The following is a 72,089-nucleotide window of genomic DNA, read 5'->3' on the forward strand; positions in this document are numbered from 1 at the left end:
TATACCACCGTATTATCAACAAAGCATGGCATTAATTTTATCCCTTGAATCCCATCCCACCTAATCCCTTATAATCCCACTGTCCAAACAGACCCTTAAAATCATGCAGATACCTTTTCACATGAATAAATTAAACATACACAATAGATGTTTGATTGATCCAATACATTCAATGTTTAGATCATGCCAAATTAACTATTATATAAATAAAATACTAATCTGAATAATAAAATAAAGAAAATAAATAAAATACTAACATAAATAGGTGAATTATAAAAATTATTTTTCTCACTTTTCCTTTCATAATTTTTTCTACGAGTTTTTTTGGTGACTTTCGCCTTCTTACATTCATTTTTTTAAAAAAGAGAATTCGTTGGGAGACTATGAGATACTCTCGAGGAAAGTTTTGAATAAAAATAAATAGAGAAAAGATGATGAGATCGGTAGATGTCATTTCTACTTAAAATTTAAAATTTAAATTTTATTAACAAAAATTGTAGGCGTTACATTAATCCTCACTGTGCAGTCTACTCGAGACTTGGATTTGCCTAATTTTTTAGATTACATACTAAAATAACATGAAAAAATAGATGGATGGTATGGATAGAACTAATACATCGTGGTGGTCCCTGGGAGTCCCTGCGCATTCTGATTTGTACATGGGCAGGGTAGGACGCAACGCACGTTCAATTTTGAAGACAAGATCCGAAAAGTATATTTAATAGGGCTGTCAACATGCAGGCATGCGATAGGTATCGGCCAGGCTTTTGATCTGTTTAGGGCCGGTCCTTCGGACCAGGCTTATTCAAAATTATAAGTTTCAGGCCCGAGCCCGGCCCACTGACACCCCTGCTACTTTAACATAGGCATTGGTATGATTTCCTCACACGAGGATCAAATCCGCACATGTGTGCAAGCACCATACATTTGCCCACTTGAAACAAGTGTAGGAAATGCAATCCATTCATCACACGTGATTACACTGTAAATAAGCTCCATCAGGCCATTCATTAAACGTGGACCATCGTTTATCTTTTTCAGCCTCTTGTTTCCTAGACGACCTGACAATTGACCAGCCTATTCTCTCCAGTTTATTCACTGTGAGGCGCATCATAATAACGGCCCTGATCTTTCACACGTATCCTACTTTGGCATGTGATGGCTGACTGTGTTTTGCGCTTCCAAGTCCTGGCTGCAAGATTGTAAAACGCAGCTTCCGTTGAGCCGCTATCGACATAGCTGATAGCCATTCCACGTCAGCCTTCCTTCCAGTTTGGTTATTCAATCACCGTACGTACCCGTAAAGCAGCGTACAAGGGAAGCGGATTAGTTGCGGCCCCGCACTCACCCAAGACGGTGAGGCCCTCAACATGATGCCCATCTTGGACCATGTATTCTATATCCACTCCGTCCATCCATTCTCCAAACCATTTTAGTGGCTGTGCCCAAAAATGAATCAGATCCAATTCTCCAATGGACCATACCATAGGAAACATTGATGATTAACCATTAATAGGCCACAAAAGCTTTGGATTAAGCTGAAATTTATTTATTTTTCCTTCATCCAGGTTTATCCGACATTATCAATAGGTTGGATGGCAGATAAAAATTACGGAAATACTACTGTGGGCCCTGGAAGTTTTTAATGGTGGGAAGTTCATTGATCATTGTTTCCTATACTGTGGTCCACCTTAGATTCGAATCTATTCTTTTTCTGAAACATGCTCTAAAATGATCTGCCCAACCGGATGGACGGCGTGGATATAGAATACATCAGTCAAGATGGGCCCATGGTAAGGGATGCACTGTCTGACATGAGGCTGGGGCCGTACCTACTCCACTCCCCACCGCCTCGGACCCGTTTCAGGCGGATTCCGTCCTACCCCAGCCAGTCCGCCCTGGCCGTGGCTCTGAGTGCGTACGATGCATCTACTTTTTCCGAGCCATTTGCCATTTCAACGTACCATTTTAAGGCAGTAGCCTGAGAAGCACGCCACTGTTGAAACATGACCAGTCGCAATGCTTATTTGCCATCCAACTTGTTCTAAGGTCACCTAGGCTCGGATGAAACGAAAACAAAAACATTAGGTTGATCGAGAACTTTTGTGGGCCCAGCAAGTTTTCAACCGCAGGTATTCAAATCTTACCTTTTCTTGTGGTATCCGAAGCAAGCTTTGAATTTACCTCTTTTTGGGACATGTATATTAAAATGATCTGACAAAATGAGTGGACGGCACTGATAGAATGCATACATTACGATCGGCCCCGTAGAGCTCCCGCAAGTAGAATGCGAGAGATGGGGATGCAGATTGCATAGCCTACCCGTGTTAAATCCGCCTGATTTTTGGCCCCATTCCAAACATACGGTGCCGCACCTGACGGATTGAATCACACCCAGTCCGCCTACAAAAATCTCTCAGGTCAAATGTTTTTACCCTGTGATTATAAAAGCTTATGGTAACCGTCCATTTTTATAGCAAATGAGCCTTATTTCAACTCAGTGGGCTTGAAATAATCCAATTTGAGAATAATGAATAAACGGTCAGGATTATTGGAAGACGACCCATATTCGTATTCAGAAGACAAAAGTCCTGACGTATCAGATTGCAACAAGTCGGAATGTATTCAATCAAACCCATCTGGTAGAACTTCGCAGGAATCTATCCATCCAATCGGGAGATTGCGACGAAATCTATATAAAACGCCGTCGTCCTCGTGGCGAACTAGATACCAATCCGGCAACCATCAATCGCTGTCTCTCCGATAAATCATAACCGTCAATCACAGTCTCTCAAGCCTCCAATAGAAATGCAGGCTCGCTTCCTCTCCAATACCACCTCCACCGATTTCTCTGAAAATCGCAGCAGCAGTAGCAGCAGCAGCAGCAGCAGTGAAATGGCCAAAGAGACGGAGGCTCGTCGCCTCTGCTTTTCTGCTCCGTCTCCTTCCTACTGCGACGTCTGGAAATGCCTTTGGATTCCTCTCCTCCTCTCTTTCTCCAAAAATCTCAGCACTACGAAGGCCCAATCCATCCTCCTCCCCTCCGATTCCCGTCTCCGATCTGACCGTCCGTCCTTCTGTCCCTCCCCCGATCCCACCCTCTATTTCCGCCCCGTTATTGGCATCCTGTCCCACCCCGGCGATGGCGCTTCCGGACGGCTGAACAACTCCACTAACGCATCTTACATTGCCGCCTCCTACATCAAGTTCGTTGAGTCGGCTGGGGCCCGCGTCATTCCCCTCATTTACAACGAGCCGCCGGAGGTTCTTGCCAAGGTGAAATCCTCTGTCCATGTTTGGATGCACAACTGAATCAAATTCCGATATGACCGAGCACTCACAATCAAGAATTACTGAATTAATCCTCGAATTGCAGTTGTATTTGTTTTTTGTCCAACTTGAATTGCAATTTGGAGTCTGATCCTCTTCTTGGACCTGTTATTGCAATCTAATTCAGTAGTGCATCCAAACACAGCCTTTCTTCCTGTAAATAGCCAGTGTGTTTTTACACCAAGAACACCTGTGTGACTATGACTATTTCGCTGACGCCGAGGGACAGCATCATGTGGATGTGATTGACCCCCGTCCATCAGGTGCCCCACCCCATGTTAGGCCTGATCCTGAATATCACACTGATCGAACACTCAGTTGGGCCTCACCATAGGGAACGGTGTAAAACTGCCTAAAACTTATAGATTCACATGGTCTGGTCCACCTGTGTTTCAGAATAATGTGATTTTGGAGAGTACCTTTCTCTTGGTGAGGAGTCATATGAATGGATTGGATAGCATAAATAAAAACCACGGTGGGCCCCATACATAACTAACAGTGGGCGTCCCAACTCAACTCTTCCTTATGGCGTGGCCTGTCTGAATTCTGCACAGGCCCAATTTTCAGTTTCCTAAGTGTATATGAGGCAGCGCACCTGATGGACGGTGTAGATCTTATGCACATTCCTCACAGCATGGTGCTCGGTTAGTTCTAGGCACGTGCATGCCTCCATATGACTATGCATGGTCAAGTTAGCATGGTTCTTTTACATCATGTTAATTTTTCTTGGACAAGATTACAGTAGCTTTTATTTTTCAAGTTGAGTAACTTAACTGATGAGATTGCTTTAATCATGACAATATTATAATCCTGTGTGGGCTAAGGATACATTTGGATGCTCTATTCCGTTGAACTGCAGCTATTAGTTCATTAAGTAGATATGACCAAATCATACTTACCTTTAGTATTTATATTGAGGGAGAAGGCTCCATATTGCAATTAAATTACCTTCAAGATGTGCTGAACAGGGCATAATTGCAGTTTGGGGGCTACTTCCTCATACAAATACTAATGGAGGTTGTTGCAATTTGACTACCTCACTATTGAAATCCAATTTAGTTGTGTGTGCAACCGAATCTTAGGTTCTTGAATGTTCTTTCATTGAATAACTATTATTTGAAGATGCTGTTCGGCTTCTCCTTCTGTTTGCACTTGTTTTTCTGATAAATACATGGCATGAATTTCAACTTTGACATACAATGTTCATCTACTGCAGAAGCTCAACCTGGTGAACGGTGTGCTATTTACTGGTGGATGGGCTAAAACTGGTTTATACTATGAGACTGTGCAGGAGATTTTCAAGGTGTTTAACTGTTTTTGTGATTTGTGCTATGTTTATTTTTCTGACCCAATATCCATATAAGTTTAAAAAAAAAGAAAAAAGAAAAAAAGAAAAGAAAAAGAGAGTGCCTTTTGTGAATTATGATTATTGGGAGCTATACCATTTCTCTTTATTAAGATTAGATATTCATATGTGCCTAAAACACAAATCTTGTTTGATGCAGTTTCTATGCTTTGGGTTATTCTCTAGTAAGAAGTTCAACTATTGGAGTTCAATATTGGGGTCTTCGTTTTCTGCACTGGCCTTCTTTTTTGATATTAGTTTGGTTGGGGGCATTAAAACTAGAATTTGGTTCCAGAGTATTCTAACCCAAGTTGGATTGATCAATTGTCCAAGCCAATATCAGTCAGTGCCAACACAAGTTTTGCTGAAGCTTATACACGTGTACTTTCTAGCGACAGAGCTCTGAGAAAACCTACAAAGAGTATATGCACCCTTGCTTTGATTCAACATGTAAAAAATCTTCCTGACCAACACACAACAATGGTTGTGGAGTTTTGTTTGCTATTTGCCTTGTTCCTTTGTTGTTTCCTTGCTTTCCTTTAATAAAACTGTGTTATTTATTACAAAGACACACTACAAAGGCAAAGTGCATGAAAAGAAGCACTACAAATCTCACAAAAAGACCTCTAGATGCAAGATTGGTAAATCCATCACAAAGGTGCTCATGAAACAACCACAAGTGTGGTATGTAAGAGGAAATGAACTTATGCCTCTCTGTCACACACGCACATGAGAGGAGCCAAAGAATATAAAATATAAAATAAAGGGATAAAACTTTTCTGTTCACCTGTCCCTACTCTCTACGAGCTCACATTCCAATCTTCCAGCCATTTAAAAGTCATTATCCCAGGGTTCAAGCCCATGGCTTAATGGTAGGCAGGGGGTGTTTCAACATTGAGGTCTTGGGTTCGAGCCCATATTCCCTATATAAAAAAGGCCATTATCCGATACATGTATAAACCAAGCAGTATATAATAGCCTATTTAACTCAACAAGCTAATCCTTATTAATTGGACCTAAACCAAATAACTACTAACCACTCAACAACTTTTAAAGCAATCGAGCAATCCTTACTAATTATAAACAAATTCCATTAATCATAGTAAATTCTATCGTGTCACTTACCTAGATTCCTCTGTACACCCAAACAACTCCTTGACTAGAATCTTATTCAAGCTTGGCCTCAACCTCTGATATGTGTGCAGAAGCCCTCTCAACAATATTGAACCCTTGAGCTAGTTGAAATACTCTCACTTGGATGCATGTTCAATGCTTATAACATTTGCAAGATAATTTATGTTGAATTAACTTGCAACCTGAGAAATAAGTGGGGCCTTTTTTCAGGTGAATTTGAAGGGAATCATGTGGTGTTTCACAAAGTAGATTCTTGTCACTTAGAAGGGTCTACGTTTATCTAATTTTTTGGTCCTTAGAATGTATATCAGCAAAAGACGGTTGCATCTTATCATAGTTCACAAACCAGGCCAGTAAATGCACAACTCACTGGAGTCCCCCAGGCTAGGTCGCTAATTGGGTGGCTGGGTCAGGGATTTGGGCCCTTCCTGGTTTCCCATGTGGATTCTGGAGGAATCGACCCAGCCTGGTTTAGGAGTCACTCTAATCTTTGAGAATTACAAGACCGCATGGAACTTGCATGAAAAAAATAATCCCGTGCAAGTGAACGCACTCATAGTGATGGTGTTATATATATATGTGAATACAAATATTCTTTATGTGATTACCAGTTAACAGTATACCATTGGAGAACGGTATTTACATCTCTGGCAGCAGGTTGAGGTGTAGTAGTATTCATTTGGCACATACATCTCCTCCACATAAGTATCACTCCTCTCTATTAAATTTCTATGCAGAATGGGCTCAGTTTTAAGCTGTAACCTAATCAAGGAAATAAACAAAATTAATTCACCAGGAGAAACGTTTGGATGCTATGCTTTTCTTCTAACCTCTTCATTTATTAACACTAATGCTGGCTGACCTTTTGACCTCGCCTAATTATATGCTGCTCATAGTTGTTTTGTGCTTTTACAGAAAACTATAGAGAAAAATGAAGCAGGAGATCATTTTCCTTTGGTTGCAATCTGCTTAGGCTTTGAGCTCCTAAGCATGATCGTCAGCAAGGTAATAATAATATCTTTTTGCATTCAGTGTTTGTTTGTTTTTTTTTTTTTTTCTCAATTTCTAGAAGACAATTACATCTCAGTGTTTATTATTGTGTAGTTCTTTTAGTTTTAAGATAAGAGGAATTATTCGGTCCTCATGCATCAGGATGTGAATCACATGCCCTGTCTTTACTGGTGGACCAATGGTTTAGCAATCCTCACTATTGATTTGATGGGCTGCATTTGGATGATGGATGTTCCATCATTTTCCTGATCTGAAGATCCTAACCCTCTTACTATTAGTCTACCAATAGATGGTTAAGAACAACTACAACAACAACAATAATAAATTAATAATACACTACTTGTCCAGGAAAAAGTGAGAGATTGGATGGCTAGGATCTTTTAATCTTGATCAACTGCGAGCAATCAATTGTCCATATCACTGAACCATGGGCCCCACTTGTATAAACTGGGTACCTTAGGACATTATTCATGTCCTGATGTATTGTGACCCAAAAATACCTTTTTAGACAATGGATTTTATGTTTCATAGCATCCTAGGAGCCCCTTTTGTTAGTCATAGAAGTCAGGCTCATTTCTCTCAGTAGTTAGTGAACTTAGTAAACATAGGTGTGCATAGTAATATTTCCGCTCATGATACAATGGTTTGTAGGAGAGATGGAGAATGTTTGACTGGAGAGAATGCACTGTGCTAGCTCTAGGCTTATGCTCCAACACTTTATATGCCATGGAAATTAGCTGTACACTAAATTGTTTTAGATCACATGATGCTTGTGGGCTGTTGTAGATATGGCTGCTCGTAGTTCTATTAAATGGAAATTAATGTTGTAGATATGGCTGTTTGTAGTTCTATTAAATGGAAATATTGTACGAAGCATATTCCTTTTTCAAGAAATGGAAAGAGTAAGAGTAAAGAAAATTTTCATGTTGAACATGCTTGCCAGGTGCTTCTAAACATGATTATTAGTGCAGAACTTTTAGCTTGTTTTTCTGTTGACTTGATTATTATTTATATATAGTAAGTGCATAGTTTTAGGGAAAGGCTAATGTCCTCACCTTCATGGGAACCCTAGAGACGTCCCCAAAGTTCTCAAGCGACTTGTGGCAGGGCAAACAATCAATCTGGACACATTCAGTCATGCCACTGTGAAAGCCATGGTGCAAACATCACCATGAGTGCTTGATCCTAACCTTTTAAATGTGAACCTTTTCATTACAGCCTTCCCCTTTTCTCTTTTTTGAGCCATAGATCCGGATGGTTAACGTCATCAAACCCTAGTGTTTCCTTAAAATCATAATTGATCCGTGGTGGGACCTATTGAATAGATGTTTGAAGATGATGATTGGACCTGTTTTGTTTCTCCATTCGATCTTGGTATCCGTTTTTCATGCTAGTGATCTGTCTCCATTGGTATGATTGAATGAATTATCCAGATTGATGATTGGCCATGCTTCGTGGCAGTTGAAACCTTTGGGGATTGTTTATCTGTACATGTTTATATATATATATATATATATATATATATATCTTTTATTAATGGGACCTAATATTTATTCAATATTATATCTTTCATTATCATTATGTAGCTCTAAGGATGCATTGTTGTTTCAATTTTTCTAGGTCCCCATGTTCATCTCATGATTGTGTTTGACATTGATATACATGTCACTAAGTTAACCTGATTGATTTTTTTGTCTGTTATATCTTATTTTCTATATAACTTATTGATATATCCTTTCTTATCAACGGATTATTTAATTGGGATTGTAGGACAAGAACATTCTTGAATGGTTTAGTGCAACTGATCAAGCATCTACTCTTCAATTCACAAAAAATGCTAACATTGAAGGAACTGTCTTCCAGAGGTAAATAGTTCCAGAGTTGAATTTACTTTTATATCACTTCCATCGCCATGAGTTTGGTAATGTATGAGTTCATCACAATCATCTAAGCCTTATCCCAACTATTTGGGGTCGGCTACACCTGTTCCACCATCCCACTCTATCAAGGACCATATCCTCAATTAAACCATAGGTCATCAACTATTTTCTTACTACACCCACTCACATCCTTTTGGTCCTTCCCCTTCCCTTTTAGAGAACTTCTACGTGTATATAGCACAAAGAAGCATCGGACTAACTATTCAATAGAACATTAAATGGAATGGGCACTATTGCTGGATGGTAGGTTCCCTTTGCCTCTCATGTCAGCAAAATTCTGGATCTGAGGCCAGTTCTATTTAGAGGCTGTTAAGAAAACGATGAAGATGAGATTATATTCTTCTATGGTAAACCACCATAATTTAATAATATGCTCTTATAACAAATGTCCTCATTGAAATTGGTTATTTTACATGTCTCTCGAGGTGACTCATGTAATCATTATATTGGCCACTGATTGTGCAGATTTTCTCCAGAATTACTTAAAAAACTGAGTACAGAGTGTCTTGTCATGCAAAACCATCATGTAAGTTCTAGGACTGCAGTGATGACACTTATGGCTGCATTGCTGAACATTGCCAGTTCTTTTTCCTTCTTTAAGTACAGTCACCATTGTTAATTTTATCATATACATTTATCTTCAATCTGCCTTTGCTTCAATGCTTTTTATTGAAAGATCATTGTTATCTGCAATCTGATTTCGAGTTCATTTGTTATGGGGTTCTTAGAACATCATTGGACATGTTGTGATAGTTGTAAGTTTCGGTTTCATTGTTGCAGTGCCTCAATAGAATTACAAACAATAGAGAAAGTGAACATGTATTATTTTCCTGAAATGAGTCAATTCTTGTTGAGATTGCAGTTCTCCTCACATTGTTTCCAAGTTGATGTTACCTGCAATCATGGATTTTGCAGGCTTAGTGTGCTTAGAAATGAAGACTAGCGTTCACCTCACTACCTTAGTTGCAGATAGTTTTGATCATCATCATCATCATAGCCTTGTCCCAACTATTGGGTTGGCATTAAGGATCTTGTTTTGTCAACCATTCGTATCTAAGCCCATATTTTCTGAAAGTAAACAATCCTTACACAACCTTCTCACCTCCTTGATCGAAGTCCGTACCATTTCCCCACATCCCCCTTTCTGGCCCTTCAAACACGGTCATAGTTTCCCTTCTTACCTGGCAACATCTGGTTTTTGTAGCGCATTTCCCAAATATCTCAATTGGCTTTCCATCATTTTATGTCCCACTGGGGACATTCTTTGGCTTTCCACATATCCATGTTCTTGATTCTATCCTTCTTAGCTTTCCACATATCCATGTTTAACATCATCATCTCTATAACAACCATCCTCTGCACCCATTACCTCCCAACTGTGCAACATTGTCCCATAGAGAATTAGCTAATTGAATAGTTGCCTTATAAAGATATTCGCCAAAGGACATCTGCACATATCTACGCAGCTCTATTGGAAACATTGTCACATTTTTTTTGTCCTAATGAATTATAGAGGCAAGGTAATGAAACGGATTGCTTTGTGGATTTTCCTGGTCATTGATTTAATTAAAGGCTAACCTCTACAACTATTCCTGCTGCAATAGCATTCCAAATACTTTATCTCCTGTTCTTTGGATTTTTGAACTGCTAAACTCTAAAGCGTTACTCTCTAGTCTTGTCGACTGGCAACTCGTCATCTGCAAAGAACAAATAACAAGCAACATCATTCTTAATTGACCTCCATGATAAGTATAAACAAGTAAGCGCTTAGTGTGAACCTTGGATGAAGACCACCTCAATAGGGAACTCATCGATCTCACTACCAGCAATTCACAATCTTGCAACATCCATCTTTAACGATGTCAGACCCCTTCCCTCAACACTTAGTACATTACCTCCCTAGGTGCTCTATTGTTTGCTTTCTCCATATATGTGAAAATCGTGTAGAGATTTTTCTTCTTAGTATATAATTCTCCATTAAATATTTTTTTTTTGTTAGCTTGTTAGTACACCCACTGTCAGTTCACACTTCACGGTTAGCCACCCCCACTAGGGAATCGATACCAAGATCTCAGTGTTGAAAATCGCCTTAATTGTCTAAGTAAGAAAATTGCCTTAATGGTTGATCTCCCTAGCATGATTCTAAGCCTGTTCTTGCTTTTGCTGCCTGATATTTGAGTATTTCTATTTTTTGCTATTTAGAAAATAAAATAAAATACCAGAATCATCTAAATTCAGTTTGCCTAGCAGCAAACACAAAGTGGTACGTTCACATTTCTAGATTTAGGGTAGTATTGATATTCTTATATTGATGCGGTAGTACTTTGGCCATTGTACATGGCTATTCTTTACTATATTATATGTGTAAATTCTAATATGGAAGTTGTATATGTATCATTTCTGAGTAAATTCCTTTAAAAAAAAATCATTTCTAAGTAAATAAAAAATTAGTTCATTGGATCCAATCTGGAACCCAACTCTTGCATGGATCAATGTTCACACAGGAAAACCAAAAGTGCAGTAGTTCTTGAAACTTTTGTTAGAAACATGTCATCATCAACAACATCATCATGCAAGCATGGATCAATGTTATGTTGATTGCCGAAGGTGGCTCAAAATTGGTGCTTCAGTGGCTATCCTTGGTTTAATATCCATGGGAATATGTGAATATGCTGGATGAAGCAGTCGATATAGTATCTAATCGGTTGCTCTCCATCTTGTCAAAAGGGAAGCAAATGATATTGCTGACGGATTAGTTAAAAAGGGCATGTCTAGAGAGGAGTTCCTTATATTGGACATCCTTTTATAATCTTTTGCTACTTCTTGTAGCTGCTGTATTTTAGGCAGTGTTTTAAATAGCTACGCTATATAGTGTGTAGGTTACGCTTCATGGCATTGCTTAGCCTTAATGCTACGTAGCTCATGCAAATAGCTTAAGTCGCATGTAGCCTATGTTGCATGATTAATTTGCATATGCTACACACTACGTAGACTACGCTATATGCTAGATAGCTCACATTGCAAGTTATTTTTCACTACAACATTAAAATCAATTTATGCTTTCAATAATTTGTTATATTTTTCTGTTTTTAATAAAAATTAGTTAATCTTTTCAATGCTTTTAGTAAAATAATATAAAGTTATAGTATTAAAAATCAGTTTCATTACTCTTTCTTTACCTTTATACTCATTCATTGCCCTTTCCTATTACTTTAGGTTGTGTTTGGTTGCATAAAATATCATGAAATTTTACTAAATTTCATTATTAATCAGTCTAATTTGGTGTAGAATACCATGAAATTGGCGCAACCAAGCTCAATCTTGAATAAAATTTAGAAGTAGCGTGTAGAACACTAAGCTACACATTATTCGTTATTCAAAACACTGATTTTAGGTTTCTGATTTCTTTTTCAGTAAAATATCCATTCATTGAAAAAAATAAATAAATCATCATCATCATCATACCCTTGTATTGACTCATGATTTGCTTGGCAAAAGTTTAACAACTGCTTCCTTGACATCAACCCTCGACCCTCGTCCTTTACTTGTGCTTGGGACTGGCTTGCACATTTGATGCAGAGACATGTGATGGCCTAACCCTAGATGCATGTATAATCAGGCTGAAGAGATTCAAATAATAAAATTAATCAACTAATTGTTTTCAATCAAAGGGATTAAGCAAATCTCAATACAGAGATGAAATCATTCCTTCAGGATTATGTCTCTTAGCTAAAATCACGCAAATGGTAAAAAAGGAAGACCTTGGGATATGATAATATCCTAGATTTAGCATAAGCCAGTCCACAGTCAAGTTTGGATCCGATTCTCTTGACTAGTCATCCCTCTTTTCCGTTTAAACTAAAAGGGAATATCTAGAGAGGAATGAAAGAAACGAAGAAGAGACGGGTTTGAGATGAAAGAGAGTACTGATTCCAAGGCATTAAATAAAAGAAGACGGCTGAATCTTACCTTTTCCCGCACCTCGAAGATCTAAAAAGAAGGAAAATCTAAAACCGGGGTGGAATCCTCAACACCCAAAAGCCAATCCTGAAACCTTAATGTAAAAGAGGAAGAAAGCATACGAATTCTCATTCATCCAATAATAAAATAGGGTTTTTCACAGTGTATATATAAGCCACGGAAAAAAACAAAAAGTGCACTAAAGCTCCTAGAAACAAGGAAAATAACAAAAAAGATATGCCTAAAATTAAAACACCAGCGCGACAGGGTATGGAATCCGCCCCATGGGCCTGTGGTCAGGGTGCGGTCATACCGCTCTTGCACTCGTAGCTCGTCAGAAAATGGGTCCGATGGACCCGTCGTCCATCCACATCAACGCATTCAATACGGTACTTTGTCGGCGACGCCTCCTCCTCTGATACACTGTAATGGGTGCATCACTGATGTTCGCATCATCATTGCTACTAGGCGGCACCTACACTTTTATAAAATTACCCGTTGGCTGTTGGTCGTCATCAAAATTTTACCGGAGATAGATGATTCATTAAACTTTCAGGAATCGTATAGATAATTCATTGAACTTTCAGGAACTGTGCTCTAAGTTTAACTAATTTAAGAGCTTGTTTCTTTATTTTTCTAAGGGATATGCATATGTTTTTTAAGAGTCTAGTCCAGTGGCATTGACTTTGAGATTTAGTTTCTTTATTTTATAAGGGGCATGCATATGTTTTTAAAAGTCCAGTCCAGTGTGCCTTAATTTGGTTGAGTTTTGAACTTCTATTACAGTATGGTGTATCTCCAAAAAGATTCGAAGGTAATCCCGCACTATCAAGTTTCTTTAAAATGTTAACAACAAGCGCTGATACAAATGATAAGGTAAAGAAACAAGCTATTTGCAATGTGCATCTATTGTATACATAGAATGAGAGCTCAGTTCATTGGTTTGTTGTTGCCTTGACATAAATTTTTTTCATTGGCTAATTATTTTATCAGGTCTATGTCTCTACCATTCAAGCCCGCAACTATCCTGTAACTGGCTTCCAGTGGCATCCAGAGGTATTCTCTAAGCTCTGGCTTTCCATCCCTGGAAATTGTCCTAAAGTTGAGTACTACTATGATGTTTTCTCATAGGATTTAGTTTATGGAATTTTTTAGAATCCATTGTGCCTGATGCAAGCTCTACTTTGGAACTGATCTTTAGTACTTCACAGATTTTTCCTTGATGATGAAAGTCAATGCCAACTCTATCTTCATTCAAGGTATACTTATTTTGACCCATTCCAAGACAATTCTTGACCTGTTTGGATGTTGCTTGTTTATCATCTAGTTTTGTTTCTGCTGAATGGACTTACATGGCAGTTAAAAGAGGTCTCAGGCAGTATTGTGTAAAATCAGTTGGGGAGGTAGTGATTTACCTCCTCATCCAAACCACCCAGCTGATGTGTCGTTATGTGACCGTTCCTCCATTGAGAAGTCAGGCCCATGGATGTTCTGTTGGGCCGCAGCACTGGAATGAATCTAAACCATCAGTTAAAATGCCAACAGGCACTAACACCTCCTGTCATGCCCGGTGCATAAAAATGAACTTAAGTGGGTTTTTGCTGGCACTCATACTAGTACCTACTTATTTAGTACCACCAAGCCACGGATATTTAAATGTTACCCTTGCCCTTAATGAGTGCACAGCTTCACAAGCTTAGGGAAGTATTTTTCAGTAGTTTCCGTCCACTCAATTTAGAGGTGGCACCTTGCTTATTTGGATTGTGGAAAGCTTGTTGGAAAATAAAACATTTTACTTCATTTTAGATAGTTGCATTGAGCTGATAACAATGTTGGAAAATAAAGTCTTTTACTTCATTTTAGATAGAGTTGCATTGAGCTGATAACGATGTGTACATTTTGGGTGCAACATGGGATACTGTAAAATCATCTTGGGTGTGCGTGGCAAATCTTGTGTGATTGTCTTTGATATTTCACTTGTATTTACCTAGTGGTAGTGTAGTTGAAGTCTCTAGGCTCGCGCCAGATGCAAGTGCCCCTGGAACACCAGAGGTGCCTCAGCTCACACCTGAGGTACATTTTTTTATTTTTTATTTTTTATCACAATGGTTTTATACCATACACATTACATATAGATACATCCCGATTTCTTTTCAAATTTTCAATAGTGTTAGCTCACAAGTTAACTTTGAGACGATGAAATGAAAGTAATTGTGAAGTTATTATGTATCTTAGGCAGACTGTTACAATTTTTTTTTTTTTTTAAAAATAAAATTTATTTATACACATGCACACACACCCCCACACACTCACGCCATAGTGGGCTTTTACCACCTATGGATACTCGAACCCTTGACCGGGTGTTGAAACTCCCGAGAGTCTACCACCCGAGCAAGAGCAAGGATCCAGGCAGACAGTTACACTTTCATGTACTCAAACATTCCATTCAATCCACAAATCATTCCAATCAAACCAATCAATTCAACAAGCTCATTCAAAGAAAAACCAACAGTATAACATAAGGCAATTAAGCAAAAGCAAGTTATGCACCAAATGATCTATTTATCAAACTAGTAATATCTTTTTATTTCTCTCTTTCTTTATTCTTTTCTGAAAAGTAACTATTTCATTAAAAAAGAGCAAGCAAGATGTGCCAAGATAGAAGGGAAGTCATTCCTTACAAATTAAAGATCGATAAAACTACTTATCATCAATTAAACCATCCATCAAACCATGAAACTACACTATTATACGACAAAAAATGGAAGCTGAAGTTACTTTCAAGAAGTCAATGTATTGATCTTCAAATACTAACAGAAGAAAGAAGTCAAGGAGAAGACCTCATGAGTTCATAAAAAAAATCTAAGAAATTTGGGAGGAGATTTTTCGAAAATCAAAGCTTTTATCTTAAAGTGGGAAAAATCTGTTCAAAGGGTTTTATTAAGACCCCCTTAAGCCTTTCACCCTTTATGAGTGTAAAAAAAAAAAAGAAAAAGAAAAAAAGCAAACTCAAAATACCCTTTCTTTGAGGTTCCCACAAGGGTACCTTACGTCATTTGCTGGTGGCACACAAGTGCATCTAGGTGTGAGGTGCACCCAAGGTATCCCGTATCGGTATCGGTTGGCGTAACGGTGTCCTCCAAAACCGATACGGATACGGGGGCGTAACGGTGATACGGGGGCGTAACGGTGATACGGGGGCGTAACGGCGCAAAATTTTTTTTTTGCCAAAAAAATATGAAAAAATATGGATTAAATCCAGAATATTCTAAGCATTCCAAATATGCATTCATTTATAAATTGGAACATGTTTATGGTGGTGTAACGGTCCACTCTTTGGTGAGAAGTTGTATCGGACTGTCTGATGAATTTATGAACCAGATAACCTGAATTTGATCATATATTTAATTTTCTAACTATCTACTATCAATGATAGATATATTAGAATGAATGTAAAATGAAAATATCTTACATCAGGTGTTTGCAATTATTTTTGAGGAATTTCTCGAACATACCTGTGGTCCTGTGCAGTGTGGTGCACCATGCACGTGACTGTGATAGTGTAATTCCTGTCTATGACCTGTCATCCATCCTCAAGTCAAGAATATTAAAAAAAATAATTAGTAGTGTCTGATATACTCCCCTGCAACTTGATTAAGGATTACTTGATTGGTTGTCAGGGGAGCTATTTTAAATACAAGTTCGGCAGTGTCAAGTGTGTGCATGGCTTCTTGCAATAATACTGTTGTGAGCTGCCTGCTGCAACAAATACTTACCTTAACACAAATATATACTCACAAGTCACCACCAAAATGAAAATCGCTTTTGTGGTTGCTCGACCTCCACATCATCGCCATCGTCATCGTCATCCGAGGCTGTCCGATAGGTGTAGGTGCTACATATCCATAATATCCAAATGCGAAGGAAATACTAGATCAACGAAACTAGAGGATGATTGATCTCGACTAGGCAACGACTCTGACCCGAGTAAGGATCTACCAGTGCCCGTCGAATAGCCATACCGGTGCCCATACTCAGCCTGTTGAGAATCTTGAGATTGAGAGTGCGTCTCGTGATGAGTAACTTGGATTTGGATCTCGGATATCTATAATCATATGGATATTGATCGAGGGCTACTCCAACATGAATGTGATGGAACAGGTTGATAACCATCATAATTCAATTGACCATAAAAATATCCATCATAATAACCAGGACCATGAGCCTGCTGATGTTCCGAACCTCTCGGACCCGGTGCACCACTAGATGTACCCACCTCCTGCTGGCTGTATCGTGACTCGGTACACTCATAAGTCCGACCTCGTGTACCACCTCGTCGCTGTTCATCGACATCATGATCTGTAGACGGCTGTATAGGGCACTGAGCAACACCAGAAGTGCCAGCACCAGGGGCAGGTGGGTCATCATCACCATCATCCGACACGGTCACGCTTCCATTGCTCGTACTCTTTTGTTGATCTTGAGCCGTACCCGTACTTGGCATAAACGTTGCCCCTCTTACTGGGTCCAACACATCTGCACGACTCTCATGTTGCGCTTCGCGTATTTCCGGGTCATCAATTTCCAATTCTTCACTATCCTCTTCAATTTGTTTTTCCTTATTTCCAACCAAGGTAGAAGTGGGTCATCCTCATCATAAATATTATCCAAGTTTATTGGACAGTAGTCTCCGTCATCGGCAGTTGTAATGCTCCTATGATGTCGTCATATTTTTAGTTTTATGTAGTGCATGAAGACAAGTCTATCTAATGTTCTAGTCTGCAATCTATTCTTATTCTTTGAATGAATTTGCGCAAAACAACAACAATTCATTTAGCAGCTAGAGGAAGATCTTGTCAGTCTCAAAACTAATACTTCAATTTTTTGGAGTACATTCGTACAAACTAAGAAATAAATCCACAATTCGGCCGGTTGCAATATAGATAATGCATGCTGTGCAAGAGCATCTCCAAAGTTACCAAGGCGATTTCCAAATGTATCTAATTCATTCAACGCCTTTATTTGCAGATCTAAGTCAGGCTCTAATCTCTTTATCACATTTTTTAGCCCGACACGAACTTCATCATCCGCAACAAATGATTAGACATATCTATACCTACGATTTAGGTAGTAACTTCTGCATGAAGATCGTGATGGAGTTGGTTTGTCCATCTCTTGTCGATCATCTTCCAATAAGTCTGCCAACTTCTACAATCACGTTGAATTGCAAGCTTTACCTTATCCATGGCATCATATATGAAGCCCATGGTAGGTGCTTCATCGGATTCAACAAGACGGAGTACCCTCATTAGTGGCTCCATCACCTTTAGGATCGCCTTGACCTTCTTCCAATATTTGTTGTCCCGTATGGTGTTCACAACTTCGACCGGTATTCCTGATGTCTTCTTCCCATGTTTTGTGTTGAGCCATTCTCGGGAAGCGAACATCTCACTCAACTCTTCTCTATGCTGGAATAAACTCTCTAATGCTATAAAGTTTGTTGCGAATCTAGTCGCCGCAGGCCTCAACAACTCTCGTCCTTTCGTAAACTTTCTCATTATTGCAACTATTTGATTATGGTTGTAAATAAACGTCGTCACTTCCCTTGCCCTTTCGACCATTTCCTTAACATTCTTCTTCTTCCCAATATCTTCCAATATAAGATCAATACAATGGGCAGCACATGATGACCAAAAAAGATGTTTTCTCTTATCCATCAACATATGTCCCGCAAGCTTATATGTTGCTTCATTATCTGTCATAATCTGCACTATATTCTCCTCTCCAATCTCGTCCACAACTTTATCCATTAGTCCATTAATATAAGTAGAATTTTTTGTTGCCTCTGAGGCATCAATTGACTTGTGGTATATAGTTCCTAAGTGGCAGTATACCATGAAGTTGATCATGCTGCGTCTGGTTGGGCCAATCCAATCATCACACATGATCATCATCCTCCGGCTTGTCATACAGGTTTAAAGGTAGCCACGTATGCTTTCACATCCGCATACTCTGCATCTATCCATTTTCCTCCTAATCTCCTTAGCCGTGGGAGCTTTTATTCCTTCACCTGCTTCTGTTGCTGCATCAATTACCACCTGCCAATATGGAGAATTGGCTGCGTTAGGAGGTATGTTGGCATGTATAAATAACTTTGCTGCTGCTCTACCTAATTTCTCAACGGAAGTTCTACTCCACATTTGTTTTATCTTCTTTTGTTTAGTTGATTCTTTCCTAAATAGGATTGGATCAATAGAGGGTCTCCTAGGCTCATTTACTTCTTCATCCAAACGTATAGGGGCATCATGTGAAGATGTCTGTCGTCGGCTCCCAAACATACGTCGTAACCCACCAAACCTACCCCCCCACTCCCACCCCCACCCCCACCTGCAGAAGCAGTTGCACTTCCAGTCGCACTCCCACTCCCACTCCCCCCCCCTGTATCACGCACTGACCCTTGCGTGCCAAACATGCGGCGACGTTCTTCCTCTTCACGAGCTAGACGCAAGCTCTCTCTCCTAGCTATAGTAAGTTCTCGATCTGAATCTTCGTCAGAATCAATAATATCTTCATCACGAATGCCCATATATTCAGGACCAAACACTTCCTGTCGAGCTGCATCCAAAATATCATCTTTCTTCTTTTGTACAGCAGCACGTTTACCCTTCGACTCATCCAGACTAGCTTGCATTAAAAGCATTATCTCTTTCGGTACTCTACTACATGGCGCAACTTGACCCTTTCGATGTGCCAAATGTTGTTTGAGACGGGTAATTCCACCAGTCACTAGTCTATCACAATACTTGCACTTAATTTGGTGCCTAGTACCACCAACCCTCTCACAATGTTGCCATCCAATATCATCACTAACTTGTTGTTGGCCAGATCCAGACATTTCTTTAGGCTTAGGTAGACACTAGATAATTAGATTTGAGTATGAGTGTATGACCTATGTTAATAAAGATGGTTTTATATTCTAACTAAACCCTAAGAAGCTCCAAGGCAAAACCTGTCCAATATAAGCAAATAAAAACATAAAGTCACTAATTCGAAAATAGAAAAAAATTATAAAATGACACCCCAAATCTGTAAAATACACATTAACATGTTCTACTATGATTAACATATCACATGGCATGATTAAAATAGTAAAACAATCATTAAAAAATTATTTTTTAAATTTAAAAAGGAAGGGCCATAATTAATGCGTAAATAGAAAAAAATATTAAAAAATTATAAAATGGCACCCTAAATCTGTAAAATGTACATTAACATATTCTACTATGATTAACACATCATATGGCATGATTAAAACAGTAATACAACCATTAAAAATTGATTTTTCGAATTTTTAAAAAAAGGGACAAAATTCATGCGTAAATAGAAAAAAATATTTAAAAAATATAAAATGGCACCCCAAATCTGTAAAATGCACATTAACATGTTCTACTATGATTAACACATCATATGGAGTGATTAAAACAGCAAAACAATCATTAAAAATTGATTTTTCGAATTTTAAAAAAAAGGAGCAAAATTCATGCGTAAATAGAAAAAAATATTTAAAAAATATAAAATGGGACCCCAAATCTGTAAAATGCACATTAACATGTTCTACTATGATTAACACATCATATGGAGTGATTAAAACAGCAAAAAAATCATTAAAAATTGATTTTTTTATTTTTAAAAAAAAGGGAAAAAATTAATGCTAAATTAAAAAAAAAAATTAAAAAATAAAAAATTGGAACCCAAATCTGTAAAATGTACATTAACATGTTCTACTATGATTAACACATCATATGGAGTGATTAAAACAGCAAAACAATCATTAAAAATTGATTTTTTGAATTTTAAAAAAAGGGGCAAAATTCATGCGTAAATAGAAAAAAATATTTAAAAAATATAAAATGGGTCCCCAAATCTGTAAAATGCACATTAACATGTTCTACTATGATTAACACATCATATGGAGTGATTAAAACAGCAAAACAATCATTAAAAATTGATTTTTTGAATTTTAAAAAAAGGGGCAAAATTCATGCGTAAATAGAAAAAAATATTTAAAAATATAAAATGGGTCCCCAAATCTGTAAAATGCACATTAACATGTTCTACTATGATTAACACATCATATGGAGTGATTAAAACAGCAAAACAATCATTAAAAATTGATTTTTTGAATTTTAAAAAAAAGGGGCAAAATTCATGCGTAAATAAAAAAAAAAATTAAAAAAATATTAAATGGCACCCCAAATCTGTAAAATGCATATTAACATGTTCTACTATGATTAACACATCATATGAGATAATTAAAACAGCAAAACATATTAAAAAAAGTATAAATACCTATTTTTGACAAATTTATGAAAAATGGCCCACCAAGCTTTGATTCAACAAAATCCGCCAATATAATGTGTTTTTTCCTCAAATATTCACCCAAGGTTGGTCGAAATTAGCAGTAGAAGGAGTGAGGAGGAGTTTGGAAGCAAGAAATTTCGAAAAAACATCAAAAACGGACCTTAAAATGCAAAAAAAAATGGCCGTTTTTCGACCGTTACGGCGCTGACTGTTACGGGTGACCGTTACGCCCGTAACGGCCGTTACGCCCGTATCGGGCCCGTATCGGCCGATACGGGTACAAAAACGGGAATCGGCCGTTTTGGCCCCGAATCGGGTAACGGTGTGTACCGTTACCGTTACGTATCGGCCGTAACGGCCGATACGCAACCGTTTTGGCATTCCCTGGGTGCACCTAGCCACAACCTTAGGTATAGTGAAACGTGTTAGGCGTGCCCCTGACTTGCCTATGACTGCATAGATCCCATCTTTGTCAATCGTCTTCTATTAATCCTTGGGATTTTCTTGTATAACCGTGTACCTTTTAGGCTATTCCCAAATAAATGCATGCTTTCAAAATATTTAAAATAAAGCGCCTAAGGTTTGCACCGTTAGACATCTAGCCGCTTGCTGTCATATACCATTAGGGTTATATACGGTATATGAACTATATTTTTTAAAATGACAAAACTACACTCATTCAATCAACATTGTTTTCCTGTGGTGTGGTCCGCCAAGGACTTTGATCTCCCTCATTTTTAGGCTCGTGCCCTAAAATGATCTTGAAAAATGGATGGACGGCGTGGATAAAAATATACATCATGGAGGGGGTCCATAGAGCACTGTCCAGTAGCAACGTGGCTACTGGAGGAAGCAGATTGTGTGGTGTACCACGGATGTGAATTTCCTGCCAAAGGCTTTCGGATGAAGTTCTTGTGCTGGGAACCTAGGTGGGGCAAACCACCCTGTCCATCCATTTTTTGAGATCATTTTAGGACATGCGACAAAAAATGAGCTGGATCCAAGACTCAAGTGGGCCACCAGAGAGGGAAACTAGGGAAAGGAGTGCCTACTGTTGAAACCTTCCTAGGCTCCACCTTGATACTTATATGCCATCCAAACTGTTTATAAGGTCATTCCCACTAGGATGAACTGGAAAAATTAAAAACTTAGCCTAATACAAAATTTTTGTGGCCATACGAATGTTTCAACAGTGATTGTTCAATCCCCACTGTTTCCTCTCATGTGGATCACTTGGGTCTTGTATTCGGCTCGTTGTTGGTCTCATGCACTAAAATGATCTCAAAAAATGGATGGACGGTTTTGATATAACACATACATCATGATGGGGCCCACATAACTTGGTGATGTCAACACACCACAGAGGTCAGTAGTGGCACACCAAGCAATCCATTTCCATTATTGGTAGCGTCATACGCAATCTAAGGCGTGGTTTTAGTGGATCCCTAACGGTGGGGCCATTGTGATGTATGTGCCTTACATCCACACTGTCCATCCATTTTGACGGCTCATTTTAGGGCATGATCCAAAAAATAAAGCAGATCCAAATCTTATGCAGACCAACACCACAAGAAATAGTCATTATTGAATCCCCACCATTAAAAACTTCATGGGGCCCATCAAAATGTTAATTTTCCATCCAACTTGTTGATAAGGTCACCAAGATCTGGATGAACAGACCACACAAATATCAACCTGATCCAAAACTTTTATTCTCACAAGAAGTTTTCAATAATTGATTGCCACTGTTTCGTGTACTATGGTCCACCTAAGATTGAATATGCTTCATTTTTTGGATCATGCCCTAAAATGAGTTTTTAAAATAGCTAGACAACGTGGATATAAGGCATATACATCAAGGTGGGCCCCACAGGAATCCCACCCACCTTGGTGGATCCCCAGATCCACTGAAGCCGTGCCTAACAATCTGCATCCCATGTTTTTACCTCCAAAGCCACGTCCCTTTTTTTTACATCCACCGTTGCAAACTTCCTAGGGCCCACCATGATGTTTATTAGAGCTATCCAACCTGTTGATAAGGCCACATGGACATAGATGAAAGGAAGACACAAAATCAGCTTGATCCGAACTTCCATGGCTTCAACATGTTTTTAATGGTAGGCCTTCCATCACCAATATTTCTTGTGGGGGGTCCACTTGTGCTTCGGATCTAGCTCATTTTTGGGCTCATCGCCTAAAATGAGATCGCAAAATGGATGGACGGTGTCGATCTCACACACGCATAAAGGTGGGCCTTGTAGAATCCTCCACACACCTACCCTTTGCAATGGGTGTAACCATTAAAAAAAAAAAAAGGTGTAGGGGCAAATCCGTCATTTAGACAAGTCAACAACACAATTCCATCAAGAGGCAGCTTTTTCTCCATAGTTGCAAAACTTAAGCGTTTTGCTTTAAATATTTTGAAAGCATGCGTTTATTCGGGAATAGCCTAAAAGATAGGCGGTTACACAAGAAAATCCCTTAGTTCTTTCATTTGATCAGCTTGATCTTCAAGGTGTCCCATTTTCGTAGTGGGGCCCAAGGTGTTCAATAACAGTAACTCCGCAGTTACCGTTACGATATGGGCTGTAATGGCTGTCATGGCATTTTTAAAAATTTTCTGAAAAAAAAAGAAGAAAAAAAAAAGCATGTTTTTGGTCCGTTACGGGACCGTTGAGGGACCATTACGGGTTGTTTTTCCTGTCACGGCCGTTATGGATGTTTCAGCCCTGTAATGCATAACGGTTATGGCCGTTACCGTAATGTAACGGCCGTTTTGTAACTGTTTTTGAATATCTTGTTGGGGACCCCTGTAGATGGCTTGGATGCTAAACACACAATCGTCGGCCTCACATGCAACTAGTGGCATGATTTTCTCATCTACAACTAGTGTGTTAGACGAGACTCTCTCCCTCTCTCTCTCTCTCATGTGTGTGTGTGTGCATGCACGCGTGAGATGTTGCGCGTTGAGGGGGCTCAGCATTTGAAGCCATCCAAACCCCACCCTTGAGTAAATCTGCACATGTGCCAGGTTGCTACTCACTGAATCCTATTACCTTTGCTGAGAGCCTTCATCTTTCGAGGAACCTGGTTGACTTAGAGGAGCCTACACCAAGATCCCTTGCATGTTTCACCAGGGGAATTGATCATTTGGAGCTGGCAATTTCAGCAGATTGTTTCAGGATTGCTTCTTCGGTCCAAGGAGGCTCCCCTTCACTAACATGTTTCTGGAAGCCCTTGCTACTGGAGGATGTCTCTAAGCCTCTCAATGTGTAACAGACTGTAATCATGGCATGGAGATGCATTGAGCTACTGATTTAGATTAGCATTAGTGTGGTCGAGCCTTATCCTGACAGTCTGACATGGTGGCTGCTTATTGGGTCGAGCCAACAGCATGTTGGCTGATGTGGTTTGTTGTGATTTGCCAAGCATATGTTTGCCTATATTAGGAGGGTTCTGCATTTGTTGAAAGTGAAGAGTAGAGGATTATCTGAGACACAAGACTTGAAGCTTTGTTCATCTAGTGCTACTCAGCTGTCAGCATAGATCAGTTATCATTGTATGTCTTTTAATATGAACTAAGTTTGAAACTAATCTACTTTACTGCAGAAAAATGCTTTTGAGTGGGGGCTGTCGATGATTCCACACAGTGAGGATGCAGTTCAAGTGACTCAAAATGTTGCCAACTTTTTCATCAGGTTGTGTTTGATCTATTCTTTGTTTATTGCCAGATTGAATCCTTGTTTCCTTTTTATCTTTTACATGCAGGGGAGATGACATGCGACATGCATATGTTTTTACTTGCATATGCATGCAATTCACCTATTTCATTTGCATCCCGAGTATCTCATTTTGATGTTTTTTCCCTTCAAATAATGAATTACAAAAAGAGTGCCTTAAGGAGGTGAGCAAGAACCTTAATTGCTCTGATTTTTGCAAGAGAACTCTCAGTGCAATCCTCTTTTTTCCATTTCCAATTTCTATAGTACTAAGGTAAAAAAGTGGGAAATGAATCTCCTTGGTTAGTTGAAAACCTCTCTGCTGGGTCTGCCCTGTCATTGTGATGGCAGTTCCCCATCTTGGCTTAGTCATTTGACCTGGTGGCATCAAGGCTTCTAGTTTCTTGACCATCGCTTTTGGCTACTACCAAAACAAAACCATCAAAATTTCCCTGCTCTCAAGTCAAGGTGCCTCCTCATCCACAGCTGGCAATGGGGTGGCCTGACTCATCAGTCTTCCAAGTCTGATTTGCAGTGGGCTAGTTTTGGCCTGATTTTTAAGCCCATTGTTTGGGCTGGGTTTGAATTTCATGCCCGAGTAATAGACGGGTGAGAGGCCTGATTGATTAAAAGGACTACAGTGGATTGGCCTGAACCCACCCACCATATTACGGCACTAATTTCTTTCACAACTTATTTATGTCAGTCTCCTGTTTAAATTTGTGTTTAGTAAAACTCTCAGCCGGATTTCAATTTTGTATTTTGACCTAATCTGGAAATTTAGTTTCAGCCACCATGTATTTGAAAATTGCAAACATGAATTGCTTAAACTGACCATATCATTTTGTACAGCGAGGCTCGAAAGTCCTTAAATAGGCCATCTGCTAGAGAAGTGCTTGACAATCTCATTTACAATTATAGTCCTACTTACTGTGGGAAGGCTGGGTAAGATTATAAAAATTGTTCAGACATATTAAAGTATTCAAATGCATGAACTAACTGAGCTTTGCCTGTTATCTGTTTGTAGGAAGGGATATGATGAGGTTTACATTTTCACCTAATCCTCTGCCAGAATGCCTACCAATCTATATGGTGTGCATGTCATGGTCGTCCATAGCTTTCTTCACGAGGAATTGTTTGAAGACTTAATGTACAGTACCAGAAGCTGTGATTGGAAATAGTAGTAGTTTATGTGTAAGAATTGAAAATTTGTAGCCAACCCTCGAGTTGGTAGGAAGCCCTTTGTAAAGAGGCTGAAGTCTCACTGATGTACTCATATGGGTATTCCTGAACTGATATGTCTATCATAATGTATTTTATAATATTTAAGAGGTAATTGATAAGATAATGTGATTCCCCTCTCTGTGCTTTACCCGATGCACGTGGTTTGCGAGTGATTACGTGCATCCGCAGGGATTAGTCTTCCCATAAAAAAGGGGCTGGACACCCTATCGTCATTAAAAAAATAATAACATAATGCTGTTATTGAAAATTTAACGCGCACTCAACTTTCAAGCAATACAAAATATTTTGTGGCATTCTTTCTCCTTTGAAGAAATTAGATTCCCAACTACTTTTCAATCAGCTCATAGTCGAAGCTTGTGTATGTGTTGAAGCTTTATTTCTCAACTTATCCTTAATTAAAGGAATTAAGTTTTTGGAACTGAGTCCATCTATCCTCGTTTGGACATTGCTAAATTACCCTTGCCATGTCCTGAAATGCTCTTGTTTAGAATTTTAATCAAACCCTCATATCATACTCCACTAAAATGGCTTCTATTGGTGTACAAAAATCTACCAAGATTTTAACAAATGTGTTCCATGTGCAATTCAGTGCCTAATCTAAGTGCCTTTTAGGCCTTGCAAGATTAAATATAAACATTTTTAGATCAATTTCAATGTATTCAGCTGCCTGGAAGTTTCAAAAAAAAAAAAAAAAAACCATATCTAAAAACTATGCATTATCAGAGCATACCTTTTTTCCTCCGTTGTATTGGCAATCCGTGCAACAAAGGGAGTCTCAATATCCATATATGTTCACTTGTTGCAAAATGTTTCAAGTTCAATTCACCTCCCTAATAAAAAAGTTTCAAGAACCCAATTGCTGCCAATTATTGAAATTCCAATTTTAACAGTATAACATTCATTCTAGTTTTGCAGCAGTGATTGCTTACCATAGATTTGAGGGAAGTGTGATCCAATGAGTGTTTGGATGTTCTAAAAGAAACTGCCTCCTTTTTTTTCTTAAATATTAGCACACATGAAAGGGCCGTTTTGGCTTTCGCTTCTTGTTGTTATGACCCAATTTTCAAATAGGGTCATGTAAGAAATTTTAGTAACTGGACATTTAATCATGGCTTGCCTTTAAAATTGTAGTTAGTATTCTCCAAAATAAAGCTTTGTCATGGACAATTGCTGCCATGGTTAAAGATGTAAGCAATCCAATTACAAACTGTACAAAGATGGAGGATTCTCACATTTACTGAGAAGGTAATTCAGTTCCAGATCAGCCTGCTGATGAGGAATCATAGGCGCAATAGTGCACTCAATGAAAAGCAACCATGATTGTGCTGATTAGTCCACCTAAGCAGAGGTGTATTTGGTATTGACCGAAATACCCCCAGCGGCATCGCTTAGGTGGGCCAATCTGCACCCGTGCTAGGGTTCTGTTTCCCTAAGAGGACCAGTTTGCCTACATTCCTCACTAATTTTTGGGGTCTCGTTTGGAAGTCGGAAAATATAAGATCCTAATATCATGATTCTTTTAGTAAGTGAATGCATCCTTTCTTATGTGAGGCTATTAATTTGTAATATGTTGTCTTTTTCACATGGAAAACTGTTATATTCTTTTTAATGATCCTAGTTGAATCTTTGCGCCCCATTTCACCCTTCAATGGAAATTCTGATTGATCCTATTAGGTGGGCCACAAACATGGCATTGTCCACTAGTTTGCTACTGCATGGATATTCTTATAATGTTAAAGCATTTCGAAGTGATTCTCTCATATGCATTCCTAGATCATTATTCCCAAATTAAAATGAGCAGAGGAATGATAAGGTCACCAATCAAGATTGAACCTAGACGTAGACCACATCTGAAACTAATTAGGTTTGCCCCACAACAGTCTTTGTGATTGCACTTAACATGAGAAGTGAAAGTCATTTACATATGAAAAAGTAGTGATAAAAAACATGGCATGACTAAAGCCTAGAAAATATACATATCAACTCCTTTACATCAATGCTTTAAACCCCAAGCTACATAATACAACATGTAAGTAAAAATTTCTCTAATCAAAACACTAATCCACCTTTTCTATGTCAGAAATGGAACCTGGTCGGTTCAAATCGAACCATACCTGTTTGAAAACCTTTACAATGACATCATGGTATTCTTCTGAATTCAAAGACAGATAGCAAGCCAGGAGGCTCTCGAGCTCTTCCGGCTGTCCGATCCCATTCTCAAGGATCATCTCAATCATCGATTCTCGAAAGTCCTCCTGAGGATTAAATGAGCACTTCACCACTGCAAAGCTCTCGAAAGCTCTCACCATCTCTGCCTCTCTCTTCTTCCTCGCTTTCTTTAAATCCTCAAGAGCTCTTATTTTACAGATCTCGATCCTTGATGCTGTTCTTGGGGAAAGAACTCTGTTTTTCAATCTCTGTCTGATTTTCCTTTGCTGCGATTCCCCATTCCTGTGGGACGATTTTGCTCCTCCAATTTTCTGTTCCTCGCTTTTCGACAGGAGAGCCTCAATGATCTGATGTCTTGCCGATCTCTGCATGGACAGAGTTGAATTTGCAGGCTCATGTGCAACTCCTTGGTATGATTTTCTTGAATCTAAAGCAACTGTTCTTCCTGATATTAGCCCCGATGCCTTTTGCTCACTTTTCGGTCCTCTCTGATATGTCATGTGTTCTTCTGTTCTTTGATCTGCTATTCTTAATTTCCTTTCTTTAACAATTACCGGTGGTGGTGCTTTGAATCCCGTTTCCTTCTGATCTTCTACATTCTCCGGTCTTTTATTCTCCCGCAATTTTGTCTTTCGGATGTCAGCGAGCATGTCGCCGAACTTCTGAGATTCCAAGAATTTGCAACTCGGTCCATTTCCCATCAATTTACCATTCGACCCGCAACTCACGCCACTCAAGCATCCAACCTCAAGATTGCCTTCGGGAACATCTTTATTCTCCTTGCATTCATTGCTTTGCTTTAAAAAAGAGAATTGCCAGAAAGTGTCTTCAGATTCCACGGTGAGGTCCTGATCAGCCCTTCTATCAAGAATCTCGGGCGAGACAGGAAGGTTGGGAACTGAACTGACATGGAAGCTGCAGCGGCCTTGGGATTGCCGAGAATGTCTAAAACAAACAGGCAAGGAAGGACTCTTGGGTGATTTTGGTCTTGTTTTTTGCATGGTTTTTGCAGGTCGGGATTTGGGTTTGTTGGTGCTCATTTGCTTGAGCTTTGGAAGCCAGGAAGTAGAGAAAATATGGAGTGAGAGCCCAGGTGATTTCTTTCTTCCCCATTTCATCTCTCTCTCTCTCTCTCTCTCTCTCTCTTGCAGGTAGGGAGTCTTTTCTTTTCTTTTTCTCTTTTCCCCTCGTGGTTTTTGGGTATGGTATTGTGTGTTTTGGAAATGGGATAGAAAGAGATGGGAGTTGGTATTTGAAATTGAATGCAGAGCGGTTAGGAAGCGGTTAGGATGGTTATTGAGAACGTGTGTGTGTGTGGTTGCATTTTTGTTTTTGTTATTATTATTATTTTTTTAATCTTTTGTTTTTCCTATTCAAAAGAAAGGGGCGGGTTTCTTAGGAGTAGATCACGTGAGTAGATGCGGACCTTTTAACGCTTTTACCTAACCCTTTCTGTAGAGTTTTCTTATGTCAGGAAAGTTTCTTTTGCTTTAGCTTTAGCTTTTGCTAATACTCCGCAATTACATGGTCATAGCTTATAGCCTTTGGACACGGATCAGGGGCGTTGCCAACACTACCCCCAGCAGCCGTGTTGTGATGTGTTGGGCACTGTGGGGCCCATATCGATGTGTGTATTTTATATCCACTCCGTCCATCCGTTTTTCCAGCTCATTTTTGGGTATAAATCCAAAAATGTAGTAGATACGAATCTCAACAGGTCCACAATACAGGAAACAGTGATGATTGAACACCCACCACTAAAACTTATTGGGGGCCACGAAAGTTTGGGATCAAGCTGGTATTTGTGTTTCCCTTTCATCCAGGTCTGTGTTACTTTATCAACAGGTTGGATGGCAAATAAACATCACGGTGGGCCATAGGAAGGTTTCAATGATGGGTGTCACTATCCCTACTATTTCCTGTGGTGTGGTCCACTTGGGCCTCGGATCTTCTTTATTATTGGGTTCATGTCCTAAAAACGAGCTAGAAAAACGGATGGACAGTGTGGATATAGAATACATAGATCACGATGGGCCCCACAGCTTCCAACAAATCACTACACAGCTTGTGGTTGGTGTTGGCAACACGCAACACCATCCAATCCACGTCCATAGCCTTTAGCTTGTTATCATTTTAGCCTTCTTATAGGCTTTATAGCCTTTAGCTCGTTATCATTATAGGTTTCTTTATCCTTTTACTTTCACTCCGATAATGATGGCGGGAATACTAACATGCATCTCAAAAATGAGATTTTGGATGTTCACATTTTGAAATGCTTTCTAGAGTCATCCCCATTTTTTTATGGGTAGAAAGTAGAAACCCTAAAAAAAAACTTCAAACTCAGATTAACCCAACATGATAGGCCATGACATGGGCTCATCCCCATCGAATTTGAGGGTTTTTTTTGTTTTTTTTTTTTGCACGACGGCACATGAAAAGTGGGTTGGACAAAATCAACGGTCTAAAACACTGGTAAAAAACTTTCAACGTGATATAGCCAAGTTGCCCCCTCAAGAGCAATGATCTCGTTTCTCCGAATATTTGTGGCTGGATGATCACAACTGTTTTCCGGGTCCACTACGTGGATGGGATATGGCCCAAAAATTTCTGCTTTCAAAACATCCTACGGTCCGCTGAACCATATGGGATCATTGATTAATTTCTTAAAACTGATTTTAGCCATCCATCAATGAGTCAAAAGTAGTTAAATAGGGGCATCCACAAGGTAGAGCAACAAATCAATTTTCATCATGGCCCTGAAGCTATGGAAGCAAGCTTGGTTGACGCGGAATGTGTGATCTCCCTTCTACTACCTACCTCTGGCAGGACTATGTGGGGCCCACCATGATGGCCACAGAAGTTATCAAGCTGATATTTATGTTTTCCCTTCATCCATGTCCGTGTGACTTTATCAACAGGTTGGATGACAGATAAACATCACTGTGGGCCCTATGAAGGTTTTAACGGTGGATGTCATTATCCCCACTGTTTCCTGTGGTGTGGTCCACTTGAAGTTTGGATATACTTCAATTATGGGATCACGGGCTAAAATGAGCTAGCGAAATGGATGGATGGCGTGGATAAAACACATACATCACGGTGGGCTCCACAGTCCTGCCACCACGGAGGTTGGTCGTCCACCAGGGTCACCACGCAATCCACGTCTGAGCTTGCTATTTCTCATGTTGCCCAGTGATGATCCTAACTGTTCACGTAGAAGGTCCCACAATATGGTTGGGTTTACATATGAAAATCTCACTCGTGCAATGTTTCGCCAACCATACCAAGTTGGAAAGGATGGTCCATAAAAGCAGCTTCTAACTCATTTTAATTTGTGTGGACAATGATGATTACTAATGAATGATTGACCCATTTTGCAATGGGACCCGCCGATGAACGGCCTGGATGGATTTAGCAGAAAACCCAACGATAACAGCGGTCTGCATTCGACATGCATGTGTGGTGCCCATGATAACCAACGATCTACTTTGGTACGCTTGCAAAATGCATGAGGGGCCAACTTCATCTAGGAACCAAACGGTGACCACTCTACATTTCACAGCGTGCGTTATTTATTTATTTATTTGCTTACCTGAAGTTGTCAGGTCTGTTTTATTTTTTTTGGAAGGACAGAAAAACAGAACAGATTGCGCGGTGATCCTGCCACCGTGGACGTCTCTTATGATGGATGGAAAAAAAAAAAAACCATTAGGAAAACCTTACGATGGCTCCTTTGGAATTTTTAATGGTAAGGAACTCGAACACCATTGCTTTCTGTAGTGTGTTTCACCTGAGATTTAAATCTTTTTAATTTTTGGCACATTCTAAATTTGGCTTTATAAACGGATGAACGGCGTGGATATACAACACATCAACAAGGTAGGCCCCGTGATAAGGGTAACACCCACACTAAAGTGTCACGCTCAACATGGGATGGGCTATTAATTAAAGTGACACTCAATCGTGACGTTACGAAGGTGCTGACACTGGATTTTAAATGTACATCTTTTTAGCTTTGTAGGCTGTCGGCACTTCTTTGCTTTTTAAATGACAAAAGTATCCTTCGGCAAGCCATAGATTCTTACACCAATGAAAGGTTCTTTTTAAACGAGAATTATGTGCCCGGCTAGATCAATAAATTGACAAGGGTCTTGTACAAAATCTTAGGATCTAACTTTTCAAAATAAATCAGAATTATGGGATAATAAATTAATGAAATAAATCGAAGCATAAACCACATGACACTAGAGAATTTTACGTGGAAAACCCTCAAAGAGGTAAAAACCACGGAACCTCGTTCAGATCAACAATTTACTAAAAAGCAAAATGTTACAACCGATCATAAGCACACACCGCTTGGATCAAACATTCTTCACTTACGCAGTAGTGGATGAACAATAAGAGAATAATGAAAAAACAGAGGGATCTTACCAATCACGAGGACGTAAAAGCGCTGAGACGTGGACTGCGAAGTAAATCACCTCTACGAGCAGAATCTCTCTTCCACAAGCTTCATCTCTCTCTCTCTCTTTCTCTCTCACACCTTTGATAGCCCTAAGCCCTCTTAGAAAACCTTTATGAAACCTTAGAATACTTTGGAATCAACCCCAATCCAGCATACACCCCTTTATATAAGAATAGAAAGAGGTATAATTAAAATAGGAAATAAATTCCACAGAATCTGCGTTTCCGCAATCGCATCTACGTAACTCTTCGATGATATCGAAGGTCCTTCGATGACAACCTTCGATATCATCTAAGGTCCTTCGATGATATCGAAACAGGACCAAAACTGTCCAGCGACCAAGGGTGAAAAATCCCGACAATTATTGATGATATCGAAACTAGTTCGATTTCATCGAACCCAGTAATGAGGAGAAAATCTCCATAAAATCTTTCCCTTTTCGACTCAGGAGAAATTCACCTTCTTCAAGCCAGTCTGGTTTCTACAAACCTCAAACTTACCCTTGCGTAAAGCCTTGGTCATCATGTCTGACCCATTATCATCCGTGTGGACCTTCTCAAGCTTTAACACCTTCTGTTCCAAAGTATCCCTGATCTAGTGATACCGAATCTCTATGTGCTTCGACTTAGAGTGCTGACTTGGATTCTTGCTCAACTGCTCCGACTCCGTTCTGTCATACCCATATTTCAAAATAAACGAGTTGAACTTCTTGTACCATTGCCGTGAAGCTTGTTTCAACCCATACAGGTTTTCATCAGCCTACACATCATATGCTCCTTGCCCGTGACTTCGAACCCCTCTAGTTAGTGCATATAGATCTCTTCTTCTAGGTCACTATAGAGAAAGGTAGTTTTAACATCTAACTGCTTTATCTGCATATTTATGTTAGCTGCCAACCCAAGCAACACTCGTATGGATGTCATCTTCACCACTGGTGAGAATATCTCCTTGAAGTCTATACATTTCCTCTAACCGAACCCTTTCACCACAAGTCTAGCCTTGAAACTCATCTGTGAATTCTTCTGCTTAATTTTCTTTCTGAACACCCACTTGTTGCTAAGAGCTTTCTTGCCCTTATGCAGTTTCGCCATGTCATAGCTGTGGTTCTTATGTAAGGATTTCATTTTCTCTTGCATAGCTTTCAACCACTCCCCCTTAAGCTCGTCAGTTAGGGCCTCAAAACAATCTTCTAGCTCTCCCTCATCAGTGAGCATAATGTACTCATGCGGCGAGTACCTCTTGGACGACTATCTATCTTTAGATGACCTTCTCACCTGTGTCTCAATAGGTGGATCAAGTGGGGGCCGCTCTCCTGGTCCATCTTCTGAAGGAACTCTCTCGTCCTTTGCACCTTGTTGTACTCCCCACGGGAGGAATAATCGAATCCATATCTCTAGCTCACCTGAAATAGGTTGGTTCTTCTCTAGCTTACCAATGTCTTCTATACACTGATCTTCAAAGAAAACCACATCTCTGCTCCTAACGAGCTTCTTCTCGGTCGGATCCAACAATCTGTAACCGAACTTTTCATCACCGTACCCCAAGAACACACACTGCCTGATCTTCATATTAAGCTTGAACCTCCGTCCTTTGGTACGCAAACGGATGCCCTGCATCCAAACACCCTAAGATGACTATACGATAGATCCTGTTTAGTCAACACCTTCTCAGGTACTTCTTCATTTAATGGGGTTGATGGAGACTTGTTTATCAGATACACTGCCGTGTGCATTGCTTCTCCCCAGAATGTCTTGGGCAACTTTGCATGGAATAACATGCTTCTGATTCTCTCTACAATGGTGCGATTCATTCGGTCAGCTACACCATTATGCTGGGGGGTCTTGGGAACCACCTGTTCATGCCGTATACCCAGGGACTTACAATACCCATGGAAGTCTCCAATGTATTCACCACCATTGTCAGTGCGGATGTACTTCAATGATCTACCTGTCTCTCTCTCGAACATAGTAAGAAACAATTTAAACACACCAAAGACCTCATCCTTTGATTTCAAAGCATAAACCCAAACTCTCCTACATGCATCATCTATAAAAGTAATAAAATACAATACCCCACCCAAGGTTTTTGTCCTCATAGGACTACAAACATCAGAATAAACCAAATCTAATGCATGTACTTTATTAACATGAGAAGCAGATTTAACAAATGAAATTCTATGTTGTTTCCCTGATAAATAATCAATATAGGTTTTGAGATGTATACCTGTCACGTCTGGAAGAAGCCGCTTCCTCGCTAGTAACTGAAGCCCTTTTTCACTCATGTGGCCTATACGCCTGTGCCATATGTCAATAGCTAAATCTTTTGTAGCGTTCAACCCACCCTTGCACACACTGACACCTGCCTTGTAAAGGGTGCAACACTTCTTTCCTTTGGCTGCTATCAACGAACCCTTGATGAGCTTCCAACGCCTACTAGAAAACCGACTTTCATAATCATCATCATCCAACCTTCTCGTAAATATCAAGTTGAGGCGAAGGTCTGGGATATGCCTCACATCCCTGAGAACCAATGTGCAGCCCACATCGGTCTTCATACAAATATCACCAACCCCTATGATCTTCGATACGCCAGAATTTCCTATTTTCACGGTCCCATAGTCATCTGATTTATAGCTTGTGAAGAAGTCCCTGCATGGAATCGCATAAAAAGAGGCTCCCGAGTCTATCACACAGTTGATGTCCTGACTTGTAGCCGTGAGACATACATCATGATCTGCTGAAAGAATAAATAAAATGTCGCCATCTGAAGCAACCGCAGTGGAATCTGATTCATCTTCCTTCTCCTTTCCTTTTCCTTTCTTGTCGTTCTTATTCTTACGACATTCATACTTATAGTAGCCCTTCTTGCCATAATTCCAGCATTCAACATCCTTCCTAGTACTCGACTTGCCTCTTGATTTATCTCGGGCCTTCCCGCCCTTCCTGTTCTTTCCTTTCCCCCATTCCTGTGTCACAAGGGCCTCTTACTGAGTAGACCCCTGAGACTTCCTTCTTGTCTCCTCATTGAAGAGACAACTGGTTACATGTTCCATGGATACCTTTTCATTTGGCGCAGAGTTACTTAGAGACACCACAAATGTCTCCCAACTGTCAGGCAATGAACTAAGCAATAGTATAATATCCTAGATTTTCATTGTTTTGGATTTCCAAAAAAATCTTTAAATTTTTTTTTCTATTAGTTAACTTATAATATCACTTAATGACCATTATCACTCAATGTTAGTTTATAAAGGGGTGGTACTAGTAAAGAACCGCACAAGTTCAATTAATCAACCGTAGGAAGCCAACGAATCCTTTCGATCACTTGAACATCAGGTGTAGCCCCATGATTTACTCACATAGGACCCAAATCTAACCATGCCATTGCTAACCAATTAAGACAATCATGACCAAATTAAAGATCTAACCAAAGCCGAGTCAGATAAGGCTCGGATCTTGGCTAATAGACCAAATCAACCCCGTTACTCTTTTACCCTAAAACCTACGGTTTAGAGTAATCATGACGAAATCTCCACTTTCACTAGTTATAAATAGGCCACACTATGAATATAGTCAATCCAAACCCTAATCATTGCTCACGAGAAATCTCAATACCTAATTCATTCTAGAAATGTCCCGATTTTCCAAACAAGCTCTAGATCGCTCGTTGTGGGCCACTAGTTATAAAACTATAGAATAATGTCCATCTTATTAGGCTTGACGTCCATCGCGGGAGTCGGACCTGGATGCTGTCCAGAACCGCTCAACTTAAGCTAAAAGACGAGTGCATGAGAAGTGCAAATACCCTAAAGGAATGAACTGAAACTTAAGTGAATTGTGTCGTCCACTCTTATGCAAAATTGAGAATTTTAGACTGTCGATTTACGACCAAACTTTACTTGTAGAGTAAGGATATTTTCCTGCTCATATCCTTATAGTTGCGGCCCCAATCGACTATCGGTGACCGTTAAACAGACTTTTAATCATATATGTCGATCGACGCATCCAAATGACGGTCTGATCATATACATACGTAGATCATCATTAGAACTAACTATCCTATGGTGTATATCAGTATGTACACCCCATAGTAGGCCTTAAAGCTTAGAAAGACCCTCCCATAAGTCTAGTATAGTAAAAACCTAGCCCTTGGGGCCATTTACACCAAATCTGGTATTATATAAAGGCCTCATTTGGGCACCCCCTCTCCCCATACGACTAGAGAAGAGAGAGAGAAAGAGGAGAGAGAGAATAAGATAAGGAAGAAGGGAGAGAAAGGTGGGCCTAAGAGAGTTCAAATCTTGCAATTCCTTCCTTCTTCCTCAAGAGGTCCCACACCCACCACTCTAAATTTGAATTCCAACTGATTGGAGAGGTAAGCACCCATCTTCTTGAGATCCTTTGTGTTGAGCTAGATGTTGCATGTAATCCTAACATGTAAGTTCATTTGACTCAGGATCTCTACGAATCCACCCGTGAGCTTGGCAATCCTAATCGTTTCTTAGAGCTCTCAATCATCCGAAGGTGCGGACTATTATCCTTAGGTGGCTTAGCATAAATTGTAGTAAGAGTCTAATGATTTTGATTGCTTGGATGATGCGTTTGGTGAATCTAGAGAAAACCTAAGAATTGTTTGGTCTGTTTGGAATTGCATGGAATTGTATGTCTTATTTGATTTTCTCATACGATGTTGTTCTTGCCTCTTATATGGTTTGGTATAAATGAATGATTACATGTTTCTGTCTTGCTTGATTTCTCATATGATATTGCCTTATAGCATGTATGATTTATTGATTCTTGTGTATGTTGGTTCTATGAGATGTATGAAGTGCTTAACTTCCTCACTAACCCACACAACACACATGCACCTTGTTTATGATATTGTTAGCTTCACTTGCTAGGAGAATCTGAATTATATATTGAGAAGTATAAGAACATGATGATGTTTATGCTAGAGGATAACCCTGATTGTTAGCATGTTATAGATGACCATCAAAACCCTTGGGTTGGTCAGGAATATGAGGAGAGTGAAGGTGGTCCCGTTGGTAGGACTATCCTAAGGCTAAACCCATGGATTTGGACGAGTGCGCGTGGGCGACAGTAGTTAGATTACATGGGTCGCTTGTATCGATGTCGTCTGTCACGTGCTTGACTGGACTCGTGCGGTCTAGCCCATTTACTATCTAACCTTATTTGTTAACCCTGTTTGCTCACCTATGTATGAAACCTGAAACACCCTACAACCGTGGTAGCCCATTGATAACTAATTGAAGCCTATCCACTGACTCGTGAGCCCGACATGGTGGAATGGGACACAGTGACCGAGCTGTCGGCTTACGCTGGGGTGACACACCTCCTTGTAGTGAGCGCGAGCGATCCCTTTCTTAGCACTCCCCATGTGTTTGAAGTCGGGGGTGGGGAACCTGATGAGATCAAGGATCGCGTGCCCTGATTTCGCACGTTGAGGGGCCTTGTCATCACAACCAGTTGAGGTCATTGATACGTGGGGTGTATCAGTTTTTTCCAACCTGCTGGATGAATGAACTTATGCATCATATCATCCGTCATGCACACGCATTAACAAGATTAGTTAGATATTTATGAATGATTGCTTTTCATTAAATTCATAATATAATTGATGCTTGTTACAACTTAAGACTAATAGCACCCACTGAGTTAATCACTCACTCCCACTCTGGGACGGTATTTTAAAACACCAACTAGACTCTCCCATAGATGCAGGTGATGCAAAGTATGAGGAGCCTGACAGCGTGAGTGTTGATGGGGAGGATGAGCTATCTTACTTCCAGCTGATGGGCAGCTCTCCATCGGCTTGATAAGCAGGATTTGGATCGCTGAGCAATGGGCTCAGCTCTATTCTTTTTGGACATATCATTCTTTTTTTGTGGTTTTTGCTGGGCAACGCCTTGTGCGACCCATTTATATATTTTTGGACCTGTATATATACTAAATCTCTTTCATTTTAGTAGACTTGTGTGGTTGTATTTCATGTTCCAGGAAATTTCACGCTGCGCATTTAAACCTGATTAAATGCATATTAATGAAAATCGGTTATAAGTGACTCCGGAAACTCAAGAGTCGAGTGTATGCATGACCCCCGATTTTCAGGGTATTACACTTAGAACACCCTGGAATCAGCCCCAATCCCGCATACACCCCTTTATATAAGAATAAAAAGGTATAATCAAAATAGGAAACAAATTCTGTAAAATCTGTGTTTCCGCAATCGCATCTGCGTAACTCTTCGATGATACCGAAGGTCCTTCGGTGACAACCTTTGATATCATCTAAGGTTCTTCAATGATATCGAAATAAGACCAAAACTGTCCAGCGACCAAGGGTGAAAATTTTCGACAATTATCGATGATATCGAAACTAGTTTGATTTCATCGAATCCAGCAATGAGGAGAAAATCTCCATCATAATTGGGCTGCCTTCGTATACTTTAATCGGATAGTCGTGAACCTGCAGTTGGATCATTTTAAAAAAATTAGAATTATTTGTGACCTACAACTACATTAACGTTGTGACTTACAATTGGTGACCCATAGTTAATATTGTCAATCCACAGTAAATATTGACGATCCACGGTGTGTATCAGCGATCTACGGTATGTAATGGCCATCTATATTGAATATGAGGATATTGTAATTTCAATGCTAATAGCCGAAGCCTTTTTCCTGTAAGGTACAACAAATTTTGAACATCATGTCTATCCGGCCCATATAGTGCCATTATGATGAGGAGCTGATATATGAACAAAGAAAATGAGATTACAATGATGACAAGAAAAAGATGATTTTTGTTATCAACAAAATTAAATATGAGGAGCTACTATATAAAAACAAGATTATACAGACACTACTTATGGAATATGATGTTAAAATGAAGATTATTTACGCTATGCATGACATCATATCAATTGGCCCACAAATTATGATAGACGACGATGGCATTACGACATATATGATTATCTTTAGTCAGGACCTGAATTCTCAGACACCTCTCTTTATCGAGAAAGTCAGACGTATAAAATAGCACGTAGCGGTAGATTTGAATGCGTCAGTACCAACTGTGGATATCTCGATCCTTGCTCTTGCTCCGTTGGTAGACTCTCAGAAGTTTTAACACCCGGTCAAGGGTTCGAGTATCCATAGGTGGTGAAATTCCACTATGGTGTGAGTGTGTGGGGGTGTGTGTGCGTGTGTAAAAAAAAAAACCATGGCTGAACAGTCTTTATTTCTTAGGATCATGCAAACATCACTAGCCCATCAACAAATTCACATATTCAAGATCCAAAGTTTGACAATTTAAACATGCCAACTTATAGAGTGATTGATAGCCAAAACTGCATGGACTTCCCTTTACAAGGTCATGCAGTCATTCATGTCCCATCAAACAATGCATGTATTGAAGATGCGAGGATAGACAATTTCGATGCACCAACTTCTAGAGTGATTGATAGTAATGACTGCAAGGACTTCCCTTCACAGGATCTTGCACACATCCCTGACCCATCAACCAATTCATGTATGATAGATCCAAGGATCGACAATTTCAACGCGTCAACTTCTAGAGTGATTAATAGTAATAACTGCATGGATTTCACTTCACGGGACATGCGGATATCCTTGGCCCATTAACCAATTCACATATTCAAGATCTAAAGTTCGACAATTTCAACGCGCCAACTTCTAAAGTGATTGATAACAATGACTATACAAACTTTCCCTCATAGGATCATGCGGACATCCATGGCCCATCAACCAATTCACATATTCAGTATGTGATGTTCGATAGTTTCGACGCGTTAACTTCTATAGTGATTAATAGCAATGAATGCATGGACTTTCCTTCACAGGATCGTGCAGACATCTCAGCCTATCAACCAATGCATATATTGAAGATCCGAGTATTGATAGTTTCGACGTGCCAATTTTTATAGTGATTGATAAAATGATTGCACAAACTTCCCTTCACAAGATCATGAAGACATCCCTAACCCATCCCGCATTGGACTGAACCAATTTCAAAGGAGAAAGGCCCACCTTAATGCGTGTATTCTATATCCACATTATTCATGTGTTTTGATAGATTATTTTAGAGCATGATCCATAAATGAAGCATCTCCAAATCTCAAGTCGACTTTACGATAAGAAACAGTGGTGATTGTATGCTCCACCACAAAAAACTTCCTAAAGACCACCCTAATATTTTGTAAATGTCTATTTGCTATAGAACCAGTTGATAAGGTCACAAAAGCCTGGTTGAAAAGAAAGAAAGAAAGAAAGAAAGAAAAAAAAAAAAAAAAAAACACACACAAATATCCGCTTGATCCAAAACTTTTGTAGCATATAAGAAGTTTTCAATGGTCAGTCACCCCTATTTTCTATGCATGGTAGTGTCAACCTGAGATTTGGATCTGTTTCAATTTTTGGCTTATGTCCTAAAATAATTTGGCAAAACAAATGGCCGATGTGAGTGGGATCCACCTAGATATATGGGTTATATATCTATGTTATTTATTTATTTTCTGCATCATTTTATGACATGGGCAAAAAATTAAATAGATCCAAATCCGAAGTGGACCACACCACGAGAAATAGTAGTGAATGACTATTAAAAACTTTTTATAGGCTACAAAATATTGTGATTGAGTGGATATTTGTGTTTTTACTTTGTCCAGGTTTATATAACCTTATGAACATGTTAGATGACAAATAAACATTACCATGGGCCTTGGAAGATTTCAAAAGTGGATGTCATTACCACCACTGTTTCTTGTGGTGTGGTCCACTTGAGATTTGTTTCTTGTGGTGTGGTTCACTTGAGATTTATATCTCTCTCTTTTTATTTTTCCTTTTTTCATTTCTTAAAATGAGTTGCAAAACAAATGCACGGCATAAATATACAATACTTATATTGAGGTTAGCCTCACGATTGGTGAAGCTCTATGAGCCCCACCATGATATATGTATTGTAGCCATACCGTCCATTCATGTTGTAGCTCATTTTAACGAACAAACTTAAAAATGAAGTAGATCAAAAGCTCAAGTAAACCATACCACAGGTAGTAAGGATAGTGATACTCACCGTTGAAACCTTCGTAGGGCTCATGAACATGTTTATTTACCATCTGACCTATTCATAAAGTCACATAAATTGGAACGAAGGAGCAAAGCTTGATTGAAAATTTGTATACCACTGTTTCATGTGGTGTAGCCTACTTAATCATTGAATCTGCCTTTTTTCTTTTGATAATGCTTAAAATAAACTGATAAAATGGATAAACTATGTGGACAAAACACATACATCGCAGTAGGCCCACAAGCTTCGATCAGCACCATACTGGGTACTTAGAAAACAATGAAATCCGAATGAATCCAATCCAAGTCCCTGTAGCGTTGCTTGGCACCAAATGTCGAACATTAGCAGTAGGTGGACCATTCAAACCGAGGCATGTTTAGGCATTGTTCTGTGTCTTCTCAGTACGTACATGAACGTGCCATTCCTAATAGGGGTGGGTGGCTCAGTTAAATCCGGTCACATCTGGTCATCACGGCCGTCCTTGATGGCAGGGTCACCGCAAAATCCGCATCCAGAAAAAAACAACGGGTGCCACCGTGAGAATGCAGAACACGTGTGGCTAGAACTCTCTCTCCACATTCCACCGGTGCAATACTCAAGCCGTCCATCTAGTCAAACATTTCAAAAATCACACATATCAGATTTTCATGCCTTCAGATTGAGTACCACACACGTGGGACATATGTATGATGATCTGAACCATACATCATTTAGACTCAGCCGCTGATTGATGAGTAACGAAGATTTTCTTCCAATATATTATCTTAAACATCTAATAACTGATCCCTTTTTCACTTAATATGAGCCGTTGCTGATTTTCGTCTTTTAGCGTTCATTTTTATGCCATCAAATCAAGGGCTAGAAGTGTCTAAACACTGAACTTGGACGATTGCCCAATCACTATTAGAAGCATGAAATGGACGGTTTCGACCTAATGCATGTGTGCCACGTATTCAGAATCGGCTCTTTGAAAGGAGCGCGACTTCCAGACGGTCCATCTAGAAAAACCTATCGTCATATATGGATTATGGACCACGAGGAAAGTCTCATAGATTTCAATCACTGAATACGTTTGGACTGATTGACCTTCGCACGGACGGTGAAGATGCTCTGATCATTGAGATTTGTTCCATGTGGCACTTGGTGGGACTATCTATACAAAAGTCCAGGATCACGACGTTGCTGTGGACAAAAGAGCGAGCACCCATGGTATTTCGAATCTCGAGTCTTGCTAGGCACCGCACACGTGTGGGGCCCTGAGCATCTAGGCGGCAGTACACGTGCCAATATCTTTTTTGTCTTATCTTCTTGTCTCCTTCTCACGTATAATTTGTCGGTTTATGCCTTGTTTTAAGAGGAGAGACTTGAGGGGACCCTTCCTCTTCTGATTTTCAACAGCTCATGATGGCGAAAGAAACGAGGAGCGGCATCTGCTTCAGACATCTCGTACAACAATGAAGTTATGTGGGCATACCATACTGTTTGCGGAAAATCCACTCCGTCCATCAGGTGTGCCCCTTAATTATTGCTGGGCCATGGAGCCAATAATCATCAGACTTCACAACTCATGTGGGCCACACCATAGCCAACCATGGATAGAATCATAAGTTTGTGTGTACAGCCACCATGGGTCTATCTTTCATCAAATCCGTTCATCAGGCGTGAATCAGCAAGGAAGATATAAATCTTAGTCTGATTCAAAACTCAGCTGGACCATTCTGCTAACGTAGAAGTTTTTATGGGCAATTTTACATTATTTCCATTGGTGAGGTTATCCACACACACATATATATATATATATCTCATGAGGTTGAGCTGTGCCTTACCATGATGCGTGTCCAACATCAATACCATGCGTTTGTTGGGTCCCTTTTAAATGATGGGATATCCCAAAAATCAACCCTATAAGGAATTCAGGTGGGCCATACCACCTAAAATAATGTGAAGACATGCCTAAAACATATAAAAGCACTTGGTGGGGCCCACCTAAAATTTGGATGAGTGTGAAACTTAGTCTGACCCCTTGTCCAAGTGGGACACACATGATGGATGGGCTAGATTTGTGATCCACACTTCGGTGGGCCTAACAAATGATTATGAATGTTTTAATGGGAGGATAAATCTCAACTTTTGTATGTGGTGTGACCCACACAAGTCATGGATTGACGTGATTTTTAAGTCCAAGGCCCACCATGGAATGTTGTATCTGACTAATAGAGTAGATGTTCGGCACGCATCATGGTGGGCCCACACAGGTCAACCTAAGGGAAGTTCCCGTGAGTTTAGACAGCATAAAACCATTTCCTTTCCCTATGCGCGTGTGTGCGTGTGTGTGTGGAAGGATGGATCTAGAATGTTTTCCACCATTTAGAAATAGTTTAGATTGCTGTTAACTATTTTTGAAGTAACGTCACCAAGTTCTGTGGGCCCCACCATGGTATATGTTTTGTATCCACGCCGTCCATCCATCTGGAGAGATAATTTTAGGGTAAGATTCAAAGAATGAGTCACATCTAAAGCTCTAATGGACCCCACCAGAGAAAACATTGGGAAGAGTGACACCACCGTTAACAACTTCTATAGTCCATAAAAGTTTTATAACGAGCTGATATATGTGTTTTCCCTTCTTTAATGTCTTTGTTAACTTCTGAAACGGTTTGGATTTCAAAAAAAACATCACGGTGGGTCTTAAGAAGGTTTCAACGGTGGGTATCAATCTTCCCCCTGTTTTCTTTGGTGGGGTCCACTAAAGCTTTGGATCTGCCTTGTTCTGCGTCATGCCTTAAAATAGTATATACAAGTGAACGGAAGTCGTGGATACAACACATATATCATACTGGGTCCACAAACCCGATGACGACACTTCAGCAGCAAGGCTCGCTACTCGACCTGTCAGCATCCAATCGGCGTCCAGCGCCGGCGCTCGTCGTTGCATCTACACGAGCTTTATAGCGGGTGTGTGGTACACCTTCCCTGTCGGTTCGTCAGGCGTCTCATCCCTGAATATAATCCGGACAGCTGCCTGGTTTTTCTGAACCGATCATTGGTTCTCGTACACTTGCAGTGTACCAAAATTGGCAAAACGGCATATGATAAATAAATAAATAAGCGGGAATTCTATGTGTTTAAGTCAGTCCCGGTTGTGAAAATTACTCTAAAAATGTGGGTAAAAAAATATAAATGCCGATAATTTGGAGGAACCAACCAACGGTCTGAATCATATGAAAAATGGCAGTAAAAAAGTATAAGTTTAATACAAATTATACGTAAAATACAATTATTTATGCATATATTATTTATAAATAAGGCTAAAGTTAAAATAGAAAATTTTAATCCAAATAAGTAAGATTTCTATTGTGGGGAAAATCGTGCTAGTCTCTCGAACAAGAAAAAAGACCCTTATCTATAAGGGCTGATTGGATTTAGTATAGTATTGTATTGTATTGTATTGTCTTTGGGTATTGTTCATGTATACATCAGACGGTTTTCAGAATACATCCAAATCAATCAGAAACTAATTAATGTTTGGATAGGAGGTATTGTTTGGCATAGTATATAATACGTTATACAGATCAATGTTTGGATAGGACGTATTATGTCTGCGTATTGTATAATCTTAATTAGGTCGGGTGGCCTGTTTGATGTATGAAACTTTCTGATTTTTAGCCCAGATGATTTTCACGTTGAAATGTACCAAATGAACGGTCCCGATCTTACACTGCATAAGTACCAAATATCTTTTAATCGTACAAATTTCAAACTTTCATCTGCTGCCGAATACAGCGCAATGAATACGAAGTATTGATGGCAACAGAACCCACTGACAATACTCTACCGTCGGTTCGAAAATTTGGCTGGAGTTTGTATTCGCACGCATAAGATTCAACTCCTATTCACTCCAATCCAAACATGATAAACGTTAAATCATAACTTCTAATACGATACAATACATCTCAAAATATGTATCCAAACAGGCCCTAAGTGATATGCTTCCAAGCACAGGACGCTGAAGAAGACCCCCAAATTGGGGTGACTGAGGCATAAGTAAAAGGGCCATTGACACAGGATGTTGAGTTCTTTCAGCTCATATACGAGCTGCCAAGCTGAACCATTAGAAGACGAAACTTGATAGGAGAGAATTCACCTCACCAGGAATGTCTACAATACTAATAAAGAATTTGTAAGGAATAAGCTCGAGTCCTGAGCTCACCAAATCGACCACTGTCAGAGAAGCGGTATAAGTAATCCAGAGAGAATCTCGCTTCGAATGCATAAAGGAGAATCCATCTTGATCTTGGCCAAAAATTACTCCGACATATTCAAGTTCGACTGAACATCACTCTAAAAATTCCAAGATTGGAATCCTCTTAGAATGAAACTCTCTAGCTTTTCACATTAAGAGATGGAACCTCCTCCACAACCTTATATATATGACTTCTCAAAACTAGAAACAAAGGAAAAAAAGAAAGAGGGTGGATCTAAACTTGGCTTAAACCTTAGAGATCATCATCTACACGCCTACATTAGGTATTGAAGGGTCCACATTCGATGACTAGCACCCCCCGCTACTCATATCTTCTATAGCACTTGCAAATCCATCAGAGAGCACAATTTTACATCGATCATATCTGTTTGCCAGAATCCAACAACAACAATTTCTATGCATTTATCCAATGTTGTTCTTGGGATCTTTCATATCTATCCTTTTTAAAGTAAACCTTACATAAATTCATTCATCTTAATTAAAAATGTTTATCTTCTATTCAAATTTATTAATGGACAGTAATCTTACTCTCTATTTTTAAATAGTCCACAAAAGCTTTTACATTCATTTTTAACAACAAAACATATTCATTAAAATAAAAGTGTCGTTGATTCGGTTTACCAAAAGCTTGACATTTTTTGTCCATCTTTTAAAACACTTGGGAGTTTTAAAATGTTTAATCCATTGTAAGAGTAATGATTCGGTTTATTAAAAGCTTGACATTCTTTGTCTATCTTTTAAAACACTTAGGAGTTTTAAAATGTTCAATCTATTATAAGAGTATCTTTAATTAGGAAGAGGCACCCCTTGTTGTATTTAATATCTTAAATCAAGTTAGATATAGGGTATGTTGATGCCATCGATAGTCTGTTCGATGTCACCTTCGATGGCATTAAACAGTGCTCGATCCCATCGAGATTTTTTGAATTTTCTACAGTTGGTCGTTGACCTATCTGGGCACTTTTTCGATGTCATCGATGGATGTTCAATTGAACCTTCGATGACATCGAACATGGATCGATGCAATCGAGATTTTACAGAAAATCGGGTTTTGCCTTTGGACAGTTTGAGTGTTAGTTCGATGCCATCGACCTGGCTTCGAAGTTCGATGACATCGAACGTTTTGCGCAGAATTTTATAGATCCGCTGAATCCACGAAATTTGTTTTCGATTTTGCTTGAGATTCTCTTATAGGCTATAAATATAGGTGTAAAAGGGATTAAGAGGATTTTTAAAGGTTTCTAAATAGTCCTAGGGTTTTAAAGGGGTGTCGCAAGGGGAGATTCGAGGTTGTTCAGGTCGGGTAAGCTTTTCTCTTTGTAATTTCTTCTTTTATAGTGATCATTTGTCGCTTTGTACCATGATTTTTTTTTTTTTGCAAGGATTTTTTCATGTTAAAATCTCTGTGTTCTCTTTGTGCTTGCTTGGTGCTATTAGATTGTTATCCTAAATTCATCTTTATGTGCTTCCACAGTTCCCTCAACACTCCTACCAATTCCTAGGTAGGAACATATTAGGACTCGCCCACTTTGATATTTGGGTTTTATTCACATTATCCATCTATTTTGCCATATCATTTTAGGCACGGGCTCAAAATTAAGGTAGATTCATGACTCTAGCTGACTACAATACAGAAAATAGGGGAGATATTGATACTGACCATTGAACCTTTTTAGTGTCCATCAGTGGTGGTTAATTGACATCTCATCCATTGAAAAAGTCACATATGTTTGGATGAAGGGAAAACACAACTTATGGAGCTCTCCATTTTTCTTTTTGTTTTGTTTTTTGTTTTTTTTTTTAACATAGGTATTTAATTCTTACTGAGTGGTCCATTTCATCCTGGGACCTACCTCATTTTTAGACTCTACCCTAAAATAATATGAAAAAATGCATGGATGGTGCCATACATCATTATGGCCCCTCATAAACCCTGTCCGTTCCTAGCTAAGGACAAGGCGTCCGAAATTTTCAGGATGGAAATGTGGGAAACGGATTGGCTAGTGTACACACTAGCTATGTAGCCGCTGTAGGTACCTGTCCTGAGAAGACGAGCACTGACGCACCTCGAGCTCCAAATTGTACGAACCGTTCAAAGGAGATCAAAGTTACATGGGCCCAACAGTGATGTATTTATTATATCTAGACCGTTCATCTATTTTTAGACATCAATTTAGAGAATCATCCAAAAAAATGAATCATATCCAAAGATCATATAGACCACACCAAATAGCAGTGGAGATTATGATTTTCACTGTTAAAAACTTCATAAGGCCCACTATAATGTTTATTTTCCATCCAATCTGCTCATTAGGTCACAAAGACCCGAATGAAGAGGAATTTTTTTTTTTTTTTGCATATTTATCCAAAACTTCTGTGACCCCAAAAAGGGTTTCGACGGTAGACGTTCAATCCCCAACTGCTTTTTTCACTATGGTCCACTTGATAGATCTGTCTTATTTTTCATCTCAATCCTTAAGATGAGCTTGGCGGTTTGAATATAAGGTATACCTGATCAGAACCACATAACTTACTGATGTCATTACAGCTATATAGCCGGTGTGGGGTACACCAGCAAATCCGCTTCCGGAAATATGGATCGCCTGCTGTACACTCACGTGTTGCATTTCCAAGTGTGAGGAGTGTGCACGTACATAATGCAGAGCTTGAACAAGGACGCTCAACATATGTCGTGAATAAACCGCATCCAAGACTCATATTGGTACGTGTAAATGAATCTTATCACCATCTTGTCAAGATCAAATCACCATCTTGTCAAGATCGGATCCACTTAAACCAAATCAAGTGGGGCCCATTTCTGATTACCATCCGATTGAGTTGATGTTGATAAGATTCACCCCTTGGAATTTTGCAATTACTCTCTCTTGTTACAATGAGTAAAAATAAAAGAATAAAACAATATGGCGGTAAAAGCTGAAAGTAGAGAAGACGCATTGAGAGGGAGTGTGCCGTTCCAGGCCAATCGGTCTCAAAGGCATAGGTAGTTTTAACCGTAAACTCGTGAGCCGTTCTTCTAATAAGCTTAAGGCCTGTTTGGGAGCATGGATTTGGAACCCAATGAATTTTAAATCCTATTATTGTGTTTGGTACCCTGGATTGGGAATCAACTTTAATCCAAAAGTAGCTATGCATGATATTTTTACAGGGCTTGAATTTAATTACTAAATCAATTTTGATATCTTTAATTAATTAGTGAACGTATGTAATGTTTAACATAATGGTTACAATAAGCCCGCTGAAATATACACTTTGCCCGAAAATGATGAAATTACAAGTCTTGAATGGGCCACAATTACAAAGTAATGTACAACTAACAAACCAATGATTTTTAACCATTGATTTACATGGATAATGTTTGGAGAGTGCTAATCATAATATTAAAGTAATTATAGTGATGCAATTGATAATCTAATTATTTTGGGACACCATTAGTGGGCCACGTGCCCAATAAAATAATAGTTTGGTGACATACATGTTACACATGCAACTCTAGGAAGAATTTTAAATGTAATCCAAGCTCTCACCGTTGAGTTACCTGGAATCGGACTCTAGATTTGGAATCATCTGGTTGTATTTGGCACCTTAGATTCAGAATCCCTTTTAATCCAAAAATAATTATGCTTATGTAGTGTATTTACAAGAGTTCAGTTTCTGAAGAGTTTGAATTTTGATTACTAAATCAATTTTAATATTCCTAATTAGTGTACTCATGTGATATTTGACATAATAATTATAATAAGTCCATTAAAATATATACTCTGATTTTTTTTTTAAAAAAATGAAGATATTTCAAACCTAAGATGGCCACAGCCCACAAGCAATCACAACTGAAGGTCCTTACTCCTGCTCGGAAGGTAGACTCTCAGGAGTTTCAAGACCTAGTCAAGGGTTCGAGTACCCATAGGTGGTGAAATCCCATTACGGCGTGAGTGTGTGCGTGCGTGTGTTATAAAATAAATAAACTGTTGACTTATATGGCCATTGTTCGGACAGTCTGGATCTGATCCATGTATGCCATGGGCAGCAATGACACGGGGCCATGGAACCATTTCTTCTTTAGCAAGTTGATCAGCAAGATGGCCTGCTTGGCTAAGTTATATTACATCTGGAAAGTAAAGATAGATGTGGATAGCGTTGTAACTGAGCTGGCTTAGCCATGGCCAGACTCGATTCTACCCACTTTAGGATTGGCTGGGGTGGGCTAAGCCCAGAGTTCTAATGGATGTTCCCAAGCCTAAGCTTTAGGCCTGATAATAACTGGGCCATATGCAGGCCTTAGTTTGCCTGAAGTCCCAATAGGTCAGTCTGCCACATGGATTTAAAATCAGCAACTTGGGTGAGTCGGGTCAATACACCCATGACCTGGCAGAGTCACAAATCGACTCAAGACTGGTCTCATTCGGTCTTGACTCGATTCCTGACTCAGCTGGGTCAAGGGTGAATCTTCCCAACTCACCTGAGTTGCATGACTCGTATAAATCCAACCTGATTGGCTCTGACCGTGTCTTGAGTCTTACAACTATGATCTGTTCCCACCCAACTTATTTAAAACCGTTAAGGCAGTAGTTGGATAATAGGCATGCATAGGTCTAAGCCCATTCTATGTAACCCAGTTGAGAGCCTCCATTTAGATAATCTCTCTGGTGGGCCGCGACATCGATGATGGACAAACACAAAATCTCTTTGGTCAAGCGGTCCCTATTCGATCAATGGAATTTTTCTTCTTGCACATGGATCGTTGGCTTTATTTTACTAAACAATAAATATGGAGGCTAACATTAGATGGCTAGGATGGTTCGCAGGGTGGCCCAAAAGATGAATGATCTGGATCGTCCAAAGTAGAGACTAAATTTATTGAATGCTGGCCAATTTTTTCTTCTTGAAATGTGAAGGCTTACCGGGCCTTCGCTTTGCCTTATGCTATTCTAGCAAGCTGGGAATGGACGACTAAATAGTAAGAGGCCCAGTCAGAGGGCCCATCCCAACCTTCTCTGAAACTTTTCACAGAAAGAAACAGCTCCTTGGATATGGAATACGTTTTTTATTTTAGGGTTTCAACTGGGTGGACCAGTCTCGGTTGAAGTGTGTCCATGTCCATGAGCTAAGGAACGGGGATGGGATGGGCCCAAGCTACTAGAGCCGGGCCAGACATGGACGGCTACTGTTATAGCTAATGGGTGTGGGCCCAAAGTATTATTTTTAGGCCTAAATAATAATTACTGTGGGTAATACCCTTACTACACGGGATCCTGGCCTGAGCCTGAATGTAAATACGTGCACCGTTCATACACGCGTGCACACAAGTAAACGATAGTGTCAACCTCTGTGGGGCCCACTGTGATGTGTGAATGACATCCACTCCGTCCATTAAGTGCACTGCCTAAATAATCAACCTGATCAAATACTTGGGTGGGTCACACCTTAGGGAACAGTAAAAATCATGCCTAAAATCTCTAAATTAGCCTGATGTGCCCCATTTGAGTTTTGGAATGGCCTAATTTTGGTGTGTCACTTCATCCCGTTTGATGAATGGATTGGATGGAATCTGTCCCATATATTTTTGTTTTTCAAAAAATCAGTCCAGAAGATTATACTAGTTGAGTGTTTCATTTCAACGGTTCCCTATGATGTGACCCACTTGAGTTTCTGGTCAAGCTGCTTTTGGGCCTCATGTTTTGTAATATTGATGGGTCCACCGTCTTAATAGGGTTGATCTGATGCGCACTTCATAGTGCATCCCACAGAGATTGCTGGGACACCATATGATCATTTTCCACGAATACGCATGTGTTAGTTTGGTTGATCTTGTCTTTCCACTTAAATGGTTTTTAGTTTTTATTCATCATAAAAAAACAGAATAATCAGATGTTGCTTGTTTTAAAAAATAAAAAATAAAAAATTACATATTATCGGTGATACTTTTACTTTTTGAAAGAAAAAAACAGTTATATATATATATATATATATATAGGAATGCTCACCTGCGCACCTTTTTACGTGAGCACCCATGCACTCCTTTGCACAAGTGCTATGGGTACAGAATCTGAATGGTCCATGTGATGCGGCACCCCTTGAAACCGCACAGGACCAATTTTCAACCTGATTGAAAACTCTAGTGGGACGTAGAAAGGATAAATGCAAATTAAGGGAGGAAACATTTTCCTTTTTTTCATGGCCCACCAGAGTTTTGGATCAGGCTGAAAATTATTTTGATATGGTTTCAATGGCTGCTTCATCAGGTGGACCATTCAGATTCTGTTCCCATGACATGTGTGCAAAGGTGTGCATGGGTCCTCACTTAAGAAGGTGCGAATTCCTAGGGATTTTTAAAGAAATTTTAAAACTATAACGGGTGCCTAATGTCATAATGAGTAACCGACATCCTAATCTCTATAGAATGAATGTCCTTTTTAGGTGAAACATAGCCATGGGTATGGGGGAAGTGCGCATGGGTAGGTTTGGGCACGAAAGGGAAGCTATTTGATACTCTGGTTGTGCATGACGCGTGACATGGAGGTATATAGAAATGGTAGAATACACGAATTCCAACTAAAATGACTAATTTCTGGAAATCACTGTTATCATTTAAAGTCTGAAAATTAGACTGTTCTAACCATTCCAAGCTTTGATTGATGCACACTTGTTTTTGTGATCATTATACATTTACACTAGTACCCATAAGTTCGGTGTAGTTTGAATTACTTATATTCCATGGGGCCGTTAATGGGCTGGGCCTGTTGTGGGCTTCACTCTCGGTTTTAAATGGTTGGGCTGAGCCTATTTAAAATTTTCATTTTGCTTGGCATGAGCCGGCCCATTGACAGCCCTAAAATATTCCATGTATACATTTTCCTTCATGTATGTAATTCATGATTGCCTGCGTATCATCCATCAGACCCTGCCATTGTCTAAAAGTATTTCTTGGGTACCAAATACACTGGCCCAAAAGCAGTTCACAAGGGAGTCGGAGGGTTAACTGTTGAAGCCGAGTCCCTTCACTCAGTACGCGTACTGAGTAAATTCTGTGGGGCCCACTGTGACTTATGTATTTCATCCACTCCGTCCATCCATTTTATCCAATAATTTCATACCCTGAACCAAAAAATGAAGGATATCCAAAGATCAAGTGGACCATACCAGTGAACAGTGCTAGTTGAACATTTACGGTTGAAAATTTCGTCGGTACCACAGAAGTTTTAGATCAATTTTGTATTTCTGTTTTCCTTTTATCCATGCCTTTTTGATCTTATGAACGGGTTGGATGACAAATAAACATCACTGTAGAGCTTAGGAAGGTTTCAACAGTGGAAATAATTATTCTAACTATTTCCAAATTGTGGTCCACTTGAGCGTTGGATGTGCTTGAATTTTTGGTTAAACCACTAAAATGAGCAAAAAAACGGGTGGACGGCGTGGATAGACCACATACATTTAAGGGTGGCCCAACAGAGTTTACTCAGTACGATAACAGCTTACTGAGTTAGTCAGTAGGCAATCCGATGTATCGAACGGGCCCACTATGAATGGCCGGCAGTCTAAAAACTAATGTCGAGCAATCTGAGCCGTCCACAATCGCTTTCCGCGAGCTGGTAAACGGTCCTCTGTCCACATTCAAAGAAGGAAAGTCCATTTATGATAAGGCGCGGAAATTCCCCATCCAACATGCATTGTGTGTTGGTTCCATTCAACGCGGAAAGCCCCGTACTTTAGACGGTGCGGAAAATGCGCGCTTTCAATCCACCGAAACCAAGCTGCAGTTAATGGAGAAATCGGTTTACAAATGACTGGATTGCTTAACATGTGAAATATGCTTTGGATGTTTTTAGCATAGTTGTTACACTTCGCTATTTAATGGCTGCTTGGGGTGAGGGTTTCAGGGCAAGGATTTGTAAAATCTATGGATTTTAAATCTCTTTGTATGTTTTTTTAATTGAACATTTACTAAATTTGTGAATTTTCTAGATGTAAATGCTAAGAAAAATTTAAATCCAAATGCTAAGAAAAATTTAAGAACTCAAAAAATCAACGAAATGAGAAACTTTCGTAAAGATAATAAATAATAATTTAATAAAAATTATTTCATTGCAATAAATGTTCTCAAATCTAAAGATTTGAAGTTTTCTTCGGCAAAACATAAGGCTTTAGAGTTATTATATCTAAATCTAAAGTAAGTACCTAAATTTAAGAGGCTTTTATAGATTTATCTTATATATATGTGTGGGAGCTTCCCATGAGGTTAAGCTGTGTGGACCCCACTATGATGCGTGTCGAACATCAACACCGTGCATTTGATGGGTCCCCTTTAAATGATCGAATATCTCAAAAATCAGCGTATAAGGAACTCATGTGGGCGATACCTTCTAAAATAATTAGAAGACATGCCTAAAACATATAAAAGCATTTGGTGGGGCCCACCTAAAATTTGGATGCGTCTGAAACTTAGTCTGATCCCTCTTCCAAGTAGGACACATATAATGGATGGGTTGGATTTGTGAACTATACCTCGGTGGGCCTAACAAATGATTATGAATGCTTTAGTGGGAGGATAACCCCTTTCAACTTTTGTGTCACGCCCCAAACCCGAAAATCGGATTCACATGAATCCCGATTGCCGAATCCGATGCTGACAGTCTCCGTAGTACCCTATTCTCGGCTCCTATCGTCCATACGCCAGATTCCGATCCTGGGGTCCTAGAAGGAGGGTTTTTTTTTTATACATTTAACTCGTAATAAGCATAACCACAAGATTACCCAATTCACAAAGGCAACATTATCATCATATATCTACTAATATAATCATTTGAGTACAATGTTGAAAGGGAAATACATAAATCGAAAATCAAGTACCAGAAGACCACCGCACGCTTTAAGCTCAACACTGCTGCAACCTAACATCACCTACACGCATTTATCGTGCATAAGCTTATAGAAAGCTTAGAGGGTGGTGTAAGTCTGTGCACAAGGTACGTGTTAAGTATTCAACGCAATGTCGAAATAGGTGCTAAGTCATGAATCATACGTTATCAGAGTAAGCGAAAATACAAGTTCATAAGTCAAACAATATCAGAATACACAATACAGATCAACTATACAAAGGAGAAACAGTACTAGAATACGCGATACAAATCAACTATACAAATGAGGAACAATATCAGAATGCGCGATACAAATCAATTATACAAATGAGGAGTCATAAAGAGTCAAATATCAGATGCCTTATCTAAATCATATAATGCAGAAACACAGGTATCCCAAAATGCCATATGCCACAAATGTAATGCAATATATAGTGTGAATGGAATGATCATACTGGAGTGTGAAGCCGGGATGATAGTACGTAGTATCGCAGACTACTATGGGGTCTATCACAAGGGACTTCTATCCAAACAGTTCCATACCTAAATTTGGATAGTCAGACTCAATGTGGTAGACTCCTGATCTCAGGTTAGTCGCGCGCCCAACCGAAATCCTAACCATACGAAGGTATACAATAATCAATTGCGCACCACCAGCCCGAGTGGATAATGAATGAATGAATGAATGAGTATGCAACTCCTGCTCAATAACTCCACATATCAGTACGGTTCATCTCTAGGATCATCACCGGGGTCTATTACACTCTATGCCAGCTTGCCGCCCATATCCGAGCGCACAACTGGGTAAGTGAAAGAGACCTCACTATTCGCCTGCCAGTATCGGACCCGGCTCGACGATAGCGGACCCATTCCTCAAGCTGGTCAAACTCAACATAGATATTGCCCCCTCACTCAAGCGTGTAAAGTCACACCCCCTCCCAACTGACCACGACAGAGTGAGAGACGCCGCCTCTTAGTATTCGGCACTCAGGCGCTCATATATCCACTTGGTCTTGACGTTGGGGCATCTCCTGTCCACGGAGGTTTAGAAATTTTTACCCAAGGACATCTATAGCACCCGTATGCTAGAACCAAATATTTCCGGTGTCCCATTTGGCCATCCACGATATGCCTCTGGAGGCTACGGCCCTAATGTCGTTAGGGCATACAGTAATCATAATGCGAGATGCATGAGTCATATAATCCAGTCATGCATCAATCCTATGCATACTGCGTGCTCATGTGAGATAACCTCCGCCTATCAGGAAGTCTCATAACAACATGCTCAATGACATATGCAATGATCAACCACATCTCATAACAAACATGCAGATGATGCGTATGGGCATGTATCATGATGCTATACTGTCATATATTCATAATCAGTATCAATAACTGGTATCGACAATCGGCCTCGACAATGTGGACATTTAATCAACATTGCCCGTAAGGAATGACCCACATAGAGCCTAACATATAGTGGACCCATGGCCTCACACAAGGGCCAAATATACAACACCATGGGCCTCACTCAATGGCTTAATACACATCACGATGGGCCTTTCACATGGGCCTAACATACATCACAATGGACTCCATCGCCTGGCTCTCAAAAGCATCACAATAGGCCTCATCTCTTAGGCCTCAATATACATCACGTTGGGCCTTAGACACGGGCTAAATACAAGTCACGTCGGGCCTCAAATACGGGTCGCATATACATCACATTGGGCCCAGACAATTGGAATCGGCAATCGGCCCCGACAAATTAGAGTCGGTAATCGGCCTCGATCGATAATCAGCCTCGATCGGTAATTGACAATCGGCTACGACGAATCAGAATCGGCAATCGGCCTTGATCGATAATCAACCACTACAAATCAGAATCGGTAATCGGCCTCGATCGATAATCGGCAATCGGCCACGATGAATCAGAATCGGCAATTGGCCTCGATTGATAATCAGCCTCAATCGGTAATCGACAATCGGCCATGATGAATCAGAATCGGCAATTGGCCTCGATCGATAATTGGAATCAATCGCTAATCAGAATCGGTAAATCGATCATATCAATCGGAATCAGTAATCGGTCATGACAATTAGAATCAATCGATGATCAGAATTGGCAAATCAGTCACGTCAATCGGAATCAGCCTCGACTAACGGAATCGGCCTCGTCAATTAGACTCGGCCTCGACAATTGAAATCGATAATCGGAATCGGAATGGACCTAACAAGGCCTAAGGGAAGGTCACAATGTGAATATTCAACCAACATTACTCCCAAGGAGTGGCCCACATAGGGTTAAACATATAATGGGCCCATGGCCTCACATAAGGGTTTAATAGACAATATCATGGCCTCATACAAGGGCTACATACACATCACTATGGGCCGCATCACATGGACCTCGAATACATCACAATGGGCCTCACCCATGGGCCTTGAATACATTACATTGGGCCTCGCCCATGGGTCTGGAATATATCACATTGGGCCTCATCCATGGCCCTTGAATATATCACATTGGGACTTGCCCATGGGCCTCGAATATATCACATTGGGCTTCACCCATGGGCCTTGAATGCATCACATTGGGCCTCAACCCATGGGCCCCGAATACGTCATGTTGGGCCTCTTAAATACAACAAGTGGGCCACACTAATTGGGCCACATCATTCATCTATTATAGCGATCATTTTAGAGCATTATCCAAACAATGAACCAATCAAAAGATCATCTGGACCATACCACATATAGCAGTGGTGATAATGGTTCCCCCATAGTTAAAAATTTTAGGGGTCCACCATAGCGTTTATTTCCCATCCAGACCATTCATAAGGTCACAAGAAAAAAAATTGGACGGGGAAAAGAAATATATCATATTGATCCAACACTTCCGTTGTATCCCATAATGGCGTTTCAATGGTAGACGTTCAACACCACTGCTTTCTGCAATGTGGTCCACTTGATATCAGAGATCTATCTTATTGTTGATCTCAAGCTTTAAAATTATCCGCCAAATGGTTGGACGTTGCAGCTAAAGCATATGCACCATGGCGGAGTCCTAATAACTAGATCTGTCTTGTTTTTGGTCTCTAGCCCAAGGACAGAACTCACCAAATTTGTAGATGGTCTGGGTAAAACACATGGGGCATGGTGGGCCCACGTCCAATCTGATGGACGGCTTGGACATCGCGGTTGCTGCACCGTCCAACAACTAGACGGCGCAAATTTAACATACATCATGGTGCGGTCCACGTAGTGGCTCACCTCAAGTATATAAGGTGTATATATATAATATTAAAATATTATATATATATACACCAATGGCAGGGATTGCCCTACCGTCCAGATCCATCTGGACGGTGGGTTACATATTATAAGGTGGGTCCCACGTATGCTTAAACATCCCACATCCTTCACTCCACTAAGTGTGTGTGTGTGTGTATATATATATATATATATATAATTTAATATAATATACTATATTATAATATTATATATACTAACTAGAGTGCCCACCGTTAGACGGTGTGGATTAAAATACATACATCAAGTGGTCCACACGTTAAGGTGGACCCCACCATCCTGTCCATCTGGATAATGGATATAAAGCATATACATTTAGGTGGGGTCCACGTCTAGTGGACTGGACAATGAAGATATAACACATGTATCATGATAGGCCACCACAACTGCTGTGTACAGCAGCTACTTGCTGGCCACGTGTCCTACCAAAATGGATAGGCTGGGTGGATCATTAAAAAAATGGGTGGGTTCCCACCGTCTTTGCAATTGACGGTGGATAACATCCATACATCACGTGTAGGTGTGGCATCCAATCCTCTCATCAGGTGGGTCCCACGTAGGTGTGGCCCACGGTAACATTTGTTATATTATAATATATTATATTATATAATATTATATATACAATATATATATATATATATATATATATATATATATATATATATATATATATATATATATATATATATATATATATATATGTGTGCGTGTGCGTTAGAGATTGCAAAAAGGGACGGCTGACATACATCATGTGGTGGGACCCATGATCTAACTGACAGTCCAGCAGCTACCTGCTGCTGGACGTCAAACCGATGGACGGTTCAAGTCCAATTTTCATGAGGTGGGTCCACACGTGTGGGACCCACCAGGTTAGTTTGCTAGTATACACCCACATCAGTCCACACACTTCATGTTAGCCACCGCCAATAAGGATCAAGACCCCAAGTGTTGAAACGAGGTATCTCCACTCCGTCTGCCAGCTGAGCTGTGGATATGAGTAACATAGGCAGCTTGAAGGTAGGCGAGTTTCATGGTGGGTCCCACCATTCATGTTGGACAGTGCGAATAAAACACGAAATGGTGGGGCCCACCTCATCAAAATGGATAGAAAGAGAGGGGGAGAGAGAGAAAGAGAGAGAGAGACGGTGATGGAGGGACCTCGCCATTATGGGTCCCTCATGATTACAACATAAACATCATAATGGGTCCCACCTACAAGTGGACCCTCAAATACAAATCGACGATAGAGCACCCACCTTTGATCTTCTCGGACTCGTCCTTCCACCGACGCAATCTAGAGTTCCAAGGGTTGGATTTTAACGGTTGAGATGAACTTTGGAGGGTGGGGATGAGAGATAGAAAGGTGGGTCACACCAAGGTTCTCCATGGAAGCCATGGATGTTGGAGTTACCTGTCTTTAGAGAATGAGAGAGAGAATGAGAAAGAGATGGGTGGGAGAGAGGGACGGTGGAGTGACATGAGAGGTAAGGTACTTGTTGACTTTTTGGGGTTGCTTTTGTACTTGGGCATGGGGAGAGGAATGGGTTGAGTGATGGGTGTACTTTTGACAAGTGATGTGATTGATGTGATGGATTTGATAGATTCTCTTGAAATTTACAACGTGCGGTGTTTTCCTCAAACTGAACACGGGCCCACACTTCCTGGCACAGGTATCGCTTCGGCGAGCGAGACGCAGCGACGACGCGGTCACAAGAGTATAGGTCTCGGGTCGAGCCAATTCTGAAAAATGGGATACGAGTCAGGGTCGCGCACAACTGCAGATTACAGATCATGAGTCGCCGGAATTCGACCGGGAGGACCGCGGAAGCCTACGGAACGGTACGGTCTAAGATACAGGCCTTACATTTTGTATGTGGTGTGGCCCACAAAAGTCATGGATTGACTTGATTTTTATGCATGAGGCCCGCTATGGAATGTTGTATCTGATTGATAGGGTAGATGTTCAGCACGCATCACAATAGGCCCACATAGTTCGACCTCATGAGAAGTTCCCATGAGCTCGACAACATAAAACCATTTCCATATATATATATATATGGAAGGATTGATCTAGATTGTTTTCCACCATCTAGAAATAGTTTAGATTACTATTAACTATTTTTGAATGGTCCAGCTCGTAATTCGCATACTTTTGAACTATATAGTTGTTAACCACTCGTTTTTAAATTGTCTTGATCATTGTCTAGCATCTTTAAATAGTCTAGTTTGCTAGCCACATATTTTTAAATGATCCAAATTATTATCTATGATTATTACTTTTTCGGAGAATTTTTGTTATTTTCACATATAGACTACTGGCCATTACTTGAATTTGACTAAAAAAGAAAAGAAAAAGACCCCACATATGTGATGCTAACATCTAAAGAAATTCTTTTTTAAGGCCAAAATAGAAGTGAGATTTTATAAAAATCACTTTCGTCAATAATTGGTTAGATGAGTTAATTTAACCTGTTTCTTAAATATGTTTGGGCCTTAGGGGGTTCTCCCGTGTGTTTCATAGTTGGAGAAAGAAAATAAGCCCCCTTTTTAAGTAGACAGGTGGGCTCGAACTAACCCTGTGTGCTCATTACAAAGTCTATCTATAGTATGCACAATAAAAGCATAATATGGGTTTACAAGCATAGCAAAATCAATTTTTGGAGTAGTTAAAGGGAATGTATGGTGAACCATTCCTAGTAGACTTCAAAAATAAATAAGTAAATACTCCACAATTTGATGGTTGATACACAAGCACTAATGTTTGGAGTGTGATTACATCAGTAGTGTATTACAAGGTCTTGTTTGTTTTTCCAATTATCTTAATAACATAAAAGATTTATAATCATTACAATTTTACAATTACTGAATCAAACATACGAATCGTCAATCAAATGTGAATATATTTTTAAAAAACAAGTAAAAGAATTTACAATCATAGAGCACTTTTACATGGTGTTACCATAAAAATCTTAAATCCAAATAATGATATTGTTATGGGAAAATATGATCCGACCACCTTCGAGGTTAGCTCAGACAAACGAGTGATCGTTTTGGAGGTGCTTCACCAAAAGGAACCAACAAGCACAATAAGTCCGAGTCATCACTTAGAATGATATAATCTCAGATGGATTAGTCCAAATCATCATCGGGTAAGTGATTAGGTCATGCCTGACGACTCCAGCTTAGGCCGCCTTTAGCCGACCTAGCATAGCCCAGGCTCGGTTTTGGAAAGCTCTGCTCGGCTCGTCTTCAGTCAACTAGCTGAGTTCTATCAGCTGAGCTAAGCTCACTCCAGTAACGCACGATATCATTGACCATTTTTCCATGATCATGGGATAACTGACAACTTCACCGCATGCGCAGTTCTCGTCTAATAGCTGAGATCGTGCCGAGATTAGTGGACACCCACTTTATATCAAATAGTATAAATAAGGACTTCATCTAATGGGACAGGTACACAAAATCTCTCACCCGAAACCCATCCACACCACTTAGACCCAGATTCCTGGCCTAACTTTGGCATCGAAGGGTTCCCTATCCTAACAAAGGAGTCCTTTGTTCTTCTCCTGTGCAAATATACAAGGCTTGGTGTAAGCGCTAGGAGCTCGGTGAGGGTGAGCCAAAATTCTACATCAAGAGATATTAATATATTTTATTAATAATTTGATATTAAAGTAATGTAAAAATGCAAGTATTTTAATTTTACCACCAACAAATTAAGTACGGAAATCAACAATTAAATGCACATGCTCTATGAGATGACTGGTTAAGTAATTTATAATAATTACACATTTCCACCATTTTACTAAGATAATTAAAGAAATAAGTGATTCTAAAAGTACAATGATTACAAACATTGTATTTGGCTAATAATTTTTGTGTTTGGTTTATTTTAATAAAATCATAACAATGACACATTTCTACCTTGATGTCAAATCATCATATATATTAAAGTGCATTTTAAAATTGTAATGATTATATATTTCTTTACCTGTTTCCTAATACATTTGCATCAGACCGCCATTCATGAATTTAATTTATCATGGTAAAATCATAATAATGTAATTTTTACAATTTTACTAATGTAATTAACAATCAAAATCAATTCTAAAATATTATCAATATGAAATATGAGATGCCGATTCTTAAACTAAAAACAAATTTGATTTAGTTTTTTGAACTATATGATTTGTGGATAAATAATGAATAATCAAAATAAAAACAATTTAGCCCTAAGTCATGCTTTCCGGTACTATGGTATAGTAACCATCTTAGCAGGCCATGTGATATCTTAAAAGCGCTTTTAAGGAAGAAATCTAGAAAAAAGGAAAAAAAAAATTAATTACGTGATATGCCACTTGACCCTCTCGTGATTGTTACCCTACCCTATTAAGGTTGGGTAGGTCCTACTGCAGCATTTTACTGTAGGATGGTCAATCAAACCAAACAATGCAGTTGGTTAGGTTCAAAAACCGTACAGGTGGGTCCCATTCAGTGTCCCTCTCTCACCTGGGCTTAATTTGCTTGATCCATCATTGTATGCTTCTTCTTTTTTTCCATGTAATAAACTAATTTTGATTCGAGTCTACCGAAAAACTCACTGAGTTACTTGACTCTTCGATTTGATCGAGTTTTCAAGTTTTGGAGTTCTACAAATACAATATTTGTCGGCATGCAAACAGCACATATTGAAGCCAGAGACTTTTTATTCTTTCTGATGGTGAATCATGGATGTAGGCGCGTTTGGGTGCACCTAGAATTGATCAGAATAAAAGAATATTTTATCTATGAGGTTAAATTTCCAATTCCCAACTGCTGAAGCTGTTGGCCTTTCATTAGGTATAGTGAATGATTTTTCATACTTCCCTTTCACAATTAATATAGCTGATGCAGACTGTGGGGCCCAAATGGATGGATGGTGTGAATATAAAACACATATATCATGGTGGGCCCCTTCATAGATGCACCGGCCTCTATGGTTCCCCGGATCCACCAAATCCAAGTCCTCATGTAGCTCCATGGGTCTTAAAAAATGTACTTTGATGCAGAGATTCAACAAAACATATTTTATTGAACTCTCTTTAAGAAAAACCAGTTGTAATATTATTTATTGAGTAGGACATTACTATCTTTTTTATATAAGAATAATCAAAATATACAGTCTTTTTCAGGGTAGGTAATAGGGCCGATTTGATCTTGATCACAATGTCAGGGTGACCCACGAGTGCATGTCGAAAGAGCTTATCCACTAGCAATATTAAAGGGATTAGGGCATTTTTGGATGGCACTGAAAATGTGTTTTAATATATTTTTCTCTAGACAAGCACCAATACAGTTTTAGTGCCAATCAAGAGCATACCAACTACAAGAATTAAAATATGAGATTGTAGCCCACTCAAGCATATATACAATGGGATGATGTTTCATCCGCATGTGCTTTTATGTCATGAGTCTGATGAGCACTTCAGATTTTTGAAAATATATTCGGACGTGCGTGAGAGGCAGTCAAGCAACACATTGCCAAGTTTCAAAAAACAAAATGTAGGAGAAACTTTCTCAACATGGATATCTCACTTGCGGATTTGGGGCTTGCCTGGGCCTTCAAAAAGTATTTGGGTGGAAAAAATGCTTCTTAAAAAAATGATTTTTTTTTGCTAGATTAGGAATCCACTTTTGGAGGGAAAATTAAAGAATTACACTATGTTATTGATTGATAATTGAAAGAATAATTGCATAGTGATATTTGGTTTTGAATAAGTTAGCATGAGACGAAATTTTTCTGTTAAATTCATTTGCTATTTATAACTTTAACATGGTTATCTAAATTCTTTTTACATTTTGGCGGTTACTATAATTGTTTATCACTATTTGACATCTGTTGTTTCTCGCTCAGCCATCTGTTTTGTAACCACATTTCACAGCTGCTCTTTCACCCGTTGCTGAAACAATGACTTGGCATTGTTTGATGTGTTCCAGTAGTATTATTAAGAAAATTTTTTTTATATCTTTACAAATATTCAAATACATTACGTGAATTCATCCAAACTCCACGTAACCTAATATGATTGGTTCTCACGAGAAATGGCGGTAACAAGAATGAAATGAAATAGTCCTTTAAATGTATCAGTGTAATATAAACAAAACCATGGTGATGATTATTCAGTGCTAAATGCTAAAGTTAGTTATCAAAAGCTCAATCGGGACATATGTGACACATGTATAAAAGTCAAAGTTGCGCATTTGCAGGACCGTACCATGGGTGGTACACATACTACCAACTGTCCACATTAAATGCCCAACAGCCCTTCAATCAGTGCCTAGGATTAGTTTACTCTACCAGAGTGGCTTTCAGCATATTGCGCCCGCTTCCCCACCCACCCCCCCCCCCCCCCCCCAAGGCAGGGCCCATGTGACCAATGGGCAGATTTCACAACTTAGACAGTAGCATTTAGCATCCGATCCTTCCCTGTATTTCAAACTTCCAATTTTAAAAATTAAGTAGGAATATGGAGCATAGAATCGATAATTTCACGACTAATCAAGTCCCAATATTCTCATCTGATGAATGCTTAAAAATTTTCATGTTTCTGTTACATGATGGCTTGCTTTTCAGATTACGACTCATCATCCACCATGTTGCAGATTGTCTCTCGATGCATCGCCATCATGACTCATTCATACGACTCTTGTAAACCTTTAAGCCAACACAACTTGTTACTGACCAAATATTTAATTATCTTTGCCGACACTTATTTATCAAAGTCACTATTTCTGCCCACTGATTTTGGAAACTGAAAAGGGTGTCTTGGGTCCCTTCCTCTGCCATTGGCTCTGTTTCCTAGCGAACGGTGGGCCTTTATGGAGGGCCCCAACAGTGCCTTTAATTTTGGGCCAGTAGGGTTATTTTTCTCATGTAAAACATTTTAACTGATCCTTCTGAAAATAAAGTTAAGTACATGACCAATTGAGCATGGGTCATTTTCTTGTGGACAAGAACTTGATGGTTTTGTTTTGATTTCCTGATTGCACGTTGATTTGCCATCGTGTCCATCGATCATTTGATCTTATCCGTTGAAATTTTAAATTGTGGGGGGTTTATGTATGAACTGATAATCATGGTTCATACTATTAAAAAAACAAAAATCCATACCAGAAGTTAAGGCCGAGATTCACATTGGCACGTGCATATAGTCGACAAAGGACCGTCATGTTGTTCATCAGGTGTTATAAGTCAGGCCCATGCCGTTGGTCCCCTCTATTGTAACAGCGAATCAAATAAGACAGGACGGAAACAAGAAACCGTGTAAATCCAACGGCCGGATTTGCGTGTGATTACACACATGTGGGGACCATTTTTAAGTGATCTAAACCGTTGATATGATGGGAACGGATGTGGATAAGGAATTTCGTAGAAATCTACTAGATTTGTAGATGCAAGTCAGTCGCCATTCAGCCTTTTTTTCTTTCTTTTTTTTCTGTTTGATGAGAGCAGTCAACCAATTTGTAGGCAACCAAATTCAAAGTCTGGGAGTATTTAATGATTTCAGTAGAATCCCCCCATCTACGGCAGAGCCCATCATATCAGTGGTTTGGATCATGGAACCCTGGACTCCACATGGGTGGAAATTCCTGCGCATCAACCATGACCATGTAATCCATCTTCTATGGTCAAACGGAAGTTGCAGACATGGGACTTTCGCACCACCAACCTCGTTTTCTGTGGCTTCGATTCAACGTTAAAACGGCACAAAAAAAGAGGCTCGGTTTGTGCCCATTTACAAAACCTCGTGAAAATACTGACCTCGTCTTCCGTCAAACTACGGCCCGCGTTCAAAGGCTCCAATAGGCAGGCCCGCTTCCACCCTCCGCGTAGGCGTGAAATGCACGCATTGCTTTTCAGGGGAATTATTTAATACTCTAACAATGTATGAAGCTTGATACTTAGGCACTCGTAAATTTCACATGATGATTTACTCCTCGGGTGAGGGCTCTGCGGCATAGCGGACCTCACTGTCTCTAAGTCATGGTCTCAAAATCAGATTTGCTGAAAAATCTCCAACCCTTGTTCGCATCAGTTGCTTGTTGATAGAGGACTTTTAAAAAAAAAATTGTTTTTCATATTTAACCGTCCATTGAAAGGTCCATCAATCCAATAGTAAAATAATCAAATAGGTATGAATTTTGGCTTAAAATCCATCTAAATTGGACCCATAATTGGACCGTTTATTTTAGGTCCCTTCTTATGGCTCAGTGGCATACAAAACAAGCAATGAGATCATGTATTCAAGTGTGGTGTGTTGTAAAAATTTATATATATAAAAGATAAAAGCGTCCGGGATCACCAGTCACTCACGGCTAGAGTATCAAAGTCACACATGCACAAAAGTCGTGGTATGACTAATTGAATTTCCAAGCTTGCTTTAAATACTCGTGGTTCATTTAAAACTTGCATAACATTCTCTTAAAATGGGAATTTTAACTGAATTTTTGGATTTTACAATTACAATGACAATCCTCTCTCTATATATTATTAATGCCAGACCAACCAATGGATTGGATGCCTAATAAATGGCCATGTCTTTCACATGGATGAAGGTCCTGAAAGAGCACATCAGTCCGGATGGTAAGATTGCTTTTTTATCCGCGATTTCTGGGTCGTGGTCCATCAATGCGATGGTGTGGATTGACTATCTTGTGCACTAGTCCAACTAGATATGGGCAGGTGAATATGATTTTGTCTGGATGCAAGGGCACACCTTAATTGACTACACTTTTTCTGCCCTTTATTTTTCTAAGTCGGTGAAAGTAGTAAATGGTGTTAGTACGTGTTATTGGGAAAGAAGACTAAGAGTGCTGTGAGAGTCTCAAGATCTTATCCTGGAATTCTTTTTCATTCTTATATTTGACATTCCATATTTAATTATTCGTTCCAACCTAACATGAGCTTAGCTTATTCCACACGCATGCCTGGCCCTGCCACATGTGAATATGGCACGCATGTGCATGATCTGAGCTTTCCATCTAGTTGGAAATGATGCCTACATCTTCCGTCTACAACATCAGTGGATTTCGTTCCTCTTTCCAACTGAACTGATAGTCAAAATTTTGTTTCTAAATGTAGGCTGTGGCCAACTTGAGGTGTGAAAAGAGCTTGCTTCTTATACGAGAAGATTTAAAGTGTGTGGCCCACCTCATGGAAAAGTCAAATTAAGCACGCCCATCTGATGTTGGCAATTTTTTACACGTGTGGGTGTGGATGTGCAGGGCTTCTACACACGTGGAATTCGTAATTGGAGGACATACTAAGGGGTTTTGTAATTTAATTAGGTGCCTTGCAATTGACTCATCTCTTCAACATAGCTCACCTGCCACATATACAATTTCAAAGCGTCCAAGTATCAACCATCATACTTGGCTAAAGTATTAAATAACTCCTATTTAAAACCGTTTCCCTAAACCTCTTTCCCACATCTTGAAAACCATTGCATCCCTCTACACATGAGTGCACCATTTGCAATAGTTTAGTGGAATAAGAAAGGAAAAATAAGGAATTAGACCCTAATTTTATAGTGATTGTGGAAATTTTCTAATTGGGCTATTTACATCCAAGTCCAATAGCTTGAATTCCCTTGATCTAGGGTTACTACATATTATATTCCTTTGACCCATTCCAAGAAAGGAACTCATCTTATTTCTTTATTGGATAGATTACCAAAATTCCTTTTATATATATATATATATATAAAATAACAGTCAATTACAATATTTTCAATGGTGAGTAAACCAGGATTGAATCCATAGCTGCGATTTGTTGGCTAACATGCGTAAGACTTGCATTTATCAGGTAGGTCACACTAGTAGATATTCTGGCCTGAGTCAAACCAGTCTACTCATCAAGTGGGCCACAGTGTATGAATGGACTTGTGTACAAGTTTCTTTTATAACCGTTTCTTTGTTTATACATTGTGGATGAAGCAGATTTCTAAAATCATATTGATAAAGCAGTCCTAACCATCCAATTAACTGCAATCAAATAGATGGTTAGATGTAAGATAATGAGGGGTTCAAGTTAAAGGGGAAAATCGTCCGTTAATATGATACTAGCAATGCAAATTTTCAATGTGGATCCATCCAAAGTTAAGTCATATCCAAAGTTAAGTCATTGTTAGGACAGTCCGGATTGCCCTCTAGCCGTGCCATGTGTACGGTTGAAGAGTCACCACTATTTAAAGAGAAAAACTTTGATACTCTGGCAGAGTTTGATCGACTATATGCAGACACTTAGAAATTGCACACGTGGCATATAATTAGTCAAATTAAATCGTTCAAATTAGGGTACCCAGCGTAGATGTGCCATGATCTAAAACTTATTCTTACTATTGGATTTGCAGAGATGTATTGGACGGTTAAAATAAAAAAATGCAACGGTCCTATTTCCATAAATGTGTCAAGGAATCAGAGGTTAGGATTTCTCCACCAATCTGGCTTTTGGATTATGACTTGGCCACAGTGAGTTGCAAAAATAGCTGATTTATTTAAGTTCATACATGCCACGTGTATAATTTCTCAGTGCCTGCTTATCAACAGTCATACGCAGGCTGAGTATCATATTACTTCTCTTTTAAGAGAGAAAATTAGCACGGTGATTGCTACCTTTTATCCGGCGTCTTTTATGAAGAGTTCAAAACTTACCTTTCAACTTAGACCATGCATGTACGGACAAAGCATTTCAAAATGAAAATATCCCTGCTTTCGCATAGCATTGCATATGTGTACAGAGGGTATTTTCATCCTCAAATACTCTATCCGTACATACAAGGTCTAAGTTGGAAAAGTAAGTTTTGCATCATTAGTAAAAGACACTGGATAAAAGGCAGCGTTTAATAATTTTCTCCTCTTTAGACATACAAAGCTAAATAAGGAGAAAATTACCACAGTAAACGCTACCTTTTATCCAGCGTCATTTATTGAAGTCCAAAACTTACCTTCTCAACTTAGACCTTGCAAGTAAGGACAGAGCATTTCAAGACAAAAGTACCCTGCTTGTCGCGTAGCATTGCATATACGGACAAGGGTATTTTCGTCCTGAAATACTCCGTCAGTATGTGCAAGGTCTACTTTGGAGAGTTAGGTTATGGACTCTTCATAAAAGACGCTGGATAAAAGGTGGCATCTAAGGTGATCATTTTCTCCTTAAGATTGCAGCTCCGGTAACGTATTATGAAGGAAAACAATTGGGTGGCTCTGCGCCTGCACCTACCGGGGTAACATTTACTAACCTAAGAGAAACGATTCAACGCACGAAAAATCCGAGCAGCCCATCACGTACATCACTCTTTCTTGGGGCTTGCTCCCCAAAATCTGGATGATTCAACACTTGGGTGGGCAACCCAAAAAAATATACCTAAAACTTTTAAATTCACGTGATACGTCCCACCTGAGTTTTAGAATATTTGCATTTGGATTATTCTTCATGGAATATAAATACCACCGGTCACACAAAACTCACAGTGGGTGTTACATCCCAACTGTTTCCTCTGGTGGGGTCTACCTTAATTTTGGATGACCATGATATTTGGGTTCAATGGTTAAAATGAAGCATCCTACCTGATGGACAGATTGGATCTCATGAAAGTTCCGCCTACGTGGCTATTGGTTTTGAAAGAAATCCCTCAAGGTGCGCAGCGCGACTTTCCAAGGGCGTATCGTTTACGAATGCATACTTTTCGGGACGCGGATTGCGTAATACCCCCGCCCGTCCCTATCTCCGAACGGGCAGGTCTGTGGGTGGGCCCACCGTTATGTATCTGTACATCCAAACCAACTATACCTTTTCTCATATTATTTTAAGGCATAACAACAAAAATATGCAGATCCAACGATCAAATGAACCACACCACATATGACTCTTCCATTTAATGCAACTGACATTTAACGCCTTATGTATTTTAATGCGACCAAGTTTATTTTTTAGCGTGGTCTAATTGATTGTTAGATCTGCGTCATTTTTGTTTTTAGGTTTAAAATAATATGAGAAAAGGGATAAACGGTTTGAATGTAAAGATACATGACGGTAGACTCACCCACAGACCTGCCCGTTCGGAGCCAGGGACGGGCGGGGGTAGCACGCAATACGCGTCCTACTTTTCAACGGAAGTATTGTGACATGGGCAATTTCCCTACGGGTGTGGGAGATCAGCCATCAACACGCAGGTAAACGTGCCAGTATGTAATTGTGTGAGATTTCCATCAGGTGGACTGAACTGTTTAGATCTTCTGCCATAAAAATCAAGCCTTTTCACACCTCAGTGGGCCACAGCATACCATACACCGTACATCCAGAAAACAGCTTCACGGTCTGATTTTGAAGCAGGAGTTCAAACATCGTTCCCAACTAGATGGAAACCTCAGGTATTTCACACGTGTTTCATACTGACACGTGTGACGGCGTATAGATGGAAAGGACTACACGCGTGAAATTGAAAAACAAATTCCCGCGACTTGTAAGAGAAGGCATTTTTGAAGTTTGACCTTTCTCGTAACAGCCGAACACATCCGACAAACGTGCAAACCTCATTTAACGGAGACTAACAGTTAACAGAGGTCAAATTAAAGATAAAATCTGTTGGGGACAAAAGATACAGAGTTCGGAGACTCGGACTTAATGCCTCGGGTTGCCAAAGGATGTGTCAGATCCGAGGCATGGTTCACTAAACCGAGATAGAAGTTAAGTCGGTTCGGACGACACATCAGCAATCCGGGCATGCATCGGGCCGATCTTTTTATCAGATCGGCCAGCGCAAGATAAAGCCTCATCCCGAATATCTCGGGATAAGATCCCCGACCCCGAAGCTCACGGGATTGGATGAAGGCTGGAAATGGGCACGATCCTGTCTCCCTGATACCAGGAGAGGATCCCACATACGATATCAGGAGAAGAATCCTCGTACGATTAAATGCTCCAGCAGCTATAAAAGAGGAACCTCCATCGTCTTGGGAGGTAAGGCAAAAACTCTTTCTCAAAGCCCCTCAATACATTTAGACCCGGAATCCAGGCCTGACTTTGGCATCGGAGGGTCCCCTGCTCAAGCCAGGGTCTCCTTTGTCCTCTTTCCGTGCAGGTATACGAAGGTCTAAGAGGACGAACCAGATTTTTGCATCAACAGTTTGGCGCCGTCTGTGGGAACCGTACAAAAAAGCCATCTCATATTTCTATATTGAATTCCATGGTGATGACTAGAAGGACGGTCCCAGAAGAAGATTTGAATGAGATTGCGATTACAGGGCCAGCGGGTCCAGTCGCGGTCCCCGCAGCCCAGAACCCACCAGAACAACCAGCGGGGTCGCAACGATGGGCGGTTGGACCAGGAGGTTCAAGAAATCCTGTCTGATATGAATATGATGAAGCAGATGTTGAACGAATGTATCAGCAGCAAATGCAGCCAGCGCACGTGCCGACGGCGGCGGTTGATCCTCAACCTTCCGCACCGCAGTCTTTCCGGCCGAGCCAACCCCAAGGCGAATCAGAACCATCTCCAGCGCAGTCGGCAAACGCTTCCCTGCCCCCGACCGATCTTCGACACGAGATAGAGTGAAGAAGGCGCAACCGCCCTTCCATGGAAGGCACGGCAGAGAGCAGTGAACCTTGGAAAGCCGATATTCAAAATTTTAAAAGAGAAGTGCGGGAAGAAATGGCGAAAGAGATGGCGGACATGAAGCATGGCCGGAATATGTATTCGACCAGATCCGAGACAAAGGCGTCCCCCTTTGTGGACTCGGTAATGAAGGCTCGGTTGCCCGAAAGGTTTCGATTACCTCAAATCACTCCTTTCACCGACAAGACCGACCCGA

General features: G+C 39.8%; 2 protein-coding genes across 3 annotated transcripts; one reads left to right on the plus strand and one right to left on the minus strand.

Annotated features, from left to right (window-relative positions):
- Nucleotides 1–2,612: 2,612 nt before the first annotated feature.
- On the plus strand, nucleotides 2,613–26,148 carry LOC131240948 (gamma-glutamyl hydrolase 2-like). Of its 2 annotated transcripts, XM_058239508.1 has the most exons (10): nucleotides 2,616–3,276; nucleotides 4,547–4,633; nucleotides 6,725–6,814; nucleotides 8,591–8,685; nucleotides 9,226–9,286; nucleotides 13,507–13,596; nucleotides 13,714–13,776; nucleotides 24,691–24,779; nucleotides 25,653–25,745; nucleotides 25,828–26,148. In XM_058239508.1, exons 1-10 carry the CDS (start codon nucleotides 2,809–2,811, stop codon nucleotides 25,859–25,861), a joined length of 1,170 nt encoding a protein of 389 aa, XP_058095491.1. In that variant the 5' UTR covers nucleotides 2,616–2,808; the 3' UTR covers nucleotides 25,862–26,148. The 2 variants fall into 2 exon arrangements, with proteins under 2 accessions (XP_058095492.1, XP_058095491.1); XM_058239509.1 differs by lacking the exons at nucleotides 25,653–25,745; nucleotides 25,828–26,148 and adding an exon at nucleotides 13,932–13,979 and having other exon boundaries at nucleotides 2,613–3,276; nucleotides 24,691–24,778.
- Nucleotides 26,149–28,102: 1,954 nt separating this feature from the next.
- LOC131239119 (transcription repressor OFP5-like) lies at nucleotides 28,103–29,254 on the minus strand. The gene has a single exon (XM_058236677.1). The coding sequence runs from the start codon at nucleotides 29,252–29,254 to the stop codon at nucleotides 28,103–28,105; it is 1,152 nt and encodes a 383-aa protein (XP_058092660.1).
- Nucleotides 29,255–72,089: the final 42,835 nt, after the last annotated feature.

This window comes from Magnolia sinica, chromosome 3 (genome assembly GCF_029962835.1).
Source record: "Magnolia sinica isolate HGM2019 chromosome 3, MsV1, whole genome shotgun sequence".
Lineage (NCBI taxonomy): Eukaryota > Viridiplantae > Streptophyta > Magnoliopsida > Magnoliales > Magnoliaceae > Magnolia > Magnolia sinica.

Excerpts from the sequence above, each read along its gene's own strand:
- LOC131239119 (XM_058236677.1), bottom strand. The coding sequence starts at position 29,254 with ATGAGCACCAACAAACCCAAATCCCGACCTGCAAAAACCATGCAAAAA.
- LOC131240948 (XM_058239508.1), top strand. The coding sequence starts at position 2,809 with ATGCAGGCTCGCTTCCTCTCCAATACCACCTCCACCGATTTCTCTGAA. Across the intron at positions 3,277-4,546 it reads CGCCGGAGGTTCTTGCCAAG|AAGCTCAACCTGGTGAACGG; the intron begins GTGAAATCCTCT and ends CATCTACTGCAG. Across the intron at positions 4,634-6,724 it reads CTGTGCAGGAGATTTTCAAG|AAAACTATAGAGAAAAATGA; the intron begins GTGTTTAACTGT and ends GTGCTTTTACAG.